This window comes from Triticum dicoccoides, chromosome 7B (genome assembly GCF_002162155.2).
Source record: "Triticum dicoccoides isolate Atlit2015 ecotype Zavitan chromosome 7B, WEW_v2.0, whole genome shotgun sequence".
NCBI lineage: Eukaryota > Viridiplantae > Streptophyta > Magnoliopsida > Poales > Poaceae > Triticum > Triticum dicoccoides.
This window is the reverse complement of record NC_041393.1, coordinates 696,850,315-696,907,665: the sequence shown is the minus strand read 5'-3', so window position 1 is coordinate 696,907,665 and position 57,351 is coordinate 696,850,315. Positions and strand designations below refer to the sequence as shown.

At 44.9% G+C, this 57,351-nt stretch overlaps 2 protein-coding genes across 2 annotated transcripts; both read left to right on the top strand.

Annotated features, from left to right (window-relative positions):
* Nucleotides 1-3,810: 3,810 nt before the first annotated feature.
* LOC119338161 (F-box protein At5g18160-like) lies at nt 3,811-5,043 on the top strand. Its single transcript, XM_037610458.1, has one exon. It carries the CDS (start codon nt 3,811-3,813, stop codon nt 5,041-5,043), a length of 1,233 nt encoding a protein of 410 aa, XP_037466355.1.
* Nucleotides 5,044-8,388: 3,345 nt separating this feature from the next.
* On the top strand, nt 8,389-41,749 carry LOC119339433. The gene is made up of 6 exons (XM_037611496.1): nt 8,389-8,538; nt 9,588-9,623; nt 11,351-11,864; nt 12,348-12,661; nt 12,878-13,079; nt 41,295-41,749. Exons 1-6 carry the CDS (start codon nt 8,389-8,391, stop codon nt 41,747-41,749), a joined length of 1,671 nt encoding a protein of 556 aa, XP_037467393.1.
* The last annotated feature ends 15,602 nt before the right edge of the window (nt 41,750-57,351 follow it).

Genomic DNA, 57,351 nt, shown 5'->3' with positions numbered 1-57,351 from the left:
GGGGGAAGGGATGATAGTGCAGGCGGCGGTGAGTGGGCGTTGATGGGGAGCCGTCGGTGGAGGAGCCAGGTGGAGGCGGCGCGCGAGAAATTTCACTTAAGTGTCCCACGCTGCCTTTCTTGAGCTCCTGTCGGTGGGGCACTTGGAAAAGATCCCAAAACCTAGATCTAGGTTATAACTTTTATCGTGTGTAGCTCTCGGAAAAGGTAAGGATGGCGAGTGTGACTCTAGGCAAAGATGAGTAATCAACATCATTTATGCCTCTTTTTCATGTAACTCTACAACAAAAATATATATAATAGTAATGTTGTTATCTCAAATATTGCATGTGTGCAATTCTCACCACTAAAACCCTAGTAGTGCAATGATGTCTCAAATATTGTAGGCGGGTCTGACAAATACGGGGGCCTGGGACATTTCATTCGATGGCTTTCTTTGAGAGCACAAGAAGTTTAAAAGCCAAGGGAGCAACATGACCCGCACTTCCTTCACAAACCCGACACATTCCATCTCAATACCGAGATACTACCTCGGAGATGGTGTAGTTTAAAAGCAACCTTAGATGAGGCTTATACAAAATGCTCCCAAACTTTTACCACACCCTACAGGGGCCATGTGATAGTCGTGCCAGCTCCCAAGGATTTTCGGCATTGTATGATTTTTTTTAGGGTTTAAACGGTTGGATTAGGCATGTTGCCGAGGTAATTTCGCCCCCTCCCCCATGATGCTAGGCCTGCCCATCCCTTATCCGCACGAGGACTACGGATCTCGCAAAGACATCACATAGAATTTTCCGTGCCACTTCTGGGCATGATTTTCATGTGCCGCCTTGTCGATCTATAATTTCTGGCGCTGAAACCCTAGCAGTGCGATAACTATCTCAAATATTGCAGGCGGGTCCAAAAAATACGGGAGCCTGGGACGTGTCATTCGATGGCCTTCTTTGAGAGCACGAGAAGATTTGAGGCCAACGGAGCAACAGGACCCGCACTTCGTCCACAAACCCGACATGTTCCATCTGGATACCAAGAGATTACCTCAGAGATGGTGCAGTTTACAAGCGGACTAATGTGAGGCCTCTTCTAAACACGCTCAAACTTTTACCACAACCTACACGGGCCGATTTCCAGCATCATATGATTTTCCGTCGATTTAAACGGTTGGATCATTGCTCACACACAGATGAAAAACTAAAATAATAATTGAATTTCTAAAAAGGGACAATTACATTTGAGCCCCTTATTGTGTCACACCCGTTTGATTTCCACCTAAATTCAAAAAACCCTCATTTTTGTCCAAGCTTGTTTGCTCATCTTATGTTTTTGCCCTTTGACCGTTTGACCGTAGCTTTGAAAACTTCATAAAAAATTGATACTAACTTAGAAAAATGCAAATAAGATATTAAAATGTTGAGAAAAAACAACACCTATATGTGCATGTCATTTGCCTTTATGAAAAAAGTTCTAGAAAGTCTACATCCCAGTTTGAGGTCATATGATCTTAACATGAATAGTAAATCTAAAAAAATTGATAAAACTTAAAAAAATCTAAATTATTTTTGTGGCAAACATTGACTAATGGTTTGAGATCTTATAATATAAAGTTTCATCAACGAATGCCATTACTGGAAGAAATAACAAACAAAAACAAAATCAGCACTCCAAAATGCTTTTGTTTTGGAGCATCAATTTTGTTTTTGTTTTTGCCACGACTTCCACGAATGACATACCCCGATGAAACTTGGCAATCACTCAATACATTTGTCAAGTTTTCCACCAAAAATATTAAGATTTTTAAAAACTTGTTTACAATTTTTTTTTCGGATTTTACTGTTCATGCTGACATCATATGAGGTCAAAATGAGATGGACACTTGGCAACACTTATGTCATGAATACAAATAACATGCACATATAGGTGAGGTTTTTCCGAACATTTTGATATCTTATTTGCATTTTTGGAGTTAGTATGAATTCGTTATGAAGTTTTCAAAATGACAGTCAAACGGTCAAAGGGCAAAAACATAAGAGGAGCGACGAGCTTGGATAGAAACGAGAGTTTTTTGAATTTAGGGGCAAATCAAATGGGTGTGAGACAATTAGGGGCTCAAACTTAATTGTCCATAATAAAAAGTGCCGGAATCCATCATTTGGAATATGGACTGTTACTATGGACCTCCACCCTGAACAGGTGAAGATTCATATAGTGACAGTCCATATCCTTAACAAGAGTGTAATGAACACCGGAGCTTATTGTATCCGGGCTATCGACTATTTAAGTTGGTCCTGTTGCTCGTTCCTAGGCGAGATGGGACTAAATTCAGCTCTAGCAGACATAGGCAAAACAAAATTCAATTTAATAACGCAAGGGAAACAACTCTTTGCCGAAAGCCAAGTCACGGGCTCTTAGCAAAGCATTGCCACCGTCACCGAGCCGTTCTCCACTGCCGGATGTGCCACGTGGCACCACTTTGCGATGGGTTCACTATCTGGCACCCGCAAAATGAGAGTTTGCCGAATTCTTCCTTTTTGCCGAGTGTGTTTTGCACATGGTATCGGCAAATGCATGTGTTTGCTGAGTAGCATTTGTTGTCGAGATTCCTCTTGGCTGAGTATGCTTTGTCTAGTGTCCGTGGTTTGGTTCTCAGCGAGGAGCCAGGCACTCGGCGTATGAGGAAATTCCAGTAGTGAGAAAGTGAGGTCATTGCAAAATATACCCCTCTCCCCCCACCCCCTCCTAAATATAAGTCTTTTTAGATATTTCAATGCAGACTGGTTACAAATGTATTTATACATATTTTACAATGTAGATTCACTCATTTTGCTCCGTATGTATATTCTGCAATGGAATCTCTAAAATGACATATTTTTAGGAACTGAGAGAGTATTACCCCGCCAAAAAAAAAGGAACTGAGAGAGTATTATCTATTTGATTTGATATAATTTCTCTTATTCCGGCAAATAATTAATGCTCGTCCAGAGGAGTGCTGGAGTGGTAGACTCACCCGCAAAAAAAAGGAGTGGTATACACACCCGCAAAAAAAAAGGATTGGTAGACTCGTCATAAGAGAACACTGCCGAGTTAATCCCCCAAGATTTCCCGCAACTGAGAACTGCCGAGTGCAGACTGCGGAGGCCCTAATTCTTTCTCATTTCCAGATCTCGCCGGCGCCTCGTCGAATCGTGTCCGCCTCCCCAAGATGAAGACTTCTCCTCCTGGGTGTCCGGTCGTGTCGCCTCCGCTACGTGAGAGCTTCTCCTCTTGGGAAGGCGATGAAGCTGTAGCACGCCGGATCAAGTTCGCCGGTGTTCCTAACATCCGCGCGCCTCATCAGATCGTGTTCGCCTCCTTCGTCCGACCCATCTGCTCCTGACTTCCGGATCGTCTTCGCCTACGCCAAGACCTTCTTCTCCTGGGACGGGGATCAAGCACGCCGGAGCGCCATCTTCCCCGGCACAGCCACACAGGTGAGCAGCTTCTCCGCCCAAACTGGTCGCGGTCAGATCTCTCCTGTCCGGCCCGGTTTCCTCGTTTTTCCCTCATCTCCGCTGGCGCTCAGATCTCGTTTGTATTCCTGCAGAGAGGCGACGGGCCATGCCAACATAGCTCGACCTCAACAGCTGCTGGATCTGCGCATCTCCAGTCCCAGGCAAACACGGCCTCGCCTTCCTCATGTACTTTCCTAAGGCGTTCCTTAATTCAAGCCATTCGCCGGAGCAGTTAGCTGTGGACGCAGACGCCTCACCTGGTTTCTTGGCTTGTACGAGTACTTACTAAATCTTTCTGATTCATTTTAGTCCAACGGAGCACCATGCCGGACTGGAGAGGTGACACCCAGCTCGGGGACCTTCCCAAGGAGCTGATTGACAGCATACTCGTCCTGTTGCCGTCCAAGGACGTCGGCCGCTGCCGGGCCGTCAGCAAGTCGTGGCGCAGTATCACCTCCAGGTATGAATTCATGCTTGAACACCATCGCCGCCAGCCATCGCTCCCCATCATCAATGGGCAGGGCTGGCCTTCGAGTTTCGTCCTCTTCATCCAGGCCGGCACCAGTTCCTCCAATCAAAAGCTCTGGCCATTCAAACCAGGCACCAGATATCATTCAGATAGTTGCCTCCAGGGGACTTGTGATGGCTTGATCATCGTCAATTGGGGATCCCGGTTATACATCTGCAACCCGGTCATCCGCAAACATATTCTCCTACCGCAACCTCAAGGTGGGCAAGCCTACAACCGAGTAAGTGGTTTCTACCGGCACCATCCAACCGGAGAACACAGGGTTCTCTTGGTCTCAACTCCATGTCAGGGTAAATCCAACTTATATGTCATCACGGTTGGATCTTCCGAGCCGAGACATGTCACAGTGAAAATGCCAATCGTACTGTCATCTTATGTGGAACATAGGTTCCTGGTTAGGCTGCTCCCTGGGTCCTATTGTCCACCACCAGTCCAGCACCGTGGTAGTCTACACTGGTGCCCTCCTTGTGGTGCTGGTGATATTCCCGGAGGCATTGGAGACATTATTGTGTTTGACACAGAAGCCGAGTTATTCCGATGGATACACACTCCTGCCCAGCCATACTCTGATAAGAAGTTGTTTGAGATGAAGGGGGAACTTGCTTTCTGGGGCAGCAGATTCTCCAGCTCGAATATCGGTTTAACTGTCATGGATGTCTGGGTGATGCAGGATTACAAGGCCGGAATATGGGGTTTCCAGTACCGGATTGACCTCTCAACGTTGGAGGCATCACGACAACTATATCTATCTTCTTACAAAAAGAAAAAGAAAACACCACTTCATTCAGCACTACAAGGGTTCAACGATGTGGTTCTGCTCAACGACCGTGAGCTGCTCATAAGGTTTAATTCAGAACATGTGCTGCGCTGCGACACTGATGGTAAGTTTTTAGGTATGGTGAACATTGGGAAGAGTCAATATCGAATGATGCTCACCCAGTACTATCTCAGTGAGAGCATTATTCCAATTCCCTCCAATGATATGCAAGAAGATGACGAGGTGCCTCCGTTCATAGGGCATGTCTAAATGTTTGCGACTTCTGGTTTGTTTTATCCTTGGATTTTGGACATGCATGTCATTTGCTCTTAGCTCTTCTTACTTAGTGCTACCAGTAGAACATGCCAGTTTGGATGGTTGCGGACTTGCGGTAGCAGTTTGCTGTCATCAGCTGCTGCTTATTAATTATGATGCCATGAACATCTTCCTAATGCTCTGAACTATGTGGTATCTATATGTGTTATTGAAACCTTTTCTACTGTTTTTCCAAATTTTACTTCTGTTTCACATATTTCCATCTATATATATCTGTTATTGTGTTTTAGTCGTTGGAATGGTTATTCAGTATTTCTCCTTTCAAGGCTGCAGGTAGTTTGATCTTTGTTATTCAGAACGAAATTTGGTGCAAACACTCGGGTCCTACTCAGTTTTTTTTTTCGGAATGCAATTTGGTCAAGGCTATTTGCAGAGTAGTACTCCTACTTGCTATGCTTTTGCTTAGCTCTGTACATTATACCCCCTAATCAGCACACAATTTTTGTTGTTGAAATTGTCCTTGATTTTTACTTCAGTGCTGATATGATTAAAGAGAAACTTGATACTGTCATGTACTTCGGTAGCAATTTGCTGCTGCTTTTTTTTTGCAACCGGTGTTTTTGGTACTTTTAAGGTAGAAATGAGCTGAAAATTCACTCCCCTGGAGCAAGACAGGTGTGCTGGTTATCGGTTCATTATAGCTAGCTAAGGATTTTTCCTTGCCCAGTTCAGCCGATATAAGACTCTTCAATAATTCTTCTCATGTAGATAATCCTTCCAATGATGATATGAAACTGGAACTCCGCAATTCTACTGTTCCGTCCATGTAACTAAAGTGACGAATATATATAACACCTAGCAAAGGAAACTTAGTACTAAAACCTTCTCTTGTTTCCGGAGAGAAAAGTATCTGCCCCTTCCCGTACCTGAACCCCAGCTCCCCAAGATTGTCCCTCTCCGCTTGCACCTTCGCTCATCAGTTGTGGCACCTATTCGGTCAGCCAACCGATTACAGCAGGAGAACACATCATCATGAATGTCGTCGAATTTTACGTTAGGTAGATGGATAGAAATCATTAGATATATAGACTGACAAGCTAGAGAAAACGAACTGTTGAAGGCGAAGAATTCAAGGCTTACTCTTAGATTTGAGCTGCTTGGTATCGACATGTTCAGTTGGATTTTTTTTTATTTTTTATTTTTGCGGGGAGTTGGAGACCGATGAAGAGGAGAGGGGTGTTATATAGGAGGAAGATGACTGGTTTGTTTTATACTACGTAGTATACAACTTATGTTTTGGAAATCCAATTCGGCTAGGTGCACGTGCTCATACGCGTGGAAAATGATTTCTGAAATCTCAAAAAGATCCCAACAAAATTTTCATGTGTTCATGGTCACATCCAAATGCTACCTGCAATTTTTTAGGTAAAAAAGGTTAAGCATTTTGTCCAGTGCAAAAAAAAACATAATGAACACCAAACATTACACTCAAATTTGTTTTTCACCGATAAAATGTTGCTGCTCCGTTTGGCATGAAATTTGTCAAGCATGCTTGCGACATTAAAAGAACATCTACAAAAAAATAGTTTTTTAAAGTTTATTACTATTTTCTGAATTTACTGTTTGTGCGGGAGCAAATGCACCGTGAGCCAAAACATCATTCCCATATGTTTGAGCAACATAGAAAAAACAATAACAAACCACTACACCAGTGGGCTCTCACGACATCAACTGTCAAAATTAATCGCAGAGTGTCCAAAAAGTCACTACTGTCACCTCACTGTTGATGATACATCACCTACCAGCGAAATCATAATCCGCTTTAATGAGACACATATGATGCGAAACCAGTCGTTTCATTCCGGGTGGGCTGAGGATACAGCCACCCCTACTATCCACCTACCAACAGCATGGTACTCTATTGTTTGTGGGCACATTTAAAGTTACTTGAACTTGTTTTAAAATATTACTTATCCTACATGTGCATTTATTAGGCTGTAAAAACTTACATGTAAGCACCCCAGAAAAAAAACATAAAACTGGAGTTAATATGGTTGATGGAACAAAATACTGGTTTTAATCAGATTGGAGACTAATCTAAGCGTGAGTGTAGAATAGCTTATTCTACACCCCCAGTAACGCTACATGCAAAATCTAGTAAATCACTATACAAAATGTGGTAATTCAGAACTATTTGTTTTACTATCCAAGTTTCCAATTTACTACATTGTCAAAAAATTAATAATATTTTCAATGGTCCGTTACTATATTTTGCATGTAGCATAAACATGAGTGTATATATAATAGCTTATTCTACACTCCTAGTAATGCTAAACTAAGCGTGAATGTATAATAGCTTATTCTAAACCCCTAGTAACGCTACATGGAAAATATAGTTACGGACCATTGAAAATATAGTAAATTTCAATACCACTAGATGCTTTTGGAAAAAATCCGAACTTATAGAGAGAGGTTTTTGGACATGGAATTACTAGGTATACGCGGTACATTTTCCTTACCAATGGTTGCTAGGTTACAATAATTTGACTGACATTGACGATGCTAAAGAAAAATAGAATAGTAATGTAATGGAAATTATTTCTTGTGTGTCAACTATTGCTTGATCCAGATGTGGTCTCTAAATTTCAATACGAGATGATCTAGACTAATCAGTTTAAAAACTTGTCAAGACGACGGTTGACCTATTTTGCACAAGAGGCATCCTACTAAGCACATATGTATAAATATTTTTGAAATAAAATAGCACTCCCTTTGTCCGGAAATACTTTATCCATTTCTCTGACATGTATTTTTGGATGGAGTAAAAATCAGACATACTTTTTTCTGGAAAGCAAAATCAATAAACTAGAAGACATCAAACACAATAAGGCGCACGACTAGGGCGCACTCTCGCGTTGTCAACGTCGACGAAGGAACATTAGTCGGTGGAGAAAATCTCGTTGCCTATTGGCGCTTCATCTCCTTCTCCTTCGCATGCATGTCTCCTCTATTAATATATATGGGCCCTTTCCCGCTCGTGCATGGCGCCTCCTCCCATTCCCTCTCCCCTTGTCTCGCTGCATAAAGGTTTCTGCAGGGGAAGCACGACAGAGGAGGCTCCTGCAGCATGGAGGCAGCGGCGGCGGCGGCGGCTAGGAATAGTTTGTGTGTTACCGGCCAGAAGGCTTCATCGCCTCGTGGCTGCTCAATCTTCTACAGCGGCCACACGAAAAACGACGGCGATGAGGAGGCCCGCCCTTGGCGGAGACCCGCACCCCCGAGTGGTTGTGACGCCGGATCTCTTCGCCTCGCGGGTCCAGCCCTCCCGTCCGCGCTGCGATGCCGGTGGTATGGAGGCCGGGGCTCGGGCAGGCACCGCGGCATGGTGTGGCCGGCGGGGGCTCTGGGGACCGCACGGTGGGGGACTGGGGTGGCGTCCGGTCATGGGTTTCGGCGACGCCAAGCTGTAGATTTGAGCCGCTGTCTTCAGTTCGCTTGTTCCATGTTTTGATTCGCACCTCTACCCCACCATCCCTCTCGAGTAAGCTCGAGCTTGAGACAGTGAAATCCCTCGTAGGTGTCAGAGGCTGACTGCCATGACATCCCCGAGATTGTATGTGCCGGTTTTAATTGGTTGTGCACGCCATTCGTTTGATGAATTGTAGAAGATATTGCATTATTTTTTTTATTCTAGATTGGAGCTAACTGCTTGAGTATTTGTCAGTTATACTGATTGTGTTGTTTTAGCTCTCTAATTTTAGAAATTGGAACACAGCTACCGCCTCTGAACATTTTTATTTGTATCAATGATGTTAGATATTTCGACTCTCGGAAATCATAATATTTTTGGTGTGTTGCTAAGTGCAATTTCAATATATGCCTTATGCTTGCATGAGTTAGATGTTCTAGTTTCCTATATAACTCTGATGCTGGTCTTTCTTTGAAAATAAATGAATCTTCCTTTTTTGGAAAATTATCAAATAAGTTTTCCTGTACTACTGAGTATTGATTAGTAATTGAGTTCTTACCTTAAAGATATGTGGCCATATATGTTTCTCTTTACACGAACAATATACACCTTTTTTGCAATGTACATTGCTTCAAGAGGTGGTGTTGACTATGATTTTCTTTTGGTATTGAAACTCTTGAAACTCACTACATAATTAGTCTGCCTTTTCTTGAGAGAGAAAACATGCCATGAGCAGATATTACAAATTGCCTTGTTTTATAGGTAATCCAAGAGTTACGCCTGATCTTACACGCCATGTTTGTTTGTTAGCAAGGATGATGCCTGCTAACAAGTGCGCTGGTCTCTAATTATTGTTGATTGAATACTGTGCATGATTGAAAATTGGTGATTACCAAATGTGGCTGAAAGAAAATGTGGCTGTCCTAAATCTTTTTTTCAGTCAAGTCACTGGCTTACTATTGGTAGTTAGTCAGTTGATAATTGGATGTCTTATTCCAGATACGCGCATGGTGCACCATCTAGTTGATGGTATGCCCATACGGATTGTTTGATCTCTTTTTCTCTGCAGACTGCAGGTGCAGGTCCCCCGCTCGCTGACGACAAGGTCAGATTGCTTATCGAGTTCTTTTATTTAGGGATTTTAAGATGATTAGTCCTTGAGCACCATAGTTGAATGAAATGAAATATGCGGATCACTTTTTGCTTTGAATTTAAATGAAATATGCGGCACAACAAAATTGTGTATATTGTGAGACTATGTACCGTATGAGTTATTTGAGTAATGATGTGAAAGCAATGTATAAACTTGCTGAATTCATCTGTTTGTTGATACTGCTTTGTCGATATCTTGCCAGCAAGCGTGATGGGGCAAGTTATATATATTAGGGATCTATAATGTATTTACAAACTTTTCTGTATGTTCCATGGTATTAAGTCAGAACATCGGCCAGCACAGATTTGGTTCTAATCAAGGATCACAGATTTCATGCTTGCACTGTAGTTTATTTCTCCATTCGCACATCATCAGTCTTAGTACTTGCTCTTGTGCCTTCTCTTCCTAAATAGCAGACCTGATTTTCTTCATGTTCTTGAAGCAAAAATGTTTAGGATACACACAGAGCCAGAAGCTAAATATGGGGTTTGACAGAAAGAGTACACACTGATTTTAGGTGCTGCACTTCAGAAGTGAGCCCCTCCTTCACCCCCACAAGCTCCTACAGGTAAATCAACCGTCCGTCAGCATATTTTTATATTCATTGCTTGGAACAACAAGCTGAATCAACTGAATTACTCACCTTATGGCAGGTCTTGGTGTGCAAGACTGCAAGCCACTAATAAAAAACAAAATATCATGTTAGACAGCTATTTATCTATGGTAGATACACTACAGTGCAATTGATGCATCAGTCTCACCAAACGATGTTATGCTGGGTTTCATAGGATCACTTGCATTTCGTTGGACTTCCTTGAAGCCAACAACTAGGATGACTTTGTACTTATAGTAACTACAACAGATTACTCTGATTATTTCACAAGAAGCATTTCAAGGCCATGAGTTGTAGTTGTATTTCTTTTCAAACTACCATGATTTTAACCAAAAGATTAGTACAGATTCTAATTTGTGTGATAAGTTTATGACATTTTTGTCTTGCATGTTCCTTTATAGCTTATATCTCTTATTGCAATTCGTAGGATGAGAATCGGGACATGAATCTGAACTATGATAATTGGATTTATGATCATATTCATGGAAATTGTGCAAAATAACGAACAACATTATTTGTCCCAGTGAAACTCCAGGTTTGGCTGATTGCTGGGGATATGAGTTCCAGACATTGTAGAAGAAATATAAAATAAAATTAAGCTAGACTAGATATACATATTATACTCCCTGGATTGCCTTTATTAAACAAATTATATAACATTGTGATGGGGTAATGACAATATTAAAACATCGTCAGTTGCCACTATTTATCTTGTGGGATCATCAGAGGGTGAAACTTATGTACAGTTCTCTCATCCTGGTCACTAATGTGTTGGCGTGTGGCTGGTGCAATATTAGTGTGTGTGCTTGTGTGTCGTTATCCATAGTATTATTAAAATGGTAGAAAATGAATGGCTTAGATGTAACAATAGAAAAAAAAACAGTTCAAAAGAATGGCTGTGAATTGCTAGAAAGAAGTATTCATGAATTGACGTCTCCATATATCCTATACGTTTCCGACCTGCCAATCAAAGCTATGAGTTAGAGTCCAATTCCTATACGGACACATACCTGTTTCAAAAAATAAATACGGGTATGTATCGCCCCATATGTTCCTAACTAAACAGCCTAACAAAAGCTTTATTTTCTTTTCTGCTAACACTCCTGATACTGTGAGGCACTCTATGAAGGCAGTTCTGAGTATTCAAGTTGAAGCCTTTAGTGAAAAATATTTGGGTCTTCCCACGGCAGTTGGGCGAATCACGAGCGGTACTTTTGATCATTTAAGTGAAAGAGCTCGTGGAAGAATTCAGGGTTGGTCAGAGAAGCTGTTAGCATGTGCAGGGCGTGAGATCTTGCTAAAGACAGTGGTACAAGCTATACCTACCTATCCGATGAGTACCTTTCTGCTGACTAAGAAGGTTTGTAAGAGTATAACTTCTCCTATGGCAAAATATTTTTGGAGTAGTTCTCTTGACAAAAAGTCTATGCATTGGGTGTCTTGGAAGGATTTGGCTACACCCAAGTGTAATGGGGGAATGGGTTTCAGGGATCTACAGCAGTTCAACCTGGCTATGCTGGGTAAACAAGGTTGGTGTTTTTTGACCAATCCAAACTCGCTTTGTGCAAGGGTACTCAAGGGTCGCTATTTTCCAGATTCAGATTTTATGCAGGCCGCAGCACCCAAGTCGGCCTCAGCTACATGGAAGGCGATCATAGCGGGTCGAGAGGCTCTCCAGATTGGTTTGATTTCCCGGGTGGGGGATGGCTCCACTATATCAGTCTGGACTGATAAATGGATCCCGGGCACCATCTCCATGACTCCACAAGCACGGCCACTAAATACACAAGTGGAAAAAGTATCAGACTTAATTGATTCTGAGAGTTGGACGTGGCGGCAGGATTTGATTCGGGAAACTTTTGGTGCCTCAGATGCAGCTACTATACTTAATATTCCTATTCGTCAGGGTGGAGGGCCTGATTTTCCTTCATGGGCGTTTGATAGATCGGGCAACTACACTGTCAAGACGGCGTACCGAGCTCTCGTGACTCACAAAGAGCGACTAGCTCTAGAGGAAGGGACGGCTACCGGGACTTCAGAGGATGACAAACAGTTGTGGAAAGCCCTATGGAAACTTAATGTTATTCCAAAAGTACGAGTATTCTGGTGGAGAGTACTTCGTGGCATCCTTCTAGATGAATACACCCTCAAAAACCGTCATATTGCAGACGCTAGTAGCTGCAAAGTTTGTTTGGCCGGGGAGGAAGACATGTACCATGCTCTTATATCCTGCTCACATGCTACACCCTTTTGGGAGGAGGCATGGGCATGGTTTGAGCTCCAGCTGCCAATTCTCTCGCGGGAGACATGGGCGCGGGATATTACACGTAGCTCACTGTTTTCGGATGATGATCGTGCAAATATTACAACCATTATGTGGTCTATTTGGCATTCTAGGAATCGGATCAAACATGGAGAGGTAGGGCGAGATCCTACTGCAACTATCCGATCTACCAAGGAGGCAATTGCTCTCCTACAACTGCCTCGGAAGGCGGCTGCAACCTTGCCGGGCTTTGGCTGGCGACCACCTGATGTGGGCTTCATCAAGATCACTACAGATGGAGCGCTCAATTTCACAGATGGACGGGGTGGCGCTGGTGGGGTTGCCCGCTCGCCCACCATGTTCTTAGGCGCCTGGTGTAAACCTTTCATTGGGGTGTCTGACCCACTGATCATCGAGGCGTTTTCACTGCGGGAAGGAGTACGTTTTGCTACTCTACGTGGCTTCCAGCATGTAATAATGGAGGTTGACTGTCTGGAGCTGGTGAAGCTCTGGGAAGCTCGCCACAATTCTCGTTCTATTGTGGCTCCGATTTTGTTACAAATAGGAGAGCTTAGTTTTTTATTCACTTCTTTTGATTTACAACATGTAAGCAGGTCGGCTAACTTACCAGCGCATCTTTGTGCAAAACATGCATGCACGCTGAACGTGACTGAGAGTTGGCTCGACGCCCCTAGCTTCCTTGTGACCAACTTGTTGGCTGACTGTCCAAGGAGTGCTCTTGCTTAATAAAGCTCTCTGAATTGCCCACAAAAAAAAGTTGTGGGTCCGAAAAAAATTATAATGGCCGAGATCTAACAGAAATTCATTACGTAATATGTGACAAACGCATGTATAGTTTTGCAAATACAAACTTTGTCACATACTCCCTCCATTCCAAAATAGATGACTCAATTTTGTACTAAAGTTAGTACAAAGTTGAGTCATTTATTTTGGAACGGAGGGAGTAGATGTCTAGGATTGAGAAGTGTAAATCAGAATGGCGTACGGAAGGACACATACCCTCATCACGTGGGTTGTACGGAGATACTCAGTTTCCGTTTATATCTGTGGTATGAGAAAATCAACCCCCCGCAAAAAAGAGAAAATCAATCAACCTAAGCTAGCCACGCTACACATGCCAATCAGCCACTAACACACCTGAATCAAACAGCCAGTATCTATTGATCCGTCCGATTTGTCACCCCCCACCAGATTGGAGAAGAAAAGAATGTATTGTCGTTCCTGCAGATGGAATATGCCCTGTATGAACATGAATATGCCCTGTATATACAACGAAGCTGATGACAATAGAGCGACAAAAGAGAATGCAGAGAATAACAACTAATATTTTTTAAGGGAGAGAATAAAAACTAGTCGTACATCCATAATTAATGCTCTTTGAACAAGAAGCGAGTGAGACAAGAAAACATAATATGAGGAATAAAACCTAATTGTAACTAGGTAATTAGTGCTCTTCTAATAAAATTCTAGAAAACCTATATAACTCAACCTAAACTGATATGATAGTTTTGATTGACTTTTGATATTCTGGATGATATTGGCTGTGAACAAACCAATATCAGTGCCAACACATTACATGTAAAAGTGAGCTAATCATATGAAAAAAGGATGTTGTTGTTGGTATAATAATGGACGTTTGAAGCAAGAATTTGTTTAAGTGCAATAACTCATATTAACCATGTTTAACAATACATAGAAGCTAAATATAGACAAGCTACAATGAGGTTGACTGAAATAATGTTCACTTCCTGTCTTCTTTATATTGTCATGATGTTTAATGAATAGATTAAAAGGTTTTCTTGCAAAAAATATAATTATATTGTCCTATATGTGTAAGTAACATATATAATTGGTAAAAGCATGTGCGGAAGTATCCGATATAAAATCCAGGAAGAAGGCCAGCGGAGGAAAATGTCATAAGCTAGATTTGCATGTAAGCCAATAATGTCAATATTTAATTACCGCTAGAAATTGTTATGAGATATGATTTCGCTTGCAAGTTAAAAAATACATTGCCTTGGGTCCACTATTTGCAAATAATTAAGCTCCCCACTAGAAGTGCACCTAATGCTCTGTGGACAAATCAGACTTTATATATTAAATAAGTGAAAAAATATACATAATAGTAAGATAATCTAGCCACGCAATGCACGGGTCATTCTGCTAGTTTTGCCGAAACAAGTACTATTATTGCATAGGTTATCATTTATCAATATTAGAGTTGCAGTAAGTAGATAATGTTCTTACCTAAAATTGGTAAACCATATGCGTTCTTACCTCAAATTGACACATTATAGTGCATTCCAGGCATCAAATTTTACCACTATTAAAATAGATGTAACAATTGACTTTTCTCAGGGATATTTGAGAAAATCATGATACATTCTCCATTATCATCGATGGGCCCTTCAGCCTCAGCTATTTTTCTAAACAAAGAGCCCTAGGAGCTTCATCAGATCATTAGATGGGTGCCAACTCGCACTTGTCCTTGCTGCTATTTTCGCTACCGAGTAATTAGTAATAGCTCATTGCTTGCTTGACCTTATAACATGTTATTCTATTTTATCTCTCTAAGAGTTGTCTCTTGAAAAATCAAATCATGTAGATTGTGCTTCATAAAAAGGTCTACTGCATGACATTCTGGGATCTGTCCTTTGTTTAGACAAAAAATTGCATGAATTGATCAGTCAAAAACTTGTGACCGTTGTTAATCTGCCGAAAGACTGGTACATCCTGTTGTCTATACTAATTAGATATCCTTGTCTTTAATTGCATCTGAATTACTATAATGTTGCATGAGCATCACATAGTCTTCTTATTAATAGAGAAGCAAGATATGCTAGGAGATGAGCATGCTAGGAAGGTGATCTCCTGCTTCAGCTGGTATGAGGTTAATCAAAGTCTGCTAACACTGGGAAAGCTTCTTCACCAACTCAGGTTTGTTTGGTTTGTTTTCTTCTTGCAAGAAGTTGTAATCCAAGTGGCTTAAATTTTAAATAAAGATATTCCAGTCCTAAAAATTATCAGAGTTTGCACATATTTTTCTCTTTCTTTTGTATTCACTAGATAAAGTGATTTTGTATTTCATTTGATGGTACAGTTTGACATTTCTCCTTTTTGCTCATTTTGTCTGCTCTTTGAACAATGACACTCTTTCTCAACAAAGGGTAAAAAAGAAGACAAAGGGTAATAGATAACATCAAGATGATACCAATTACACCTTAGTCTGAACTATTATGTTCCTCTTGCAGCAAAGGAAGAAATGGTCGTATCCCTTATGTAGATTACATAGGCTCGAAGCTGACACGCATATTATAGTTCTCTTTGGGAGGAAATCCAAGAACAGCGATTGTCTGCACCATGAACCCTGCACACACTCATATTGAGCAATCCAGGAACACACTTCTGTTTGCGACTTGCGCAAAGGAGGTTGTTACAAATGCACAGGTCAATGTAATGATGTCTGACAAAGCACTACTGAAGTATCTACAAAGAGAGCTTGTAAGATTAGAAAATGAACTGAAATTGCAAGACTAAATAGAACATTTCAGTTGAGGTCCCCAGGGGCATGTTTCTCCATATTACTTTCTTTTTAGATTGTTGTTTGGTGATCAATACAGAATCAAAGATGCAGAGGTAGAGATGCAGATTTGGAGATTGATCAATAGTTCTTTAGTTTATGTGTATTGATAATGAGGATTTAATATCGGAAACAAAATAATTTCGAATGTCACTGAAATATGCGAAATTTTAGAAATTTCGCATACTTCAAAAATTATTTCGGATTTTGAGATTTCAAATTTCACTTAATTTTAATGAATTATAAAATAATTTAAATTTACTTTGAAATCAATTCGAATCTGCCTCAAAATTTTAGGTTTAAAAATATTTTGAACCCCACTGAAATATGTAAAATTTCAGGAATTTCACCGAAATTGCCTTGAAATTTTTAAGAACTACTCTACTTGATTATTGCAGATCAATTGTGTGGACATGATGATTTAAGAAGTGATGTCCATATTGAGGCCTAAATCTTTTATCTGCATTTACAGCTTAGTTCCTCTGTTAAAAATGTCTCCCATCTTCCTTCATAGCCATGATATGCATTCATTCCAGGTTTAAACGATTTCTGATGCCATAGGCAAGCTGCGACACGTCCATCATTTATCCTTTTTTTTACCGAGAAAACTCTAGACGATGCAAATATTGTTGAAAACAAGAACTTGGCATCATGCCTTGAATTTTCCATACAAATCAATGAAAAATTGGGGTCATTTGGCGTATGTCGAGATACAACATGCTCTCAAACGGATTCTTCTGGCATACCCGGACACCTTACGATGAACATGGTGTTTTTTGGAACATTCTTGAAATGATCACAACTTGTGAAAATGTGAGGCATGCCCATAGTAGGCATTCATGATAGGTTTAAAAGAAAAAAATATTTAGAATAATAATTTAAACAGGTACATAAACTATTATTTTATGTTCTTAACATAATTAATAAATACAAAGTGATAAAATTAAAAACAGTAAATGTTGTTCTTTAAAAAAGCATTGAATAAATGTTTGATGGCAAAAAAAACATAAAGAATATTGGTATTTCAAACAATATTTCCTTAAAATTATTATTTTGGTATTCCAAACAATATATTAAAATTTAGAAATATTTTCAAAAATAATAATAAAGTTCAAAAAAGAGAAAAATGAATTAACAAAAAAGGGAATAATAACGAAAAAAAGAAAAAAAATGTTTAGGCCTTGGCCCAAGTAGGCGACTGTATCGCACCTGTGAGGCCCTTGTTGCGAATTTTTCAAACTGTTTGCATTTTTTCAAAAAAAATTCACATCTTCAATTTTTTTGGAAATTTAAAAAATTGTTCATGTTATATTTTTTTGTTAAAATTTAAAATATGTTCGTATTTTGCAGTTTTGTTTGTAAATTCAAAATATGTTCAGCAAAAAAAATGTCCACCCTTTTAAAGAAATAGAAGCTAAAAAATATTCTTATTTTCGATTTTCTTTCACAAACTTAAAAACAGGATATCAAAAAAATGTTCCCGCTTTAAGAAAAGTCACAATTCCAAATGGTCGGAGTTTGTAAATTGTTTTTCGACAAATGTTCATGTTTTTTGAAAAGATATCTTGTTTTTTGATTTTTTTTCTTGTTTTTCTAAAAAGTTTAGAATTTTCATTTTTATAAACTGGTTACATTTTCAAACAATGTCGGAATCCCAAAAGTTCATCACATTTTGAGAAAATTGTTTCTGAATTTTGAAAATTATTCTTTTTAAAAAAGTTTAGAGTTTCATAAGTTATTTTCTTTTTACAAATGTATTCGGCATTTTCAAATTGTTCACATTTTTTTCAAGAGAAGTTTTGATATTTTCTGAAATTGTTTTATATACGAAGGATGCTGTGTGGTTAGATCATCTGAGCTAACAAAATAGTGGTCTAGCATACTTTCTAAAGAACAGCACTTGAGCATCTGTAGGTAAATAAAGCTGCTTTGTTGATAATTTTAGATACATACTCACTACTGGAATTTCCTCGTACTACCACATGCTGGATTTGTGCTCTATTCATATTTCAGTATTAGTAATTTAGCATGCGAGAAAATAAGCCATTTAAATAGAGTGCCTGGCAAATATTTTGTTTCCCATTCCGAGCTTCGGTCACAGCAAGGAACATTGGATATGCAATAAAAAAATGTAAACATCTTTCCCCCGGTAAAGAATCCCCTACCTATAATGAGCCTCAGGTACAGCCTATTCAAGTTAATTATATCCGTAAAAGACCTTGCATTCAGTTGTTCTCGATTTATACATGAAAATAGCAAAGCATGCTTTATTTCATTCACAAAATAACTGTTGCCAAACCAGTTTAATTCTGTTGGTGGGCAATCCGTCCCCTATTCCTCCACAACAGCATGATCACGCACGCTGCAGCCATCAAGATAGTCCTGCTTCGGTACAAGGCCACCAAGTGATGGACATCAAGCGGCAGATATTTTTCGTGAAATATGAACGTCTCCCTAAGTGTTGCGCTTTTTGTGGATGACCGGTCATCTTCATACCGAGCGTGGGGATGGGACGTTTGGGTCTCTGTTTTCACTAGTGTTGATAATGAGTCCTTGCATGTGGATGTGTTGGATAAATCTAACCGGTTTATTCATGCTTAGGTTCGTATGGCTGATTCGGATTCCTTATGGCGTTTAACTTGTGTTTCTGGGGAGCCAAGAGTGGAGGATCGGCACCTTATGTGGTCTAAACTGATTGGCTTACACTCGCATCGGGATCATGGTTAGTTGTTGGCGATTTTAATGAGGCCATGTGGAGTTTTGAGCATTTTTCAGTGACGCCGAGAGCAGAACCAAAAATGGAGGCCTTTAGGGGCATTCTTGAGCTCTGTGCTTTGACTGACCTTGGCTTTGCAGGTGTGCTTCACACATAAGATAACAAACGGGCCGATGCTACAGAGTCAAGGTTCGTTTGAACTGGGACTTTGCATCATGGTGTGACTTATTTCCCTTCAATTCCACATCACATGTTGTTTCCCCTTGTTCTGATCGTGTTGTTCTTTATCGCGCATGGGGAGGGCAACGAGGTGCAGTTGGTTAAGAAGAAATTCGGCAGTTTGAAATCATGTGGGAGAGGGATCCGGCGCTGTATGCGAAGGTCCAATAGCTTGGGAACCGGCTGGTCATATGCATGATTCGGGTGATGTGGAGGACACGCTTTGGGCAGCACTATGAGTTTTTGATTGGAGCCGGAAAAAGTTTGGTAGCATAAATAAAGAATTACATAAATCGTGTAATCAAGCGGAAGAGCATATGCATATGAATTTCAGAGAAGGAGATTTCATATGCTTTGTTTCAAATTGGTCCACTAAAACCACCTGACCTGAATGGATTTCCGGCAAGATTCTTCCAAAGGCATTGGGGTATATTGAAAGGTCAAATAAATGGCACTGTTAAGGAGTTTTTCCAACCAATTATAATACCAGTTGGGGCAAACACTACTTCGATTTTATTAATTCCAAAGGTGGACAATCTGTCTAAACTTTCTGATTTTAGGCCTATCAATCTTTGTAATGTTATTTACAAAGTACTCCCTCCCTCCAGAAGTACTCCCTCCACAACTCCCACGAGTAGGCACCAAGGCCAGGAAGTGACACGAGGGTCGCCCATGGATCAACCGAGCGGACTAGCGGTGGGGAGGAGCAGGCGGAGGGAAGAAGGTCTCGACGTCACAGGTGGCGGCGTACTATACGTGGCGGAGCCAGGATTGGGTGACGCGCCGAGTGGGAAACCAAGGGCCAAAAAATACCCCCAAAAAAACCAGTTTGAAGGCATACAAAATTGAAGCTATATATGTAACAAGAACCTAAACACAATATTAAATGTCAGTATTTGTTCAATGATGGGTCAACTAATAAAGCAAGACATATAAAAAGACAATATATAGCTAGATGATACAAAAGATGGTATCAAATTAAAGGATTGATTGATCTGAGCCTCCTATAATTACATCTTCAATGTTAGAAGAAGCTAAACCTTCAAGGATAAATTTTGAAATGAACACTCGCAAAAAAAAATTGAAATGAAAATCAGTGCATAAATAGCAAGTAAAATAGTTAATAACATATGCAAAATGTGGAACTTACCTCCAGAACAAGGCAAAGTGCCTTTGCGTGAAAACACTCTATGATCTTTTATTTTTCAATACTAACAAATATATCTCGCCGAATGTAAAATACCATTATATGATTCATCCAACCAACACCCATCTTGTTCCTCAATCCAGTCTTGATACTGATGTGCCGCTTGTTTGTTCATACGCATAATTAGTTAGTTCATTTGTAGCAAGATCTCTAATGTTTGCGTCTGTAAGGGCATATTTATCCCTAAGGTGTTTTGGTGATTGATGATAATGCTTTTGCGGACTAATCGTGTGCCCTGAGTATCTCAAATTATTCGTCACTAGGCACAAAATGGTTTGGTGCCCCTCGAAGACTACTGAAGACGGCATTTTTCTACGATTCTTTTTCGGTGGTTTGAGTCGTAGGATAGCCATACTCTTAAGAGGGGGTCCGCGTTGGAGCGGTTCGGGTGGAATCATCACGTACACGTTTTCTTCCTTCTCCCGCCTTTCCCTTTGCTCTGTAGAGCATCCTCCGTTATCTTCTTTTTGCAAAAAGAAGGATTCCTAGTGTTGCTGGTCTGTGGCATGCGGTAGTACTGCTCCTAGAAGCGGTAGTACCGCAGGCACCCGCGGTAGTACCACATGCCCTTGCGGTAGTACCGTAGGTGCCCACAGTAGTACCGCTCCTAAGGAGTGGTAGTACCGTGGCCTCGGACCTAGTTCCGCAACACGAGCGGAAGTAGGGGCGGATATAATTTTTTACATCCGCTCCCTACGCAGTAGTACCGCTCGCCAGGCGCGGTAGTACCGTGCTGGACTTTTGCTCCATTGGTTTTTCCGCGGAAGTAGGCGCGGATGTATTTTTCTTCATCCCTGCCCTTCCCAGGACTAGCCCACTCCAGCCTTGCGGTAGTACCGCAAGGGAGAGCGGTAGTACCGCGCCAGCGGAAGTACCACCCTCGGCCCTTGCGGCTCTGGCCTAGGCTAGCGCCTGTCGTAGCAGCGGTAGTACCGCGGCCCACCACGGTAGTATTGCTTGTCTGGAGCGGTAGTACCGCAAGTCACGGGCTTGTTAAGTGGATAACGGTTGAATTTGTCCCTTCACTATATAAGGGGTGTCTTCTTCCTCTAGTTGACTACATCTTCCAACCCTAAGATCCATTGTTGCTCCAAGCTCCATTTTGGCCCGATCTCTCTCCCTAGCCAATCAAACTTGTTGATTTGCTCGGGATTGGGTGAGAAGGCCCCGATCTACACTTCCACCAAGAGAAATTTGATTCCCCCCACTACTCCCTAGCGGATCTTGTTACTCTTGGGTGTTTGAGCGCCCTAGACGGTTGAGGTCACCTCGGAGCCATAGTCCATTGTGGTGAAGCTTCATGGTGTCGTTGGGAGCCTCCAATTAAGTTGTGGAGATTGCCCCAACCTTGTTTGTAAAGGTTCGGTCGCCGCCTTCAAGGGCACCAATAGTGGAATCCCGGCATCTCGCATTGTGTGAGGGCGTGAGGATAATACGGTGGCCCTAGTGGCTTCTTGGGGAGCATTCTGCCTCCACACCGCTCTAACGGAGACGTACTTCCCCTCAAAAGGAAGGAACTTCGGTAACACATCCTTGTTTCCACCGGCTCCACTCTTGGTTATCTCGTGTCTTTACTTGTGCAAGCTTATTTGTGTTGTTTCCCTTGCTTGCTTATGTGCTAGTTGTTATTGCATCATATAGGTTGCTCACATAGTTGCATATCTAGACAACCTACTTTGATGCAAAGTTTAAATTGGTAAAGAAAACATTAAAAAGTGTTAGTTGCCTATTCACCCCCCCCCCTAGTCAACTATATCGATCCACTAGTAGAAAAATACCTAATAGTCCCGGTTCGTAAGGGCCTTTAGTCCCGGTTCATGAATCGGGACTAATGGGTCGTTACTATACCTCCCCCCCTTTAGTCCCAGTTCAAACACGAACCGGGATAGATGGTCCTCCACGTGGCCGATGCGCCAAGCCCAGGCAGGGGGGCCTTTGGTACCGGTTGGTGGCACCAACCGGGACCAAAAGGCATCCACGCGTCAGCATTCCAGTGGCTGGGTTTTTGTTTTTTTTGAAAGGAGGGGGGTTGGGGGTTTTGGGGGGTTAATTTAGGTGTTTCATATATTGTGTTAGCTAACTAATTAATAGGGAGAAGTGTCCTCTCTTATGTCCGTGCTTGGTCGACGCTACGTACTATATACATAAGTGATCGAGAGAACCATTGAGTACAGAAGTTCGTCATGCATACCGAGAGAAGTGATCGATCGACCTCTCCTTCTCTGAGAGATTGATCGAACAACAAGTTTTCGTATCATGTATCCGACGCTACTGGCTACATACATGTACAATATGTATAAGATCTCTTAATTACAATCCCCTAGCATTTGAAATCAACTTCCACATGGTATTCTCCGGCTTTATTGATGACATGGTCAAGAAAGAATCCCGCCAATTCCTCTTGAATTGCTTTCATGCGATCTGGTTCTAGGAGTTCATTCCGCATCTGCCACGTCTAATTTGAAGAAGGGGGTTAATTAATACATATATATGAATGAAACTCAACAGAAATGATGGTGTAATAAAATGAAATTGTGAGTATTATTGCTTACGCACTTCATATTGTCTTTTAGAGTAGCCCTGCTTGTTTTTCAAAGTCGCGTTGTGGATGAACTCGCACTCGTAGTATCCACAGAAATCATTCCCTTGTTCCTGCCACAAGCACTTTATGAGAAATAGAGGTCAATCAAACTGATAATGAAGCATTATAAATGGCATTGATGAAAGTATAGCTATAGAATCAACGGAGATGCGCGCAACTAGCTAGCTAGTAGTACTTACTTTCGGGTATATATATCGCAGCTCCTTCGGCAGTCCCGGAGCTTTTGCGGTGAACTGTTTCCAAACCCTGCAAGACAAAGAAAATAATTATTATTACTTGAGATATCAGGAAATGAACAAAAAGTTGTCGATATGGTGCGATAATGATCGATTGAACTTACTTGTTGAGCAATTCAGTCATATCCGCATAGGTTTCGGGATCTTTCCGTCTCGAGTCTAAGACAGTTACTAGTCCCTGCTCAAGCTTAATCTCCAGAAGAACATAGTGGTACCTGCGCACGCATGCATAACTCATCAATTACATTACTATAACCTCGCTCGAGTAATAAGGGAAACCGAATATGCACACGATAGGAACACTCACTTGCCGTTGTAAGAAAAGAGTATGGTATCTTTGTTTTGATTTTTGATCAACGATCGTAGCAAGTTGTCCTCGGCCTCTTTGACATCCTTTTTAACCAGAAATTCATCTATGATATTTGTGTTAATGAACCCAATATCATAAATTTCTTGTTTTTTGCACTCGACGATCTTTAATCTGCATAATATATTGAGGATAATTAATTATAAATACATGCAATGAAAGAGCCGAGCTATATATAGAGAGACTTAATGACAGAAATAGTACTTACAAACAGTAGCAAAAGACCATTAGTTTATCGAGGGCCTTTTGATTGAAGAACGCGAAGAACTCATCAAATGGAACAGTCAACAGATCAGTTGCAACGAGTTCGTGCTCCTCTTTAATATTCAGATACAAAGCATTCGTCCCCCCAGACTCTCTGCAGGTTTTCATGTACCAATTATGGAATCTTCGCATCATTGTTGTCAGAGATTTTTCATCTTTGACGAGAGGCCTCCCGTACTCGTATCTGTGTTCGTCCACCTCCAAGAAATCAGGAAGTTGATCATCAGGCAGGTAATCTGCAAGATTGCCATAACCGGCCATCGTCCCCGAAGCATTAGACACATTGAGCGGGGGGCACGATTGCTGTGCTTGTTCGCCGAGCTGGGCAAATTTTTCCCCTCTGCTCGTTCTTTTAACCTTTTATCACTGACAGTACTTCCCGACCGCTGGGCTTCGAGATATGTTTGTTCAGTAATGCGTTGATAGTTAGTTCTCGGCGGAGACTTTGGTGGTTTCCTCAGGGCATCGATAGTGCGCTTTGCTTTCACCGGATCTACCTTCTCCTCCGGAGGTGGATGTCTCTTTGCTTTCACCCCTTCAAAGAACTCCTTCACGTGGGTCCGCACAATCGTATCGTTTTCCTCCTCGGTCCTCTCGTACGGTAACTTCTCTAGAGGCTTGAGAGGTGGACCGTATCTGTATTGCCTCCCGCCTCTGGTTGTGCTGCTAGACGCCGGAGCAGACGGAGCGGTTGCGGCGTCTGTCTTCTTTCGTGCTTGCTTACGAGGCGGAGGAGAAGGAGTACGACGCGCCGGAGCAGCCGGGGCGGCGACGGATCTCTTCCGCCCTTGCTGGCGAGGCTGAGAAGGAGGAGGCTGCTGGCTGCTCGGGAGCGCCGCGCAGGAGGAGAAGGAGGCGGAGTGCCGCCACGCACCGGAGAAGGAGGCGGAGTGCCGCCACGCGTGCCCTGATCGTCACTCGCCGGAGGAGGAGGCGGTGGAGGAGGCGGAGTGCCCTGACTCGTCGGAGGAGGAGGAGGAGGCGGAGGCATCTAGTTCGGAAGGTTGATGAGCTCCTTCCGCCAGGCATGGAGTCTTCAGAGCAGAACCCAGCCTAGTCTCCCCTTCACCGGTAGGGTGCTCAAGCAGGAGGTCCTCAAATCCCTCCGTTATTTCATCGACCATCACCCTAGCATATCCTTCTGGAATCGGCCGGCAGTGAAAAGTTGCGCCTTTTTCAGTAGGATAAACAGAGCCAACAGCCGCCTTGACCTTCAAATTCATCCATCGCGTCATTAGGTGGCAATTTTGAGTCCCCGTGATAGCATCCACGGGATAGCTGGCAGGAGCCGTCAAGACATGCTCCGGTTGAAGCAGCTCCGTGGAAGCCACGCTGCTTCTCCGCTGAGATGGCGGGATAGCTTCGGGGGAAGCTTCGGCAGGTCGTTTGCTGCGATCTGCTGCTTCTCGTTCCTCTAGCCCCATTACCCTTTCGTGCAGCACCTGTAGTTGGCCCTGCTCCAGTTTCTTCCTCCTCTCGTGGGTTTTGTAACCCCCTGCGTCCGGAAAACCAACCTTCCACGGAATGGAGCCTGGCGTGCCTCGTGTCCGTCCAGGGTGCTCAGGATTTCTAAGGGCCATTGTGAGCTCGTCCTTCTCCCTGTCTGGTACGAATGTCCCTTGCTGTGCTGCATTGATATAGTGGCGAAGCTTCTTGACTGGTATTTCCAATTGCTCGTCCGTCCAACAGCACCTCCCTGATGCAGGGTCCAAGGTTCCGCCAGCCCCGAAGAACCAAGTCCGGCAACGGTCTGTCCATCTCAGTGTCTCTGGTTCGATCCCTTTTTCAAGCAGATCATTCTCAGCCTTGGACCACTTAGGACGGGCTTGCAGGTAGCCACCTGACCCCGTGCGATGGTGAAGCTTCTTCTTCGCAGCATTTTGCTTGTTTGTCGCTGACATCTTCTTACTCTTTTTCGATGTCTTGTGGGCCACAAATGCGGGCCAGTGATCTTTGATCTTCTCATATTTGCCGATGAATTCTGGTGTCTTTTTTTTGTCGATAAACTTGTTCAGCTCTTTCCTCCACCTCCTGAATAGGGTTGCCATCTTCTTAAGAGTACAAGACTTGATTAATTTCTCTTTAACTGGCTTCTCCGGATCCTCCTCTGGTGGTAGGGTGAAATTTGCCTTCAGCTGAGTCCAAAGATCTTCTTTCTGCATACCATTGACATAAGACACCTCAGGGTTGTCCTTAGGCTTATACCATTGCTGGATGTTGATCGGGATCTTGTCCCTAACAAGAACCCCGCACTGAAAAGAAAATGCGTTCTTTGTCCGGATGGGTTCAATCGGTTCACCGTTGGGCGCGATTTCTCTGATGTCAAACCTTTCATCCAAGCTCAACTTTTTCTTCGGGCCTCGTCTCCTTACCGAAGTTGTGCTCGATCCGGAGGGCTAGAAATTAAGAGGAAGAAAGACGAGAGTAATTAATATGTGTACATATACCAAAACAATGGATGCATCAATTAACTAGTCAGCACGGGCTTAACTAATATATATATATACCTGGCCGGACTCGGTTCGGTCACCGGAGCAGTCAGCACGGTCTCCTTGTACCTCCATTGTGTCACCGGAGCCATCATGAAAATAACCCTCTTCTTGTACCGGCATTAATGGGCAGAAGCCATCATGAACATAGCCCTCTTCTTCACCCAGTCCTTCCTGACGAACGACGTTGATGAAAAATGACGCAACGACATCAGTTCCTTCTGCGATTATCTCCCCCAACATCTCTTCTGTTGCTTCGTCTCGGTAGTGCTCCATAGTTTCTGCAAATATTTACAACATGTCAATTATTATTCAAACATGCATGGTATAGATGGATATATATTAGTGGCAAACATAGAACTAGCTAGCTAATCACAATAAGGAATCATGTTAATTAGTGGCCTCGATGCTGCTTCTCTAGGGTTTGGGGTGGCCTCGACACAACGCTTCAAGGGTTTGGGGTGGCCTCGAGGACAACACTCTTTTAACTTGGTAAATTTGGGTGGCCTCAAGAGAGTTTGTCGGGTAGGGGCGCAGCGGGAGGGGGTAGAGACCAACATCGTTTTTCTCTAGGGTTTGGGTGTCCTCGAGAGTTTTGGTCGAGCGAGAGGGCCGAGGGGGAGTATATCGACGACGACAGAGGAGAAGATCGAAGAAAAAAAAGAAGAAAAAAAGAGGAGAATAAGAAAAAATAGAAAATATTCTAGTTTTTTCTTCTTCTCCTCTATTCCTTTCTTCTTCTCCTCTTCTTTTTCTTCTTTTTTCCTCTTCTTATTTTACTTTTTCCTCTACACTAAACTAAAATGCACTAACCTAAAACCTAATACTAACAACCTAAATAAAAAATTAATACATATATTAAAAAACATATATAAACAAAAAAAATGCTTCAAGGGTTTGGGGTGGCCCCGACGACAACGCTTCAAGGGTTTGGGGTGGCCTCGACGACAACGCTCTTTTAACTTGGTAAATTTGGGTGGCCTAAAGAGAGTTTGTCGGGTAGGGGCGCAGCGGGAGGGGACCAACATCGTTTTTTCTCTAGGGTTTCGGTGTCCTCGAGAGTTTTGGTCGAGCGAGAGGGCCGAGGGGGGGTATATCGACGACGACAGAGGAGAAGATCGAAGAAAAAAAAGAAGAAAAAAAGAGGAGAAGAAGAAAGGAATAGAGGAGAACAAGAAAAAATAGTATTTTCTATTTTTTCTTGTTCTCCTCTATTCCTTTCTTCTTCTCCTCTTCTTTTTCTTCTTTTTTCCTCTTCTTATTTTACTTTTTCCTCTACACTAAACTAAAATGCACTAACCTAAAACCTAATACTAATTAACAACCTAAATAAAAAATTAACACATATATTGAAAAACATACATAAACAAAAAATGTTATGAACATTATATTTAGGTTGTTAGTATATGCAAAAACATATATACACATATACACAAAAAATACACATATATACACATACAAATACATATATACACATATACACAAAAAAATTGCATATATACACATATACAGAAAAATGGAGGGCAGGGCAGGGGCGGTGGCGCGGCGGCCGCACAGGGCAGGCGCGGCGGTCGCGCAGGGCAGGGGCGGCGGGAGCGAGGCAGGTGCTCATAGGGGGGTGGCGTGGCACGGCGGGCGGCGCGGGGCGCAGGAAGCGGCGCCGGCGTCGGGGCAGATGGCGTCGAGGGCGGCGGGGATGGCAAAGTTGAGCAGCCTGACGGCGTCGGAGGCGGCGACGACGGTGAGGTGGACCAGCCTGACGGCGTCGGAGGCGGCGACGACGACGAGGTGGAGCAGCCTGACGGCTCGGCGGCGACGGCGACGAGGCAGATCGAGCAGCGGGCGTCGGGCGGAGAAGAAAGGGATGGATTTTGGAGAAACTGCTAAGTGTTAGTTATATATGAAGAGACTTGGTCCCGGTTCGTGAAACCAACCGGGACCAATGCCCCCTTTAGTCCCGGTTGGTGCCACCAACCGAGACCAAAGGCCTCTTTTCAGCAGCCCAAAGGGCGGGAAGCGGCGGCCTTTGGTCCCGGTTGGTGCCACCAACCAGGACTAAAGGGTGGGCATTGGTCTCGGTTGGTGCCATGAACCGGGACCAATGCCCCCCTTTAGTCCTGGTTAGTGCCTCCAACCGGGACCAATGGTCGTGTGCTGGCACGGTGCGGCACGAAAGTTTAGTCCCACCTCGCTAGCTGAGAGGGCCGCGCAGTGGTTTATAAGCCCCACTGCCGCACCCCTCTCGAGCTCCTCTCCACTGCAGGCTTACGGGCCTACTTACTACTGCTTTGCCTGATGGGCCTACTGGGCCACCTGCGGGCCTGAATCTTGGCCCATGGTGGGTTTCTAGTCGTATTCAGGCTATGGGGGGCCGGTAGGAGGCACTTTTTTTCTTTACTTATTGTTGCTATTTTTATTTTTTTTTCCCAGATTTTTTATTTTGTTTTCTGCATTATTTATTTTCTTTTGTTTTTTTGCTTTATATTTTAATTCTTTTTTGCTTTTAATTTTAGAAAAATTATAAACTTTCTGTTAGTGCCATTTGTTCTCAAATTTGAAAACACTTTTTTTGTTTTTTTGGTTTGTTTCGTTCTTTATTTATTTTATTTTGTTTCTACTTACAACAAAATACTTATTGTTGCTATTTTTATTTTTTGTCCTAGATTTTTTGTTTTGTTTTCTGCATTATTTATTTTCTTTTGTTTTTTTGCTTTATTTTTTAATTCTTTTTGCTTTTAGTTTTAGAAAAATTATAAACTTTCTGTTAGTGCCATTAGTTTTCAAATTTGAATACACTTTTTTTGTTTTGTTTTTGCTTTATTTATTTTATTTTGTTTCTACTTACAACAAAATACTTACTGTTGCTATTTTATTTTTTTCCTTTTTTTTGTTTTGTTTTCTGCATTATTTATTTTCTTTTGTTTTCTGCATTAAAGCATTTCAAATGAACTCTGAAAAAGATGAAAGTTGAAAGTTGGCATGGTATCACGAGGGCCGAACCATAAGACATTAAAGCATTTCAAATGAACTCTGAAAAAGTTGAAAGTTGAAAGTTGGCATGGTATCATAATTTCGTCTGTTACAAAGTTGGCATGGTATCATCACAATAGTTGCGGGAGAAAATCTTCACTTTTTCTTCGCTTGTGTCATTTGCTTATTGCGCCGTAACCATGGATAATCTTCATCGTTTATCAGGATGCTGGGGTCAGCCTTGACTTTGAAGGGAGGAATTTCATGAAACTTTTCATAATCTTCAGACATGTCTGTCTTGCCCTCCACTCCCACGATGTCCCTTTTTCCTGAAAGAACTATGTGGCACTTTGGCTCATCGTATGATGTATTCGCTTCCTTATCTTTTCTTTTTCTCGGTCTGGTAGACATGTCCTTCACATAGATAACCTGTGCCACATCATTGGCTAGGACGAACGGTTCGTTAGTGTACCCAACATTTTTCAGATCTACTGTTGTCATTCCGTACTGTGGGTCTACCTGTACCCCGCCTCCTGACAGATTGACCCATTTGCACTTAAACAAAGGGACCTTAAAATCATGTCCGTAGTCAAGTTCCCATATGTCCACTATGTAACCATAATATGTGTCCTTTCCCCTCTCGGTTGTTGCATCAAAGCGGACACAGCTGTTTTGGTTGGTGCTCTTTTTATCTTGGTCAATCGTGTAAAATATATTCCCATTTATCTTGTATCCTTTCCAAATCGTAACAGTCGAAGATGGTCCCCTGGACAACAAGTACAGCTCATCACAAACAGTGTTGTCACCTCTGAGACGTGCTTCCAACCAACTGCTGAAAGTCCTGATGTGTTCACATGTAATCCAGTCGTCGCACAGCTCCAGGTGTTTGGAGCGCAGACTGTTCTTGTGTTCATCGACATACGGGGTCACCAAGGTAGAGTTCTGTAGAACTGTGTAGCGTGCTTGAGACCAAGAATATCCGTCCCTGCACATTATTGAGTCCCTTCCAAGCGTGCCTTTTCCAGTCAGTCTCCCCTCATACCGCGATTGAGGGAGACCTATCTTCTTAAGGCCAGGAATGAAGTCAACACAAAACCCGATGACATCCTCTGTTTGATGGCCCATGGAGATGCTTCCTTCTGGCCTAGCACGGTTACGGACATATTTCTTTAAGACTCCCATGAACCTCTCAAAGGGGTACATATTGTGTAGAAATACGGGGCCCATAATGACAATCTCGTCAACTAGATGAACTAGGACGTGCATCATGATATTGAATAAGGATGGTGGGAACATCAGCTCAAAACTGACAAGACATTGCACCACATCACTCCTTAGCCTTGGTATGATTTCTGGATCGATCACCTTCTGAGAGATTGCATTGAGGAATGCACATAGCTTCACAATGGCTAATCGGACATTTTCCGGTAGAAGCCCCCTCAATGCAACCATAAGCAGTTGCGCCATAATCATGTGGCAGTCATGAGACTTTAGGTTCTGAAACTTTTTCTCTGACATATTTATTATTCCTTTTATATTCGACGAGAAGCCAGTCGGGACCTTCATACTAAGCAGGTATTCAAAGAAGATTTCCTCCTCTTCTTTGGTAAGAGCATAGCTGGCAGGACCTTCATACTGCTTTGGAGGCATGCCATCTTTTTCGTGCAAACGTAGCAGGTCCTCCCGTGCCTCAGCTGTATCTTTTATCTTCCCATACACGCCCAAGAAGCCTAGCAGGTTCACGCAAAGGTTCTTCGTCACGTGCATCACATCGATCGAAGAGCGGACCTCTAGGTCTTTCTAGTAGGGTAGGTCCCAAAATATAGATTTCTTATTCCACATGGGTGCGTGTCCCCCAGCGTCACTCGGAACAGCTAGTCCGTCGGGACCCTTTCCAAAGATTACGTGTAAATCATTGACCATAGAAAGTACGTGATCACCGGTACGCATGGCGGGCTTCTTCCGGTGATCTGCCTCGCCTTTGAAATGCTTGCGTTTCTTTCGACATTGATGGTTGGTCGGAAGAAATCGACGATGGCCCAGGTACACATTCTTCCTGCAGCATCCCAGGTATATACTATCGGTGTCAAGTAAACAGTGCGTGCTTGCGTGGTATCCCTTGTTTGTCTGCCCTGAAAGGTTACTGAGAGAGGGCCAATCGTTGATGGTCACGAACAGCAACGCCTTTAGGTGAAATTCCTCCTGTTTGTGCTCATCCCACGTACGTACACCGTTTCCATTCCACAGCTGTAAAAGTTCTTCAACTAATGGCCTTAGGTACACATCAATGTCATTGCCGGGTTGCTTAGGGCCTTGGATGAGAACTAGCATCATAATGAACTTCCGCTTCATGCACATCCAAGGAGGAAGGTTATACATACATAGAGTCACGGGCCAGGTGCTGTGATTGCTGCTCTGCTCCACGAAAGGATTGATGCCATCTGCGCTTAAAGCAAACCATACGTTCCTTGGGTCACTTGCAAACTCATCCTAGTACTTTCTCTCGATTTTTCTCCACTGCGACCCGTCAGCGGGTGCTCTCAACTTCCCGTCTTTCTTACGGTCCTCACTGTGCCATCGCATCAACTTGGCATGCTCTTCGTTTCTGAACAGACGTTTCAACCGTGGTATTATAGGAGCATACCACATCACCTTCGCAGGAACCCTCTTCCTGGGGGCTCGCCGTCAACATCACCAGGGTCATCTCATCTGATCTTATACCGTAATGCACCGCATACCGGACATGCGTTCAGATCCTTGTACGCACCGCGGTAGAGGATGCAGTCATTAGGGCATGCATGTATCTTCTGCACCTCCAATCCTAGAGGGCATACGACCTTCTTTGCTGCGTATGTATTTTCGGGCAATTCGTTATCCTTTGGAAGCTTCTTCTTCAATATTTTCAGTAGCTTCTCAAATCCTTTGTCAGGCACAGCATTCTCTGCCTTCCACTGCAGCAATTCCAGTACGGTACCGAGCTTTGTGTTGCCATCTTCGCAATTGGGGTACAACTCTTTTTTGTGGTCCTCTAACATGCGATCGAACTTCAGCTTCTCCTTTTGACTTTCGCATTGCGTCCTTGCATCGACAATGACCCGGCGGAGATCATCATCATCGGGCACATCGTCTGGTTCCTCTTGATCTTCAGCAGCTTCGCCTATTGCAGCATCATCGTGCACATCATCTGGTTCCTCTTGATCTTCAGTAGCATCACCGTATTCAGGGGGCACATAGTTGTCATCGTACTTTTCTTCTTCTCCGTCTTCCATCATAACCCCTATTTCTCCGTGCCTCATCCAAATATTATAGTGTGGCATGAAACCCTTGTAAAGCAGGTGGTGTGAAGGATTTTCTGGTCAGAGTAAGACTTTGTATTCCCACATATAGGGCATGGTCAACACATAAAACCATTCTGCTTGTTTGCATCAGCCACTTCGAGAAAATCATGCACGCCCTTAATGTACTCGGAGGTGTGTCTTGAACCGTACATCCATTGCCGTTTCATCTGCGTGCATTATATATAATTAAGTGTGTCAAAAATCATTACAGAACATCATGAATAGATAATTAAGTGACCAAATTAATAGAAGTTCATCATCACATTAAAACCAAAGTACATACATAGTTCTCATCTAACAACATAAAGCTCTGCAGAGCATCTAAATTAATTAAACCATACATTGAAACTATGTAAAACATTTCAATGCGAAAACAAATGTATCGCAACCAATGTAACAACTGATCCAACGGCATAATGATACCAAGCCTCAGTATGAATGGCATATTTTCTAATCTTTCTAATCTTCAAGCGCATTTCATCCATCTTGATCTTGTGATCATCGACGACATCCGCAACATGCAACTCCAATATCATCTTCTCCTCCTCAATTTTTCTAATTTTTTCCTTCAAGAAATTGTTTTCTTCTTCAACTAAATTTAACCTCTCGACAATAGGGTCGGTTGGAATTTCCGGTTCAACAACCTCCTAGATAAATAAAATCTATGTCAAGTTGATCGGCATAATTCTCATAAACAATAGATGAACCAATAGTTATGAAAAGATATTATATACCACATCCGAATCATAGACAGGACGAGGGCCGACGGGGGCGGATACCAAAACCATCGCACTATATAAGATGCAATAATAAAAGTAAGAAAATTATGCAAGTATCTATATAAACATACAAGTAAGAATATATTTTTTCCTTTCAGAAAGAAGATAAGAACAAGAGGCTCACCACGGTGGTGCCGACGACGAGATTGGTACGGGCGATCGACGGCGGTGAAGACGGGGACGGGACGTGACGGACCACTAAACCTAGACAAATATTGAGGAAAATGGACCTTGGAGGTCGAGCTTGGAGAGGAGAAAGCTTAAGTAGTGTGGCTCAGGCATTCCATCGAACACCTCGTGTGCATAGGAGGTGAGCTAGAGCACCACAAAGCTCTCTCCTCGCCGGCCACGAAAAACAGAGCAGTGGGAGTGCTCTTCTCGTGGGCGAGGGGTATATATAGGCAATTAATTGGTCCCGGTTCGTGGCAAGAACCGGGACTAAGGGCAGCCTTTGGTCCCGGTTCATGCCAACAATCGGGACCAATGGTGGTGGGCCAGGAGCGAGGCACATTGGTCCCGGTTCGTCCCACCAACCGGGACCAAAAGGTCCAGACGAACCGGGACCAATGGCCCACGTGGCCCGGCCGGCCCCCGGGGCTCATGAACCGGGTCCAGTGCCCCCATTGGTCCCGGTTCTGGATTGAACCAGGACTAATGGGCTTACCTGGCCTAGACCATTGCCCCCTTTTCTACTAGTGATCCTTTCAATTGGTATCAGAGACTCGTCTCTTTATTAAGGACTTTGTCGTTCGAAGAGTATGGTTGACACCGCAGATGGTGTGGAGGAGCACTCCGGTGTGAATCCTACCTCGTCTATTGCCGACGGGGGAACCACGGTCTCTCGTGAGGAATTCAATGTGGCTTTGAACACATTGAAAAACTCCATGACGACCGAGGTTGAAAGCATGTTTACTAAATTCCTAGAAGGACTTAAACTATCTACCTCGCCGATGAAAGTGGGTGATCCCATTAACAAGGTGACGGATGCTAACTCCGACAAGGGGGGAGCTAATAGTGAAAAGGGCCCTTCTACTTGTGGTAGAAATGGCACCGGCATCTATGTCCATGTGGAACCTCCAACTTATGGAGGACCGATTCCCTCTACTCATTTAAATCATGCCGGTCCTCCTCCTAAGATTGTGAAAAATGAGGATTTCGATTCTTGGGTGTATCGCTTCAAGCGTCATTTAAATCATGTGAATACTAATCTTTGGAGAATCATTGAAGAAGGTTTCTATCCACATGACCGAAGCAACTTCACCCCTAGAGAAGCCGTGGATAATCAATTCAATGAGAATGCTCTCTTCATCATCCAAGATGCAATTCTCCCTGAAGATCTCCCTCATCTTCGACCCTACGCCATGGCCAAAGACGCGTGGCATTGCGTTGTGTCTCTCTATCGGGGAAGCGCAAGCATTCAACGCTCCAACTATGAAGTGGTGCAAGATGAAGCCGATGAGTTTGCAATGAAGGAAGACGAAGAACCTCGTGAGCTCTTTCGGAGAGTAACCAAACTCGCGGTCTCACTCCGAGATCATGGGAGTAAGGACACGGATGACAATTGGATCAAGCGCAAGTTCCTAAAGGCCATGATGCCCTACAACAAGGCCATGTCCTCTGTCATCCGTCAAAGACCGGACTTCCACTCCATGACCTCGAGTGAAGTGTTGGATGAGTTCGTTGCTATGAGCATCTTGGACAAGACCGCTGACAACACGGTGCTCCATTCTCAAAGAACAAAGAAGTCCAATCTTGCCTTGAAGGCCAAGGTCATTGTGGAAGAAGAGGAAGAAGAGGAAGATGAGGAGTGCAATCCCGAGGATACAAAATATGATTATCATGAGCACATGGCTCTTGCTTCAAGGCAATTTTGGAGCAAGAAGAACACAAGGCCCAATTTCAACAAGAACAATTCAAGTGGGTTCAAGGGCAAGCAACGAGTGGGAACTTGTTACAATTGTGGCAATGTGAGTCACTTTGTTGTGGATTGTCCTTACGAGAAGCGGGAAAACAATGGTGGCAAGCTCATTCGAAAAGACAAAGCCAAGTCCTTCCCCAACAAGAACAACTTCACCAAGAAGACTCCTACTTGAGGGTTAGTGGTTCAAGAAGAATACCATGAGGATGACGATGATGATGAAGATGGAGAAGCAATGGCCATGGCCTCCGTTGCCATTGCTACAACTCCCCGGGTGTCTCTCTTTGATTCACCCAACGAGAACATCACCGCCAAGTGTCTCATGGCTAAAGCCACTAACAAGGTAACCCCCAACATCAAAACCACCATCATTACTAATCCTTCCTTAATGGTTTGCATTGATGAAAATGAGGGGTCTAATGAAGAGATGAATGAATTTGAGTCTTTTATGAGTAAACTCAAGGGCAAATCCAAGAAGCACTTTGTTGCTCTCTTGGAACAACTTGGTGAAGCCAATGACATGATCGAGGCTCATGAAGAAACCATCTCTAAGATGGAAGGACATAGTCGTGACTATGCCAATGAGATATCGGATCTCTCTAATGCTCTTGAGGAAGAGTGTGGGCATCATTTGACTCTTCAGGAGTCACACAATGATGACCATGCTAAATTAAAGAAAGATCTTGATCATGCTATTGTTGTCTCTCGAGTGGCAAACTCCGAGAAGGATAAACTTGGGGTTGATCTTGCTAGACTCAAAGAGGAGTTTGATGTACTTGACAAGGCTCACAAGGCCTTGAAGGGTTCTCATGCTAGCCTCAAGGAGTCTCATGCTCAACTCCAAGTTAAGTTAACCAAGGAGAAAGCCGTTTTTCCTCATATGGTCTTAATTGATAATGCAAATTGTACTAACCCGTGTTGTGAGCATGTGCATCTTGTGGAGGAGAATGCCCAGTTGAAAGAGCAATTGAAGAAAGGTCTTGTGACATGCATTCAAGGTGAGAAAAACCTCAATGACCTTTTGAGCAATCAAAAGGAAGTTGTGGCCAAGGAGGGAGTTGGGTTTACCCCCAAGTCCAAGAACAAGAAGAAGAATGACAAGACCAAATGTCCTCCTCCTCTCAAGCAAACATTTGTGAAGGAGGGAGAGGGTGCTCCTAAGGAGAAGAAGAACAATGTGAAGGGTGGTGATGTCAAGAAGGGCAATGCCACCCCTTCCAACAAAGCCGGCGACTTTAACCCCTCTTATGTGTTAGTGCTAGTGGTGGATATGTTTATGCTAAATTTGTTGGTTCTCCTTATGAGTACATTGAATGGTCTATTTGGGTTCCCAAGACCCTTGTTGCTAACATCAAAGGACCCATTACTCAATGGGTACCTAAAACCAAGCATTGATTTCATGTAGGGGTTTGCTTCCGGTAGAGGATCATGGTTGCTCGATAGTGGAGCAACAAATCATATGACCGGAAGCAAGGAGTTGGTGGTGGACGTGCACAAGATCCCATCTATGCCCACCAACGTCAAGTGGGGTGATGCCTCATCTTCTAATATATTGGGTCTTGGCAAGGTTGTCATTTCTCATGATCTAACGATCGAGAAAGTCATGCTTGTCGAGTCCCTTGCATTCAATCTTCTTTCCATTCGTAAACTTGCACTCATGGGTTTTGCCACCTTTTTTGATATTGATACCGTGGCCCTCTTGTGGAGCAGGACTCTTAAAGTAGCCTTTGTTGGGCATGTCGAGAATGGTCTCTATGTGATTGACTTTTTGGAGCGACCCACTAAGACCGCGACATGCCTAATGGCTAAAGTTGATGTGGGATGGCTTTGGCATCGCCGTCTAGCCCACGTCAATATGAGATCTTTGCAAAGTCTTCTCAAGGGGGACCATGTTCGTGGACTAACAAATGTTAGTTTTGCCAAAGATCGTGCTTGCAATGCTTGTATCGAAGGAAAGCTTCATGAAAAGGCTCACCCTCCCACGACTATCATTTATTCGAAGAGACCCTTGGAGATCCTTCACATGGATCTCTTTGGGCCCCCATCCTTTGATAGTCTTGGAGGTAGAAAGTATTGCTTGGTGATTGTGGATGATTATTCAAAATACACTTGGGTATTCTTCTTCAAGAGGAATAGTGAGACTCAACAAACCATCACCGACTTTGCAAATGAAGCTCAACGTCAACATGAAGCAAAGATCTTGACAATAAGAAGTGACAACGGCACCGAGTTCAAGAACTACACCTTGGATGAGTTTCTGAGTGATGAGGGGATCAAGCATCAATATGCTGCTCCGTATACCCCTCAACAAAATGGTGTCGCAGAGAGGAAGAACTAGACGTTGATGGATGCGCAAGGACCATGATGGCGGAGTTCAATTCTCCATACAACTTTTGAGCTGAAGCCATCAACATAGCTTGCCATGCATCAGCTATATCTCCGCAAAGGCTTGAACAAGACTCCTTATGAAATACTTACCGGTAACAAGCCCAACCTCAAGTACTTCCGGGTGTTCGGGTGTAAGTGTTTCATTCTCAAGAAAGGTGTTCGTTTGTCTAAATTTGAGGCTAGAGCTTATGAGGGCATATTTGTTGGTTATGCTACAAACTCTCATGCTTACCGTGTCCTCAACAAGTCAACCGGACTCATTGAGGAGACGTGTAACATGGAGTTTGACGAAAATAATGGCTCCCAAGTGGCGCAAAGTGGTACTTGTGATGTAGGTGATGAAATTCCTCCCCAAGCCATAAGAAGAATGGGTGTGGGTCATATCCTACCCATTGAGGAACCCCTTGTGGCTGAAGGAGAAGGACAATGCTCCACTCAAGTGGAGCCATCACTAACCCCAAGACCCACACGCTTCTGAAGAACAAAGTGAAGGCCCTCAACCTCATGAACAAGACCAAGGGCAAGATCAACCTCAAGATGGTGGTGAACCACCAAATGATGCCCAAGGTCAGGTTCGCCCCTGGAGCAAGTTCAAGATCAAGAGCATCCTCAAGATCTATAACAAGCTCAAGATGGCGCTCAATATAATCAAGTTAACCCTCCTCATTTCACATCTGAGGAGGAATTAGAGCGTCGTGCCGCGAAGATTGCTTCCAAGCTCACCACCAAAGGTCATCTTATGGAGAATGTGGTGGGAAGCCTAAGAAAGGGGGTAAGCACTCGTAGACAATTAGCAAACTATTGTGAACATCATGCGTTTGTTTCTTGTGTCGAACCCCAAAAGGTGTATGAGGTGCTCGAGGACCCGGATTGGCACAATGCCATGCATGAAGAACTCAACAACTTCGAGCATAACCAAGTGTGGAAATTAGTGCCAAGGCCAACCGGGAATCATAATGTCATCGGGACCAAGTGGATATTCAAGAACAAGCAAGATGCTCATGGTATTATTGTTCACAACAAGGCCCGCTTGGTGGCACAAGGCTACTCCTAAGTTGAGGGTATCGACTACGGTGAAACCTTCGCTCCCGTTGCTCGCCTTGAATCTATTCGTTTGTTGATTGCTTATTCTTCTCATCATAATTTCACGTTGCAACAAATGGATGCGAAGAGTGCTTTTCTTAATGGTCCCATTAATGAGTTGGTGTATGTCAAACAACCCCCCGGGTTCGAAGATCCCTATTTCCCCGATCACATGTACCAACTCCACAAGGCGCTCTATGGCCTTAAACAAGCCCCACGTGCGTGGTATGAGCATCTTACGGAGTTGTTACAAGATCGTGGGTTCGAAATCGGGAAAATCGACCCCACTCTTTTTACTAAGAAGGTCAAAGGGGAGTTGTTTGTGTGCCAACTATATGTTGATGATATTATTTTTGGTTCCCCTAACAAAGCTTTCAATGAAGAATTTTCCGCACTTATGACCTCAAAGTTCAAGATGTCCATGATGGGAGAATTGAAGTTCTTCCTCAGGTTCAAAATCAAGCAAAGAAGAGAAGGAACCTTCATCAACCAAGCCAAATACACTCAAGACATGCTAAAGAGATTCAAGCTAAGTGATGCCAAGCCGGCTTCCACGCCAATGCCTACCAAGTGCCAACTTGACATTGATCCCACTGGTAAAGCGGTGGATCAAAAGGTATTTCGCTCCATGATTGGCTCCTTGATTTACCTTTGTGCATCTAGACCGGATATCATGTTGAGTGTGGGAATTTGTGCACGGTTTCAAGCTGCACCGAAGGAAAGTCACTTGGTGGCGGTCAAGCGATCTTTCGATATTTGGCTCATACCCCAAACTTTGGATTATGGTACCCAAGAGGAGCAAACTTTAAACTTGAGGGATATTCGGACCGATTGGGCGGGAGACAAAGTGGATAGGAAGTCCACTTCTGGAGGGTGCCAATTCCTTGGTTGCTCTTTGGTTAGTTGGTCTTCCAAGAAGCAAAGTTGTGTGTCTCTCTCGTCCACCGAAGTGGAGTATGTGGCTGTCGGTAGTTGTTGTGCGCAACTCTTATGGATGAGGCAAACTTTAAAGGATTACGGTGTCATTTGTGACAAAGTGCCTCTTTGGTGTGACAATAAAAGTGCCATCAAGATTTCTCTCAACCCGGTGCAACACTTCAAGACGAAGCACATTGAGATTCGGTATCACTTCATCCGGGATCATATTAGGCGAGGGGAGATCGAGCTCAACTATGTCAACACTCATGATAACCTTGCAGATATTTTCACGAACCCCTTGGATGAAGCAAGATTTCGCGAGGTAAGGAATTAGCTAAATATCATTAATTCGAGCAATGTGACTTGAATCCTTGCACACCCCACCACTCTCAACTTGTTGTCTAGTTTAGGTGTACGCATGGACATAGGGGGAGTGTTGTTCTCTCAATGAAATCTCCCTCCCCCCATTATGCATAAATTGATTAACTCTTTCACATTCGCCATTGTTGATGGTACTTGTGCTTCAAAGACGAGTTTTGGTCATGGGCCCAAGGATAATTCTTCGTGGTGCCATACCAATCGACTCAAACATAGGTGGCTTCGGCCATCGCCCTCTCCTTGGGGGAGTTCCTCATCGTCTCTTGGGTTCTCGGGTTCTCGGGTTCTCGGGAGTTCCTCGTCGTCTCTCGCCCACTCCGTCGGTTCTCGGGTTGTGTTCCTCGTCGTCCCTCGTTTCTCTCTCCTCCTGCCTAGCTTGTGTTCGTTTGCTTGAAGGCTCCGTGCAAAGATATTTTTCTTTTCTTGGCTAGAATTACATTTTCTTGCGTAATAGTACTACCGTGGTATGCCACGGTACTACCGCAGGGCACGGTACTACCGCAACCAGCGCGACAGTAATTTTTTACTGCCGCTGGTGGAGCAGTACTACCGCCCACGGTGCGGTACTTCCGCCCGGGCAGTACTACCGCGAGCACGCGGGGGGTAAGAGCGGGAAGGGGGAGTTCCAACTCCCCCATACCCATTCACTCTTCCTTCCCCACGCCGCCTCTCTCTCTCCTGCCCACGAACGGCGCCGGAGGCCCTCACCGGATCTCTGTCCCCGACCGCTCTCCTCGGATTCTGACCGGTGGGATTGTTCCCCACCACGTCCTCTTGCAATGGACCAAGGTTTCTCCCCAAAATCCCTCTCTTGTTGGTTTGTTCTTGTGCTTCTAGGTTTTTGGGGAGATGCATGCGGTTCTTGAGATTTTAGGCTAAATCTATGCAAGAGTAGGATGTAGGAGAGTAGTAATGCGTAGAGATAGTACTGCTATGTTGCCCCATGATAGATTTGATCGACCATAGTACCGCTTGGCTGCCGCGGTAGTACTCAGATCCAGTGGCAGTTTCAGATCTGACTCCGTGCGGTACTACCGCACCTCCGGCGCGGTACTACTGCATCTCCAGCATGGTACTACCGCCCGCGCGGTACTACCGTGACTTGGAGCGGCACTAATTTTCTAGTACCGCGCATACAAAGTTGTTCTACTGTTGTTCTCAAATATCTCATGTGGCAATTATCAAGTGCTAGTTCTACTTGTTTCTCAGCCTTGCTGTGTTCTTTGCATTGATCCTTCTTGCTTTTGTGTGTGTTCTTGTGCCTTGTGTCTTAGGTGGTGGCTCCGGTACCTCTGCTCGCCGTTCCAATCCAAGTCGTGACACGGGGTCCAAACATCTGCGCAATCAAGATGAAGCTCCAGAGGGCTCCCGTGGCCCCCAACGCAGGACCAAATCCTCCGCCTCCAAGGACAAGGAACCCACCATGGGTATGGATGAGATACCACTCCCTGAGTTCATCTCTCGCAGGAGGATCAACCCCTATGTGCAACCTCGTGCCAACTTCCAAGGGAATGATTTGTTCTGGACCAAGCAACAGAATCTGATTTATCTGGATGTGATCAAGGCCAAGCGGAACATCTATGTGGACGTGCACTGGATAGACATGCATCATATGAGGGAAGCAAAGCACCGGGACTACTTTGGTGAGGCTCTAGATCTTGTGGAGCAATTTGGCATTGAGGACATCATCTCTTTTCACAAAGACTATGATCCTGAGATTGTGGCTTAGTTCTTTGCTTCGGTGTTCTTTCATTCTGATGAGGAACGGACTATGACTTGGATGACCAATGGTCAGAAGCTGTCTGCTACTTGGAAGGAGTTCATGACTTTGCTTGGTGTTTAGGATGAGGGGCTTGCCATTCCCCAGGGCGCTCATCCTCATGGCAATCCCGAGTCAGTCAACAAGAACAAGCTTCAGCCATTCTATGTTTAGAAGAAGCTCTCCAGTGGCAAGTCATCTTGGGTGCTCAACTCCTTCCTTGACATCATGTACCGGATCTTCCGCAACTCTCTCTTTCCTCGCATTGGTGACAAGGATAAGGTACATGCTTATTTGGTGGACATGCTACTTATGTGTGAGGAAGCTCGCAACACTCAGTCGCCACCACTTGATGTCTCACATATCATGTGGCGTGAGCTTCGGTTTGCGGTATTCAACTGCAAGATCCCCATCTATGGACCTTATCTGTTTCTGTTGATCTCGGCAACTTGGGAGAAGGAGTTCCCTCGGGAGGAGTGAGGGAGTCCTGGACTAGGGGGTGTCCGGATAGCCGAACTATCATCATCGGCCGGACTCCAAGACTATGAAGATACAAGATTGAAGACTTCATCGCATGTCCGGATGGGACTTTCCTTGGTGTGGAAGGCAAGCTTGGCAATACGGATATGTAGATCTCCTACCATTGTAACCGACTCTGTGTAACCCTAGCCCTCTCCGGTGTCTATATAAACCGGATGGCTTTAGTCCATAGGACGAACAACAATCATACCATAGGCTAGCTTCTAGGGTTTAGCCTCCTTGATCTCGTGGTAGATCTACTCTTGTAATACCCACATCATCAATATCAATCGAGCAGGACGTAGGGTTTTACCTCCATCAAGAGGGCACGAACCTGGGTAAAACATCGTGTCCCTTGTCTCCTGTTACCATCCGCCTAGACGCACAGTTCGGGACCCCCTACCCGAGATCCGCCGGTTTTGACACCGACATTGGTGCTTTCATTGAGAGTTCCTCTGTGTCGTCACCGATAGGCTCGATGGCTTCTTCGATCATCAACAACGACGCAGTCCAAGGTGAGACCTTTCTCCCCGGACAGATCTTTGTATTCGGCGGCTTTGCACTGCGTGCCAATTCGCTTGGCCATCTGGAGCAGATTGAAAGCTACGCCCCTGGCCGTCAGGTCAGATTTGGAAGTTTGAACTTCACGGCTGACATCCGCGGGGACTTGATCTTCGATGGATTCGAGCCACAGCCGAGTGCGCTGCACTGTCACGACGGGCATGATTTAGCTCTGCGGCCGGACAGTACCCTGGAGGCCGCACATGATTCCGCTCCGATCTTCAATTCGGAGCCGGCTGCGCAGATCGAGGACGGGTGGCTAGACACCGCCTCGGGGGCTGCAACCTCTACGGCGATAGAGCCGAACACTGACCTTGTCCCTCATGAAGCTCGTGACTCCAAGGTGCCGGACTCCTCGCCGGACTCCGAACCTCCCGCGCCCCCTCCAATTGAATCCGATTGGGCGCCGATCATGGAGTTCACCGCTGCGGACATCTTTCAACACTCACCTTTTGGCGACATCTTGAGTTCGCTAAAGTATCTCTCGTTATCAGGAGAGCCCTGGCCAGACTACGGTCAGGACGGTTGGGATGCGGACGACGAAGAAATTCAAAGCCCACCCACCACCCACTTAGTAGCCACTGTCGACGATCTAACCGACATGCTAGACTTCGACTCCGAAGACTTCGACTCCGAAGACATCGACGGTATGGACGACGACGCCGGAGACGACCAAGAACCAGCGCCTACTTGGCACTGGAAAGCCACCTCATCATATGACATATACATGGTGGATATCCCAAAGGATGGGAATGGCGAAGGAACAGCGGAGGATGACCCCTCCAAGAAACAGCCCAAGCGCCGGCGTCAGCGGCGCCGCTCTAAATCCCGCCATAGCAAGAATGGAGATTCCGGCACAGGAGATAATAACACCCCAGACAGTGCCGACGACAACCCCCTCTAGCAAGATTCAGCACAGGAGGATGGAGATGCCAGCCCTCATGAGAGAGCAGCAGACGAAGAAGTAGAGGATAACATGCCTCCCTCCGGAGACGAGGCAAGCCTCGACGACGACGAATTCGTCGTGCCTGAGGATCCCGTCGAACAAGAGCGTTTTAAACGCAGGCTTATGGCCACGGCAAACAGCCTCAAGAAAAAGCAGCAGCAGCTTAGAGCTGATCAAGATCTGCGAGCCGACAGATGGACTGAAGTCCTTGCGGCCGAAGAGCATGAGCTTGAACGCCCCTCCAAAAGCTACCCTAAACGCAAGCTGCTCCCCTGATTAGAGGAGGAGGCATATGGACCTGCATCACCAGCAGACAATACGGCTGACCGGCCACCCTGTGGCCGCGACAGAGAGGCCTCTAGGCCCTCCAATAGAACCGTACCCCGGCATTGCTCGAAAAGCACAAGGCCACAGGGGAACGCTCTGGACTTGCGAGATATATTGGAGGATAAGGCAAGACAATCAAGATCGATCTATGGATCGCGTGGGCGCCCCATGATACGTTACGACAACCATCGCGCCGGACACAGTAAGTCCGGCCGGGCCGAACAAAGTAGACAAAGCTCTTTTGAACTCCGTCGTGATATCGCCCAATACAGAGGCGCCGCACACCCACTATGCTTCATAGATGAAGTAATGGATCATCGAATCCCTGAAGGGTTTAAACCCGTGAATATTGAATCTTACAATGGCACAACAGACCCCGCTGTTTGGATTGAAGACTATCTCCTTCACATCCACATGGCCCGCGGTGATGATCTTCACGCCATCAAATACCTCCCACTCAAGCTTAAAGGACCAGCCCGGCATTGGCTTAACAGCTTGCCAGCAGAGTCAATTGGGAGTTGGGAAGACCTAGAAGCCGCATTCCTCGATAACTTCCAAGGCACGTATGTGTGACCACCAGACGCTGACGACCTAAGCCATATAATTCAGCAGTCAGACGAATCGGCCAAACAATTCTGGACACGGTTCTTAACCAAGAAAAACCAAATGGTCGACTGTCCGGATGCGGAGGCCCTCGCGGCCTTCAAACATAACATCCGCGACGAGTGGCTTGCCCGGCACCTGGGACAGGAAAAGCCAAAATCCATGGCAGCCCTCACATCACTCATGACCCGCTTCTGCGTGGGTGAGGACAGCTGGCTAGCCCACAGCAACAACCTCAGCAAAACTTCTGGCAGTCCAGATATCAAGGACCGCAATGGCAGGTCGTGTCGCAACAAAAACAAACGCCGCATTAACGGCGACAATAGCGAGGATACGACAGTCAATGCCGGATTCAGAGGCTCTAAACCCGGTCAGCGGAAAAAGCCATTCAAAAGAACTACCCCGGGTCCGTCCAATTTGGACAGAATACTCGACCGCTCGTGCCAGATACACGGCACCCCTGAAAAGCCAGCTAACCACACCAACAGGGACTGTTGGGTATTCAAGCAGGCAGGCAAGTTAATTGCCGAAAACAACGACAAGGGGCTGCATAGCGATGACGAGGAAGAGACCCGACCGCCGAACAATAGAGGACAGAAGGGTTTCCCCCCACAAGTGCGGACGGTGAACATGATATACGCAACCCACATACCCAAAAGGGAGCGGAAGCGTGCACTCAGGGATGTATACGCGATGGAGCCAGTTGCCCCAAAGTTCAATCCATGGTCCTCCTGCCCGATCACTTTTGACCGAAGGGACCACCCCACCAGCATCCGCCACCGCGGATTCGCCGCATTGGTTTTAGACCCAATCGTCGATGGATTTCACCTCACTAGAGTCCTGATGGACGACGGCAGCAGCCTGAACCTGCTTTATCAGGATACAGTGCGCAAAATGGGCATAGACCCCTCAAGGATTAAACCTACCAAGACGACCTTTAAAGGCGTCATACCAGGGGTAGAAGCCAATTGTACAGGCTCTGTACTACTAGAGGTCGTGTTCGGTTCATCCGACAACCTCCGTCGTGAAAAGCTCATTTTCCATATCGCCCCATTCAAAAGTAGCCATCAAGCACTACTAGGACGCGAAGCATTCGCCCGCTTTAACGCAATACCGCATTACGCGTCTCTTACGCTTAAAATGCCTGGTCCACGTGGCATAATCTTAGTAAAGGGTAAATCTGAGTGTTCCTCGACCACGGAAAACGTGAGACTGCTTTGACAGCCGCTCACTAATCCGACCTTGCTGGTCAAAGCCCCTAAAAACAGGTCATTCAGACCTTGGACACGGTTAGGCGAGTCCAGCATAAATAAACAAGGGGCTTCCCCACCGCATACCTCTTTACAAGGGGTTGCACGTATAAACAATGAGAGCCAATAAAGCTCAACTTTATCATACTTTATTTTAATACATCTTTTGCACGATATTTTTTTCCAAACTAAGTTCTTCTCCTTTACAGATGAAGCACGTGCTACACCCGTCCAGGATACAGCACAACGGAGACACAGGCGCAGACGTGCAGCAGGGACCCGTTACAAGGATTCTTTTCAGATTAAGACCCTGCGTAAACCTTTCTTATTGTCTCTTGTTGATACACATCCCCCGGTTTCCTACCATAACCGAGGAGGAGGCTGGCGTTTTGGCATCGGCCGCGTCAGAAGTTCTCGCCCGTACCTGGACACTAGGGGCTTAGGGCATTGTTCTACCCGGTATCATAAAGACTGAATATCTCAGGGAGTGTTCGGCGTCTCGAGTTAGGCCTTATATGCATCGGCTCCGAGTCATGTCTTTGGTCAAATGTTGGGTTTGCCCGGCTCCTGTGTTTTTCTGCCTTACGTTCCACTCCATCGGCTAACGCGGCACCAGGAGAACTACTGCGATTGTGCCCCGGTTCATCCGGGCGAGCACCTCAGTAGAGAAAGCCAAAAACTAACTGTCATGATATAGCGAGAGACTGGTCAACCACTAGATCGACTACTGGATTGTTTAGAATTCCTCCGCTTTGACGAAGGACCGCTTCCCGATCAGGCACATATGCGCCCCAAGTTCGGAGAAGCGCGGTGCCTCTAGGGGCTATATCGTAGCCCCACCTTCGAGCTCCTATGGCTAAGTGAAAGTGATAAAGCATTATAGTCCGGTTGCCTAGTTTGCTACGGTATCACCTCCTTCAAAGGACCAAGACGTTGGATTAAGTGTGAAAAAGTGCTTTTCTTTTGCAAACACTCCCGCACCATGTGCGTGGGGGCTGAAGCCAAAGACTGCCATCTTTCAGATTATACATACATATACGGCCGCACAGGAGATAGTTCAATACTTGAACGCACAAGTATAAAAAGTTGTTGCATTATAAACATGATCTCACAAATCATACATGTCATTTGAACATAACATCTTTCGAGCACTGTGACTCTATTAAACGAGCGCCCTGCAGGACTTCCTCAAAATAGTGCTCGGTGGGTAATCGGCTTTTCTCCGAACCTCGGGATGCAACAGCGATGGCATCCATCTTCGCCCAGTATGTCTTAACACAGGCAAGAGCCATCCGTGCACCCTCTATGCATGCCGACCGCTGCATCGCCTCGGTATGCGGCACCGCCCCAAGGAATTGCTACAACAAGCAAAAATAACTCTCTGGCTTGGGCCTTTCTGGCCATAGATGAGCCACCACATCTGTCATGGCAAGTCCGGACAACCTATTCAGCTCAGCCCACTCCACCAACCAATCAGTCAACGGAAGTGGACGCTCCGGACTATGGAATTGAGACCAGAAAAGCTCTTCCATTTCGTGATCCTTCTGGCTTCGGAAGTGCACGACTGCGTCCGCCGCACTCGGCGCCAAATCCAGATAAGGATCCTCCGCACCACACAACTGGCCCAACTGAGCATACTTCGGATCCGTGAACTTCCTACGTAGCAGAAAGGGCTTTCCAGCCGCAATGTCTCCGGCCTGACGCAGTTCCTCCTTCATAGCCCGCATCGCACTACGGGCATACTTGGCTTCGGCGACGGCTTTCTTCAGGTCCTCTTGCTCCGCTCGGCGTTCTCTTTCAAGAACCTCATAGCGGTCAGTAGCATCTTTTAATCTCACGGCCATTCCGGCCATCTCCTCCCTGCTTCGGCAGTGAATAGCCTTTTCGGCTTTTAGCTCTTCTGCTGCCTTCGAGGCAGCCGCATCACTTTTCCTGGCTTGCTCCTTGGCTTGAGCAAGCTCTGCTTGAAGGTCTTCCATAGCAGCGGCACCATCTGCATCAAGCATACAAATTGTAAGAAACGGGCATCAGCTCCCTTACTCGGTGACCGTGGAGCAACCATTTGCCTTGTGACTCGTCAAGTCGTTTATTGACCAGCGCGATGTCCACATCCGCAACGTCGAGTTGCCGCTTCATCTCGGCAGCTCCATCAGTTCGGCTGGCCACCGATCGTTCCACCACCTGCATAGGAAAGGAAACATTCTATAACTGAGATAATGATCCTCGACACGCTGTCACTTTCGACAGCATACCAAGTCTCAGGGGCTACTATCTATACAGGGCGCACTCCATGTGCAAAACTGTCAAAAGGTATGTCATTTTTTGCATACCTCAAACCCCGTCAGTAAACTTCCGACGGCCTCATACAAACCGCTCTCGGCGGATGAGATCCTTTCAATCACCATACTCATTAATGTGCGGTGATCTTCTGAGATAAACATCCTCTCGAGCAAATCCTGCAGCTCCACCGGCCGTACTCCAGTGGGTGCCGAACTCCTCGGCCCCGCCGGACTCGGGGAGACCCTCCGTGACGACACCTTAGGGTCGTCCGCCCCGCCTGACGGGGTGGCAGATGGAGGCATTTCGCTCTCCATCATCTCCGGATGAAGGTCCCCCGAAGATGAGCTCTGCTGAGAAGGGCTGAGATCCGAACTACAAGGTGAAAACTTCGGTTAACCTTAGAAATAAAGTAGGGATGTCCCCTATTACAAAACCCCCCTTTTTTACTTACGTCTCGCTGGAGGGATGATTCCTTTGGGGAGATTGTGCGGCCGGGGCTCTTCCCGGCACGGGACCTTCCGGTGATTTCCTTCCTCGCTTTGAGGCCTTGGCCTCCGGGTCTTCGGAAGCGGTCCTCTTCTCCCCCTGGAGGGAGGGACCCTCGATTCCCCCCTTACTGCAAGCCTCCTTGGCAGAGGTGGTAGTTTTCCTATGCTCCCCTTTTCCCTCCTCTGAAGGTGCAACCTCCAACATTTTAATTAACACGGGATCCGGCGTGGTCTCAGGGAGGGGGGCCGGACACCGTATCAATTTTGCTTGCACTATCGACTCCTGTTCAAGGGATAGCTGGTTAAAAGGCAAACCCATGACAAATAAATGAACAATGTGTCCGGGAACAGGGCTACTTACTTGAGTATCCGGGCGATTGCAGCTTAGGCCAGCGTCCTCGGTCAAGTCCGGACGCATCTCTTGTGATCCGAAGAATAGTTCGTACATCTCCATGGGCGTCAAACCCATGAAGTGTTGGAGAGCTCGTGGTCCCTCCGGATTAAATTCCCACAGGCGGAGGGGGCGACGTTTGCAGGAATAAAGGCGCCGAATTACCATAACCTGTGTCACTACGACCAGATTGATCTCCCCTTCCTGGAGGTCTTGAATCCGGACCTACAACAGGGGTACGTCTTTGGACGGCCCCCAGTCAAGCCCTTTGTTGACACATGACGTCAGCCGTTGTGGAAGGCCCGAGCGAAAGACGGGCGGCGGCCTCTGCCTGCTACCCCTGGGAGCGGTGATATAGAACCACTCCTGTTGCCACAAACCGAGCTCCTCCTGAAAAAAGCCCTCGGGCCATGGAGCATCAGCCCTCTTGTTTATAACCGCCCCGCCGCACTCTGCTTGATGCCCCGCGATCATCTTCGGCTCCACGTTGAAGGTTTTGAGCCACAAGCCGAAGTGAGGGATAGTGCGGAGGAAGGCTTCGCAGACGGCAATGAATGATGAGATGTGGAGGATGGACTCCGGAGCCAAGTCGTGAAATTCCAGCCCATAATAAAACATGAGCCCCCTCACGAAGGGATCCACTGGGAAGCCTAAACCCCGACGGAGGTGAGACACGAACACAACACTCTCGCCGGGCTCGGGAGTAGGAATAACTTGCCCTTGGGCAGGCAACCTATGCGAGATCTCGTAGGTTAAGTACCTGGCGTCTCTCAGCTTGAGCACGTCCTCTTCTGTGACAGAGGAGGGCATCCACCGGCCTCGTAGGTCGGAGCCGGACATTGTCGAAGGTCGAAAGTACCCGAATCTGGAGCCTTGGGTGTTGGAACTCGGGGCGAGGAGCGGATTCGATTGAGGGTTGAAGAAAAAGAACGGGCCTTGGTCTCATTATAAAGAGGGAGAATACCAAGAGCCGTCCCTGTGACCGTTTGGAACCCGCCTTCGATGGAGGGGGCGTGGCAACGGGCGCGGTTGGGTTACCCACGTCCGTATTAATGGGAATCCCGGGATAAGGGGAACACGATCTCTGCTTCGACAAGACGTGCCAAGGAAACCGCTTCGCTAAACGCGCTGAGGTGGTACAATAAAAACAATTCGAGTAAAGGCTTGGTAGTGGTGTGACGTCACGCCACAAAATACGTCAGCAGATTGAACTTGTGTAAATATTATTCTCTCTACGGTGGTATGTGGAATTTATTTTGCAGAGCCGGACACTATCCTGGTGTTCACAATCTTCTATAAATTATTCGGAGAAGGAACCCGCCTTGCAACGCCGCAGACAATATGCGCGCCGGACTCGTCATCATTGAAGCCTGGTTCAGGGGCTACTGAGGGAGTCCTGGACTAGGGGGTGTCTGGATAGCCGAACTATCATCATCGGCCGGACTCCAAGACTATGAAGATACAAGTTGAAGACTTCGTCCCGTGTTTGGATGGGACTTTCCTTGGCGTGGAAGGCAAGCTTGGCAATACGGATATGTAGATCTCCTACCATTGTAACCGACTCTGTGTAACCCTAGCCCTCTCTGGTGTCTATATTGAAGGAAATATGCCCTTGAGGCAATAATAAAGTTATTATTTATTTCCTTATAATCATGATAAATGTTTATTATTCATGCTAGAATTGTATTTACCGGAAACATAATACATGTGTGAATACATAGACAAACAAAGTGTCACTAGTATGCCTCTACTTGACTAGCTCGTTAATCAAAGATGGTTATGTTTCCTAACCATGAACAATGAGTTGTTATTTGATTAACGAGGTCACATCATTAGCAGAATGATCTGATTGACATGACCCATTCCATTAGCTTAGCACCCGATCGTTTAGTATGTTGCTATTGCTTTCTTCATGACTTATACATGTTCCTATGACTATGAGATTATGCAACTCCCGTTTACCGGAGGAACACTTTGGGTACTACCAAACGTCACAACGTAACTGGGTGATTATAAAGGAGTACTACAGGTGTCTCCAATGGTCGATGTTGGGTTGGCGTATTTCGAGATTAGGATTTGTCACTCCGATTGTCGGAGAGGTATCTCTGGGCCCTCTCGGTAATACACATCACATAAGCCTTGCAAGCATTACAACTAATATGTTAGTTGTGAGATGATGTATTACGGAACGAGTAAAGAGACTTGCCGGTAACGAGATTGAACTAGGTATTGGATACCGACGATCGAATCTCGGGCAAGTAACATACCGATGACAAACGGAACAACGTATGTTGTTATGCGGTCTGACCGATAAAGATCTTCGTAGAATATGTAGGAGCCAATATGGGCATCCAGGTCCCTCTATTGGTTATTGACCAGAGACGTGTCTCGGTCATGTCTACATTGTTCTCGAACCCGTAGGGTCCGCACGCTTAAGGTTACGATGACAGTTATATTATGAGTTTATACATTTTGATGTACCGAAGGTTGTTCGGAGTCCCGGATGTGATCACGGACATGACGAGGAGTCTCGAAATGGTCGAGACGTAAAGATTGATATATTGGAAGCCTATATTTGGATATCGGAAGTGTTCCGGGTGAAATCGGGATTTTACCGGAATACCGGGAGGGTTATCGGAACCCCCCGGGAGCTATTTGGGCCACAGTGGGCCTTAGTGGAAAAGAGAAGGGGCTGCCCTAGATGGGCTGCGCCCCCCCTTCCCCTAGTCCTATTAGGACTAGGAGAGGTGGCCGGCCCCCTCCTCCTCTTTTCCCCTCCGAGGAATCCTAGTTGGACTAGGATTGGAGGGGGAATCCTACTCCCAGAGGGAGTAGGACTCTCCTGCGCCTCCCCCCCCTTGGCCGGCCAGCCTCCCCTCCTCTCCTCCTTTATATACGGAGGCAGGGGCACCTCTAAACACACAAGTTGACACAAGTTGATCCACGTGGTCTATTCCTTAGCCGTGTGCGGTGCCCCTGCCACCATATTCCTCGATAATACTGTAGCGGAGTTTAGGCGAAGCCCTGCTGCTGTAGTTCATCAAGATCGTCACCACACCGTCGTGCTGACGGAACTCTTCCCCGACACTTTGCTGGATCGGAGTCCGGGGATCGTCATCGAGCTGAACGTGTGCTCGAACTCGGAGGTGCCGTAGTTTCGGTGCTTGATCGGTTGGATCGTGAAGGCGTACGACTACTTCCTCTACGTCGTGTCATCGCTTCCGCAGTCGGTCTGCGTTGGGTACGTAGACAACACTCTCCCCTCGTTGCTATGCATCACATGATCTTGCGTGTGCGTAGGAAATTTTTTGAAATTACTACGAAACCCAACAGTGGCATCCGAGCCTAGGTTATTAATGTTGATGTTATATGCACGAGTAGAACACAAGTGAGTTGTGAACGATACAAGTCATACTGCCTACCAGCATGTCATACTTTGGTTCGGCGGTATTGTTGGACGAGACGACCCGGACCAACCTTACGTGTACGCTTACGCGAGACCGGTTCCCTCGACGTGCTTTGCACAGAGATGGCTTGCGGGCGACTGTCTCTCCAACTTTAGTTGAACCAAGTATGGCTACGCCCGGTCCTTGCGAAGGTTAAAACGGAGTCTATTTGACAAACTATCGTTGTGGTTTTGATGCGTAGGTGAGATTGGTTCTTACTTAAGCCCGTAGCAGCCACGTAAAACATGCAACAACAAAGTAGAGGACGTCTAACTTGTTTTTGCAGGGCATGTTGTGATGTGATATGGTCAAGGCATGATGCTGAATTTTATTGTATGAGATGATCATGTTTTGTAACCGAGTTATCAGCAACTGGCAGGAGCCATATGGTTGTCGCTTTATTGTATGCAATGCAATCGCGATGTAATGCTTTACTTTATTACTAAACGGTAGTGATAGTCGTGGAAGCATAAGATTGGCGAGACGACAACGATGCTACGATGGAGATCAAGGTGTCGCGCCGGTGACGATGGTGATCATGACGGTGCTTCGGAGATGGAGATCACAAGCGCAAGATGATGATGACCATATCATATCACTTATATTGATTGCATGTGATGTTTATCTTTTTATGCATCTTATCTTGCTTTGATTGACGGTAGCATTATAAGATGATCTCTCACTAAATTATCAAGAAGTGTTCTCCCTGAGTATGCACCGTTGCCAAAGTTCGTCGTGCCCAGACACCACGTGATGATCGGGTGTGATAAGCTCTACGTCCATCTACAACGGGTGCAAGCCAGTTTTGCACACGCAGAATACTCAGGTTAAACTTGACGAGCCTAGCATATGCAGATATGGCCTCGGAACACGGAGACCGAAAGGTCGAGCGTGAATCATATAGTAGATATGATCAACATAACGATGTTCACCATTGAAAACTACTCCATCTCACGTGATGATCGGTCATGGTTTAGTTGATTTGGATCACGTAATCACTTAGAGGATTAGAGGGATGTCTATCTAAGTGGGATTTCTTAAATAATATGATTAATTGAACTCAAATTTATCATGAACTTAGTACCTGATAGTATCTTGCTTGTTTATGTTGATTGTAGATAGATGGCTCGTGCTGTTGTTCCGTTGAATTTTAATGCGTTCCTTGAGAAAGCAAAGTTGAAAGATGATGGTAGCAATTACACGGACTGGGTCCGTAACTTGAGGATTATCCTCATTGCTGCACAGAAAAATTACGTCCTGGAAGCACCGCTGGGTGCCAGGCCTGCTGCTGGAGCAACACCAGATGTTATGAACGTCTGGCAGAGCAAAGCTGATGACTACTCGATAGTTCAGTGTGCCATGCTTTACGGCTTAGAATCGGGACTTCAACGACGTTTTGAACGTCATGGAGCATATGAGATGTTCCAGGAGTTGAAGTTAATATTTCAAGCAAATGCCCGAATTGAGAGATATGAAGTCTCCAATAAGTTCTATAGCTGCAAGATGGAGGAGAACAGTTCTGTCAGTGAGCATATACTCAAAATGTCTGGGTATAATAATCACTTGATTCAATTGGGAGTTAATCTTCCGGATGATTGCGTTATTGACAGAATTCTCCAATCACTACCACCAAGCTACAAGAGCTTCGTGATGAACTATAATATGCAAGGGATGAACAAGACTATTCCCGAGCTCTTCGCAATGCTGAAAGCTGCGGAGGTAGAAATCAAGAAGGAGCATCAAGTGTTGATGATTAACAAGACCACTAGTTTCAAGAAAAAGGGCAAAGGGAATAAAAAGGGGAACTTCAAGAAGAACGGCAAGCAAGTTGCTGCTCAAGAGAAGAAACCCAAGTCTGGACCTAAGCCTGAAACTGAGTGCTTCTACTGCAAGCAGACTGGTCACTGGAAGCGGAACTGCCCCAAGTATTTGGCGGATAAGAAGGATGGCAAGGTGAACAAAGGTATATGTGATATACATGTTATTGATGTGTACCTTACTAGAGCTCGCAGTAGCACCTGGGTATTTGATACTGGTTCTGTTGCTAATATTTGCAACTCGAAACAGGGACTACAGAATAAGCGGGCACTGGCAAAGGACGAGGTGACGATGCGCGTGGGAAACGGTTCCAAAGTCGATGTGATCGCAGTCGGCACGCTACCTCTACATCTACCTTCGGGATTAATATTAGACCTAAGTAATTGTTATTTGGTGCCAGCGTTGAGCATGAACATTATATCTGGATCTTGTTTAATGCGAGACGGTTATTCATTTAAATCAGAGAATAATGGTTGTTCTATTTATATGAGTAATATCTTTTATGGTCATGCACCCTTGTCTTATTGAATCTCGATAGTAGTAATACACATATTCATAATGTTGAAGCCAAAAGATGCAGAGTTGATAACGAAAGTGCAACTTATTTGTGGCACTGTCGTTTAGGTCATATCGGTATAAAGCGCATGAAGAAACTCCATGCTGATGGACTTTTGGAACCACTTGATTATGAATCACTTGGTACTTGCGAACCGTGCCTCATGGGCAAGATGACTAAAACACCGTTCTCCGGTACTATGGAGAGAGCAACAGATTTGTTGGAAATCATACATACCGATGTATGTGGCCCGATGAATATTGAGGCTCGTGGCGGATATCGTTATTTTCTCACCTTCACAGATGATTTAAGCAGATATGGGTATATATACTTAATGAAACATAAGTCTGAAACATTTGAAAAGTTCAAAGAATTTCAGAGTGAAGTTGAAAATCATTGTAACAAGAAAATAAAGTTTCTACGATCTGATCGTGGAGGAGAATATTTGAGTTACGAGTTTGGTGTACATTTGAAAAACTATGGAATAGTTTCGCAACTCACGCCACCCGGAACACCACAGCGTAATGGTGTGTCCGAACGTCGTAATCGTACTTTACTAGATATGGTGCGATCTATGATGTCTCTTACTGATTTACCGCTATCATTTTGGGGATATGCTTTAGAGACGGCCGCATTCACGTTAAATAGGGCACCATCAAAATCCGTTGAGACGACCCCTTATGAACTGTGGTTTGGCAAGAAACCAAAGTTGTCGTTTCTTAAAGTTTGGGGCTGCGATGCTTATGTGAAAAAGCTTCAACCTGATAAGCTCGAACCCAAATCGGAGAAATGTGTCTTCATAGGATACCCAAAGGATACTGTTGGGTACACCTTCTATCACAGATCCGAAGGCAAGACATTCGTTGCTAAGAATGGATCATTTCTAGAGAAGGAGTTTCTCTCGAAAGAAGTGAGTGGGAGGAAAGTAGAACTTGACGAGGTAACTGTACCTGCTCCCTTACTGGAAAGTAGTTCATCACAGAAAACTGTTTCAGTGACACCTACACCAGTTAGTGAGGAAGCCAATGATAATGATCATGAAACTTCAGATCAAGATACTACTGAACCTCGTAGATCAACCAGAGTAAGATCCGCACCAGAGTGGTACGGTAATCCTGTTCTGGAGGTCATGCTACTAGATCATGATGAACCTACGAACTATGAAGAAGCGATGGTGAGCCCAGATTCCGCAAAGTGGCTTGAAGCCATGAAATCTGAGATGGGATCCATGTATGAGAACAAAGTGTGGACTTTGGTTGACTTGCCCGATGATCGGCAAGCAATTGAGAATAAATGGATCTTCAAGAAGAAGACTGACGCTGATGGTAATGTTACTGTCTACAAAGCTCGACTTGTCGCAAAAGGTTTTCAGCAAGTTCAAGGGATTGACTACGATGAGACCTTCTCACCCGTAGCGATGCTTAAGTCTGTCCGAATCATGTTAGTGAAGGAAATATGCCCTAGAGGCAATAATAAAGTTATTATTTATTTCCTTATAATCATGATAAATGTTTATTATTCATGCTAGAATTGTATTTTCCGGAAACATAATACATGTGTGAATACATAGACAAACAGAGTGTCACTAGTATGCCTCTACTTGACTAGCTCGTTAATCAAAGATGGTTATGTTTCCTAACCATGAACAATGAGTTGTTATTTGATTAACGAGGTCACATCATTAGTAGAATGATCTGATTGACATGACCCATTCCATTAGCTTAGCACCTGATCGTTTAGTATGTTGCTATTGCTTTCTTCATGACTTATACATGTTCCTACGACTATGAGATTATGCAACTCCCGTTTACCGGAGGAACACTTTGGGTACTACCAAACGTCACAACGTAAATGGGTGATTATAATGGAGTACTACAGGTGTCTCCAATGGTCGATGTTGGGTTGGCGTATTTCGAGATTAGGATTTGTCACTCCGATTGTCGGAGAGGTATCTCTGGGCCCTCTCGGTAATACACATCACATAAGCCTTGCAAGCATTACAACTAATATGTTAGTTGTGAGATGATGTATTACGGAACGAGTAAAGAGACTTGCCGTTAACGAGATTGAACTAGGTATTGGATACCGACGATCGAATCTCGGGCAAGTAACATACCGATGACAAAGGGAACAACGTATGCTGTTATGCGGTCTGACCGATAAAGATCTTCGTAGAATATGTAGGAGCCAATATGGGCATCCAGGTCCCGCTATTGGTTATTGACCAGAGACATGTCTCGGTCATGTCTACATTGTTCTCGAACCCGTAGGGTCCGCACGCTTAAGGTTACGATGACAGTTATATTATGAGTTTATGCATTTTGATGTACCGAAGGTTGTTCGGAGTCCCGGATGTGATCACGGACATGACGAGGAGTCTCGAAATG

Coding starts and splice junctions, on each gene's coding strand:
- LOC119338161 (XM_037610458.1), top strand. CDS start 3,811: ATGCCGGACTGGAGAGGTGACACCCAGCTCGGGGACCTTCCCAAGGAG.
- LOC119339433 (XM_037611496.1), top strand. CDS start 8,389: ATGCCGGTGGTATGGAGGCCGGGGCTCGGGCAGGCACCGCGGCATGGT. Junction 12,662..12,877: donor CAAATATTACAACCATTATG/TGGTCTATTTGG, acceptor GGACGGGGTGGC/GCTGGTGGGGTTGCCCGCTC. Junction 13,080..41,294: donor GGAAGCTCGCCACAATTCTC/GTTCTATTGTGG, acceptor CTTGTGTCTTAG/GTGGTGGCTCCGGTACCTCT.